At 41.5% G+C, this 62,125-nt stretch overlaps 1 protein-coding gene and 2 pseudogenes across 1 annotated transcript; all 3 read left to right on the top strand.

The window, feature by feature from the left end:
- The first annotated feature begins 1,464 nt into the window (after window positions 1-1,464).
- On the top strand, window positions 1,465-2,274 carry LOC137954893 (nucleosome assembly protein 1;2-like; annotated as a pseudogene).
- A 202-nt stretch (window positions 2,275-2,476) lies between these two features.
- LOC137954892 (uncharacterized) lies at window positions 2,477-16,338 on the top strand (annotated as a pseudogene).
- A 30,797-nt stretch (window positions 16,339-47,135) lies between these two features.
- Window positions 47,136-47,660, top strand: LOC137954891 (uncharacterized). The gene has a single exon (XM_068801788.1). The coding sequence runs from the start codon at window positions 47,136-47,138 to the stop codon at window positions 47,658-47,660; it is 525 nt and encodes a 174-aa protein (XP_068657889.1).
- Window positions 47,661-62,125: the final 14,465 nt, after the last annotated feature.

The following is a 62,125-nucleotide window of genomic DNA, read 5'->3' as shown; positions in this document are numbered from 1 at the left end:
CACCTCTCACTCTCAATCCAGCTCTCGGCAGTCCAGCGGGGGACCCACTTCAACGTATTTTTGGGTAAGCTTCTGAAATGCCATCAAATTTTATGTCTACATGATTTTTCCATGGGGGTGAAGGGGCTCCAAGGGGCTGCGAGATGCTGCTCGATTTTTTGGCCTGGAGGTTCTCTGTTCCGTGAAGCAGAGAAACAATATCCAATTGAAGGTATTCGGGCTTGGGAGTATGAATTTCGAGATGAAATTTTCTTGGGGATGCCGGGATTCATAGAAATAATTTTAAGGGGATTGCTGATTTTTTTTTTTTTTTGGGGGGGCTATGTTTTGCTGTTGATGAGCACAATCATTGGGCGTGGGTTCGTTGCTCAGACACGGTCATGTTGTTTAATTTTTCTATTAACGAGACCCCCAGCAGTGTGAATGTCCCATATATGTTTGTGCTTAATGGGATGCTTCGGCATGATAAGCATGTTAAATTTGAGAAGGCAACAAATGCTGCTCTAGCTGTTGAGAATGTAGAAGTATGCATTAGTGTTGTTTCTACTGCTAAGAATGCATGTGTGGTGAAGGAATACAACAACAGCGTGGTTGCTTCGGGTCATTTTTCCACCAGTAACAGTCCTTTTAAAAAAGTTGTGTTAATTCTTTTGGATGAATTGTATGATGTTTGACCATTGTTTGTCATAATTCTTCAACCTGGTGTGCCTTTTGGTGGTGAAGATTTGAGAAACTATTTGGCGAGTATGGAAACATTACAACCGCTGTAGTAAAGAGCGAAGGAGATGGAAATCCAAATATTTTGGATGTGTTAACTTTGAGAATGCAGAAGATGCTGCTCTAGCTGTTGAGGAGCTTAATGGGAAAAAATTTGATGACAAGGAGTGGTATGTTGGGAAGGCCCAGAAGAAATCAAAAAGGGAGATGGAATTGAAGGGACAGGTTGAGCAGAATAATAAGGAGACTGTAGCCAAGTTCCAAGGGGTGAACCTGTCCTTGAAGAACTTGGATCCTCAACTTTTGAAGATGATTGGAGAAGAAGCCATTTTGGAAGTCACGACCACTGGGATTCAGTACGTTTTTGCTCCTTGTATTGCTGTTTGCAGAGACCCCATATGGGGTCGTTGCTACGAGAGTTACAACAAGGATCCAGAGATTGCCGAGGAGATGACAGAAATCTTCTATGATTTATAGGGAGAAATCCTTCAAGGAGGATGACTGGTTGCTCCTGATTTTGTTGTACAAAAGAAGGTTACTGCTGTGGCACTGCAGCATCCAGTGTTGCCCACAGTGCCACTGCTGCAACTAGTGCTGATTATTCAGAAAGTAGTAGCAGCAGTGACGGTAATGTCTGCTCTTACTGCATGTACCATTAGTGGAGCTCTTGAGCCCAAGATGATGCTGCTATCTCATATGGTTGCTGTTACTGCAGTGTAGATAAGGGCAACACAACATAACCTACAAATGGAAACATATAATGCAGCCAAGTACCAAAAACTTTATGAACCAATATATACCAAGAGATATGAGATAGTAAATGGAGTAATTGAAATCTAAGAATCTACAAAATCCGTTTAGGAGGTTTATGGAGAAGAAAATGCAGTTGAAGGGAAAGGTGTTCCCAAATTCTGGCTTACAGCGATGCAAACTAATGAAGTGCTTGCAAAGGAGATACAAGAGCTTGATGAAGGGGCTCGTAACTATTTGAAAGATATCAAGTGGTCTAGGATTGATACTCCCAAGGGCTGCAAGCTGAAGTTCTTTTTTGATCCCGATCCATATTTTAAAAATACTGTCTTCGTCAAAATTTATCACATGTTCATTGAGGATAAAACCATTTTAGAGAAAGCAATAGGGGCAGAGATTCAATGGCTTCTAGGGAGTGCAGAAACTGTTGAACCGCTTCAGACTCAAATGGACCAAGATTATGATATTGGATCCACCGTCTGAGCCAAAATTATCCCACATGTTGTCTCATGGTTTATGGGAAAGGTTGTTCAAGGTGACGAGTTTGATGATATAGAAGGGGATGAGGATGAAGATGATGCAGATGTTGATGTCGATGAAGAGGACACTGCTGCCAAAAACCGACCAAATAAGGTATCTGCTAGACGGAAGGTGAAGACCAGAGTACCGCATGGGGTAAGCGAAGAGAGGCCTCCAAAGTGCAAGCAGCAGCAGAGTCAATTCATCCAAATGAGGCCAGTTGCAATGCCACCTACAGTTGCTGATCGTGTTCCATTTTATTTCTCAGGTGCTCCAGGGGTGGGATAACAACTATTTTATGGCCAAGGTCCTCCCGCTAATGCAATGCTTAATGGGTTAGGGTCTAGTGAGAGAATGATGCAATTTAAAATTGCTACTGCTGTTGTAGTCAGCTTGGTGGTCTCTTTTCATCACTTCCCTCTGAATTTGGCACTTCATGACCAATTTCATCCGAAATGATTTTAAACAGCAGTGGTAGATATCACAACATATGGGGAGGTGTTTACGGTACTCCAGGATAGTGAGCAACAACTTGTGCTGTCTGGATTTTTGAGAAGAAACAACTGGTTGTATGCTGACAGTGGGCTTCCTAGTGCTGTTTAGTTACCTGCCTGCTCGTCTGAATTACAGGAAACATGTGGCCTGGCTCGTTCTACGGGGACCTCTGAGCGTTTCAAGGTGAAACAACTGGAAGGGGTTAGTGTGACTGAGTCTTCTCAATCCCAGGGGGCTGGTCATGATGTTGTTGCTGCCTTGCTGGCCAAGTGTAGGCAGTGCAATCCAGGACTGCGGGAAGGCCGAGATGCTTCTTGGGGAGATGTAGCGATGTTCAGCACACATCCCTCCATTCGACCGTAAAAAAAAATTACTTCTCTGGTTGGATGTTCTAGTTTTATAGTCCAGCCGACTGACACAGATATTGCGGTTGATACTTGAGAACGGATGGAGACGTCGACATGGGCAAGCAGACCTACCTTCGAGCTTGAGGACAAACTCTTTCTTCCAAGAAGGGTGTAATATTTTGCACACAATAAAATTATTATTTTAATTTTTTATTTAATTTACTTTATTTTATTTCAGTTTTAAGCCACATGGGTATTTTTGAAATATTTTATTTATAGGGGTATTTTTGTAATATTTGATCTTAAACCTTGTAAGGGTCAACCCTATTTAAGGGGTAAGAGTAATGAGAAAGGCCAGCATTGATTTTAGGTTAATTTTAGTTCAACAGGCTTGGAACTCTTTTTACGAGTTCTAAGGTTTTCAAGTTTCCCTCTGGCTTGATCTTCATCTTCCTCTCCATGCCTTCCTACGATTCCATGTGGGTTCCCTACAATAACCCGTGGCAGATCTGGGACCATAACACGTTCATGCAAAACAGGATTGGTGGCAATTTGAATAGCACTAGTGTTATTAGTATGAAGAGGAGTAGAAGTAGTCTGAGGGAACTCAAGTTCCTCAAGAAGACCACGTAGCCATACAATCTCAGAACAAGTAGTAGATATGGCACGATACTCAGCCTCAGTAGAGGATTTAGAAACACGATTTTGTTTTTTACATTTCCAAGAAATCAAGGCATCACCTAAAAACATACACCAACCCATAGTAGATCGAGGTGTATCCGGATACCACCCCAATCAGCATCACTATAAGCAATAAGTTGAAGAGAGGAGCCTGTAGGAAAGAATAACCCATTAGTAGGACAACCTCGAAGATAGCGGATGATGCGTCAAACTGTAGCAATATGGAGATGACGAGGAGAGGACATAAACTGACTAACCTGATGAACGGCATAGGTCTCCCTGCCCGTAGCTCGCGACATTTTTCCAAGCCCCCAGAGGAGGCCGAATCGCGGGGTTCTACTCCAACCGCTGTTGGCCGGGAATTGCAACAATAATGGCATCACGGTTTCTGATGATCGTTCAAGTCTGGGGAGTTTACCTTATTCTTGTGGAGAGGAGGAGAACGTCAGGAAGGAGGGAAAGGTGGTGGACGTGGCGACTCTAGGGAACCTCTGTGTCGATGTCGTCCTCAATGTGCCGCAGCTACTGCCAGACCCGTTTGAGGAGAGGTTGGTGTATATGGAGCGATTAGCGGTTTCTCAGCCGAATAAGAAATTTTGGGAAGCTGGTTGCAGATGCAACTTGGCTATAGCTGCCGCAAGACTAGGGCTCCATTGCATCACTCTAGGTCACGTAGGAAATGAAATATATGGTCGTTTCCTGCTAGATGTGCTTCATGATGAGGGTATTGTTATGGTTGAAATGGACAGATATGCAGAAGACAATGATGGTTCTGCATATGAGACACTTCTCTGTTGGGTTTTGGTGGATCCCTGGCATCGACATGGATTTTGCAGTCGAGCTGATTTTAGCAAGGATCCTGCATTTAGTTGGATGACCAATCTTTCTGAAGAAGTCAAGATTGCCATAAAGCAAACTAAAATTTTATCCTACAACGGTTATGTCTTTGATGAGCTATCTCCTAGTTTAATCGGCGCTATAGTGGAGTATGCTATAGATGTTGGAACAACTGTATTCTTTGATCCTAGGCCACGAGGAAAGACTCTTCTCCATGGTACATATTAGAAAATCAGATGAACAGAGAGCCGTTGATCTCTATCGTCGGGGAGGCACAATGAGAAGACAAAATCAAGATAAAAGTTTATTTTCTGATTTCTTACAATTTACAAGTTACAACGGAAGCTTTATACAATAGAGGGGTAAAACAATAAATTTTTAAATATTACATAATAATGAAATAAGAAAATAATAAATTACATTCTAATACTCCCCCTCAAGGTGGCTTGTACATGTCCTTGACAGCCATCTTGGACAATGTTATGGACTCCATAGCATCACGAGTTATTCATAGGCATAGGAATTAAATTATTTCAATTTACTTTTCATGTAATTTCAATTTGGTTTGGTTTACTTTATTTGGTTTGGTTTACTTTGGGTTGGTTCAGTGTAATGTGGCGTGAACCACTTGACCTAATGGGTCATCTTTGTATTTTCGTCCTCAACCCTATTTAGGGGGACGTGAAGGAAAAGAGAAACAAGTATTGAGAAAATTATATTTTACAGGTCTGATTCTCCCTCAAAGGTCAAGGTCGGATTCTCCCTTTGAGGTCCAAGGTTGAGCTTCCTCCAAAGCTCCTTCATTCTAAATTGAGTTCCACCATTACTCGTTCAAGAAACAAGGGTTCTCTTCCAACGTCAAGATCATCCATGGAGGGAAGAGAGGAAAGAAGGGTGACTCGATCCATGGCAAGGGAAGAACCTAACATCTTGGTATCAGACAGGTCCACCCTTGGGGATTCCTCTTCCCCTGACGATTTGAGACAAATAGTGGAAGATAATAGGCAAATGACAAATAACCAAGCTCATGCCCTAGAAGAGGTGCATCAAACAACCTCTGATTTGCGTGAGGCAATAAAATCAATGGATGCTGCCATCCAAGCTCTCCTCCGGCGACAAGAGGACCATGATACACAAGCCCACCCTCCAGCTGCCTACTCTCCACTGGCCGAACACCATCCATTCCACCCACCACCTCCCCCACAAACACCAATGCGTCAACACCATTCCCATCTGGGGCCTGCCGTTCGAGGACCAAACACTGTGCCCAGGTATTTAAAACTTGACTTTCCTACGTATGATGGGTCTAAGGACCCTTTGATTTGGTTAGCCAAGTGTGATCAGTTCTTTTACCATCAAAAAACACCTGCAGATGAGAAAGTGTATTTGGCCGCCTACCACATGCTCGATGAAGCGCTTCTATGGTACCACCAATTCCGAAATGACCAAGTGGTTCAGCATTGGGCAACTTTTAGATAGTCTTGCATGATGAGATTTGGTCCTCCTGCTAGTAGCAATCCATTGGGCGAATTAATCAATTACAAACAAACTGGAACACTAGAGGTGTACCAAAAGACCTTCTAGGAAAGGTTAGCCCGAGCAAACTAGTTTGTTAGCCACACACAGTATGTTCATATTTTTACTGCTGGTTTGTCAGAAGCTCTGCGTTTAGAAGTTGAATTACATGCTCCTACAGATTTAGACCACGCTATGAATTTAGCCAAGGCAATGGAGCACAAGCAGCGTGTTCTAAAGGAGTCATTGGTCAGAAAACCAGCTTGGCTAGGGAGGCACAATGCCTCTGCGCCAAACCTATCCTATGGACCAACAAGATTTAGAGACAGTGCAGCCCCACGCCTAGACATCTCTAATTCGGCTCCACCTGCTCCTTACTTCAAAAAACTTACTAGATAGGAAATGGACCAGAGAAGGCCAAAGGCCTCTGTTTTAACTGTGATGAACAATATGTCTTTGGGCACCACTGCAAACGAGTATTCAGTATATGTCTGTGGGAGGATGGAGAAGAAATACCATCAGAGGAAGAAATTGTGGAAACTGACCAAGAAGGTCCAGAGATTTCCCTTCATGCTATGACAAGTCTACGCAGTGCAAACACAATGCAGGTTAAAGCCCAATTACATCATTTACAGTTACTGGCTTTAGTTGACTCGGGTAGTACACATAATTTCATCAGTCAGCAGGCGGCAGAACAACTTGGGTTAGTAGTACAACAACAGAATGGTCTTTCTGTATCAGTAGCCAATGGGGCTAAAATTACTAGTGTAGGCATATCACCAGCCACACACTTTGATATTGAGGGATATGAATTTGTTGCAGATTTTTTGGTGATTCCACTATCGGGATTCTATTTGGTACTAGGAATTAAATGGCTACAATTGTTGGGACCAATACTATGGGATTTCCAAGCTCTGACCATGTCTTTTATAGAGGACCAACATCAGATTATATTGTATGGCACACAAGCACCACTCACTTGCGCACTACAGGTTGCCCAGGTCCAGTCCACAAACACATGTCAGTTATCTCACTTACTTACAGAATTTGAGGATATCTTTCAAGACCCTACCGCCTTACCGCCACTGAGGCACTGTGATCACCGTATCTATTTGAAAACGGGTACCGAGCCAGTAGTGGTACGTCCATATCGTTACCCTCACTTACAAAAGGATGAGATTGAAAGGCAGTGCTAGCAGATGTTAGCACAGGGTATTATTCAGCCCAGCAGGTCTCCTTTTTCTTCACCGGTATTACTAGTTCGCAAGCATGATAAGTCATGGAGGTTCTGTGTGGATTACCGACAACTCAGTGCCCATACAATTAAAGATAAATTTCCTATTCCAATGGTGGACGAGCTACATGGAGCTACAATTTTTACTAAACTCGATTTGAAATTTGGCTATCATCAAATCCGAGTTCATCCATCAGATGTGGAGAAAACAACGTTCCACACACATCACGGCCATTTTGAATTCCTTGTAATGCCATTTGGTCTGTCATATGCGCCTTCCACCTTCCAGGCCCTCATGAATGAGGTATTTTCTCATCTCTTGAGAAAAAATGTATTGGTCTTTTTCGACGATATTTTGGTCTATAGCAACAGCTGGGAAGAACATCTTCAGCACCTTCACTAGGTATTTTCTCTTATACGTTCACATCATTTGGTTTTAAATCGGTCAAAATGTTCTATGGGCACATCAGAAGTGGCATATTTGGGCCACGTTATTTCAGCATCAGGGGTGAAGGTAGACCAGAGTAAGATACAAACAGTCACAGATTGGCCTATTCCTACATCTATTACAGCCTTGAGAGGATTTTTGGACTTAGCTGGATATTATAGAAAATTTATTCGTAGCTATGGCCAGCTTGCAGCTCCACTCAACAATCTCCTCAAGAAAAATGCTTTTACCTGGTCAGAGACAACAGCTCATTCCTTTCAGCAATTGAAAGACGCCTTATCATCAACCCCAGTTTTGCAGCTCCCCGACTTTGAGGAGTCCTTTGTAGTGGAATGTGATGCTTCGGGGGGCGATATTGGCGCAGTGTTGCACCAACAGGGCCACCCGATTGCTTATTTTAGCCGTCAACTGGGCCAACACCACCACAAGTTGGTAGCTTATGAGAGGGAATTGATTGGATTGGCGAAAGCTATACAACATTGGTGCCCTCATCTTTGGGGACGTTCTTTTTTGATTCGCACTGATCATTGCAGCCTCAAGTATCTTCTTGAGCAACGTCTCACTACTTCACCACAACAGCATTGGTTAAGTAAGCTTATGGGGTTTGACTTTTTTGTCGAGTATAAACCGGGAAGTTTGAATGTAGGGGCTGATGCCTTATCTCGCCGGGACGTTCCAGAGCCACAATTAAACGCCATTAGTCAGCCCAGAGCTCTCTTGTTGGATTCTATACAAGAAGAGGCACAACAGTACCCAGATATTATCTCCTTATGCCAGGATATCCAGCAGGGCACAACGGCACCACATTGGACGATTCAGGACAATCTCGTCCTCTACAAAAATAGAATTTTTCTACACCACACATCCCCTCTGATTAACAACACTTTAGCCTCCTTCCATGACAGTACACATGAGGGCTGATAGAAAACATATGTTCGGATCAGTAGGGAATTTTATTGGAGGGGCATGAAGCGCAGTATAGCTGATTATGTGGCGGCTTGTCAGACTTGTCAAAGGAATAAAGCTGAAACATTAAGTCCAGCTGCGTTGCTCCAACCACTTCAGCTCCGTCACAGGTTTGGTCTGATATTTCTATGGACTTCATAGATGGACTTCCCTCTTTGTCGGGTAAATCTGTTATCCTTGTAGTGGTGGATCGTTTCTCTAAATATGGGCATTTCATTCCTCTGGCACATCCTTACACTGCAACTCAGGTAGCTCAACTTTTTATGGATAACATTGTACAATTACATGGGATGCCTAATTCAATTACCGGTGATAGGGATGCAATCTTTACAACTACCTTCTGGAAAGAACTCTTCAAGTAACAAGGCACAACGTTAGCCTTTTCTTCAGCCTACCATTCACAGACTGATGGTCAGACAGAGGTCGTCAACAGAACCATTGAAATGTATCTCCGCTGTTTCGTGGGGGACTCACCTAAGAGGTGGGTTAAGTGGCTCGCCTGGGCTGAGTTCTGTTACAACACCTCCTACCAGAGCGTACTCGGCACAACCCCATTCAAGGTGATATATGGTAGAGAACCTCCCCGTCTTTTAGCCTATGAACCAGGGGCCTCTAAAGTCGCCACGTTGGACCAAGCATTAGCTGAAAGAGACACATTCATCACTGAGGTGCGCACTCATCTACAGAAGGCACAAAATTCTATGTAACAATATTATGACAAGAAGCACTGGGAAGTCTTCTTTTCTCCTGGAGATTATGTTTGGTTGCGTCTCCAACACTACAGGCAGCTGTCGTTGGTAGCCTCCAAACGTCACAAGCTCTCTCCAAAATATTATGGTCCCTTTCAGGTGATGGACCGCATTGGGACAGTGGCCTACAGATTGCAGCTTCTGCCAGAGGCCAGAATTCACAACGTCTTTCATGTCTCACAATTAAAGGCCTTCCACGGAGATTCGCCTTTGCTGCACACCCCGCTGCCACCACTCCATGAGGGACGTGTACTTTCTACCCCGGCACAGGTATTACAAACTCGCCGTATTAAGGGTGATTGGGAGATCTTAGTGCAATGGGCAGATACTGACCCCAGTGACACGACATGGGAGCCATTAGCGGCATTTTGCACCCTCTACCCATACTTTGAGCTTGAGGACAAACTCTTTCTCCAAGGGGGGGGGGGGGGGGGGGGGGGGGGGGGGGGGGGGGGGGGGGGGTGATGTTATGGACTCCATAGCATCACGAGTTATCCACAGGCATAGGAATTAAATTATGTCAATTTACTTTCCATGTAATTTCAATTCGGTTTGGTTTACTTTATTTGGTTTGGTTTACTTTGGGTTGGTTCAGTGTAATGTGGCGTGAACCACTTGACCTAATGGGTCATCTTTGTATTTTTGTCCTCAACCCTATTTAGGGGGACGTGAAGGAAAAGAGAGGCAAGTATTGAGAAAATTATATTTTACAGGTCTGATTCTCCCTCAGAGGTTAAGGTCGGATTCTCCCTTTGAGGTCCAAGGTTGAGCTTCCTCCAAAGCTCCTTCATTCTAAATTGAGTTCCACCATTACTCGTTCAAGAAACAAGGGTTCTCTTCCAACGTCAGGTCATCCATGGAGGGAAGAGAGGAAAGAAGGGTGACTCGATCCATGGCAAGGGAAGAACCTAACAGACAACAAAGAAAAAAGTTGGGTAGAAGGAAGAGGTTTAGTGAACATGTTGGCTAACAGGTACTGAGAACGAATAAGAAGTAACTTGAGGACACCCGAAGTAACCCGTTCACGAAGAAAATGACAATCTATCTCAATATGTTTTGTACGGTCATGAAATGTGGGGTTAGAAGCAATATGTATCGCAGCTTGATTGTCACAGTATAGTAGTGCAGGAGAGTCAACCTTGACTTGAAAATCTTGAAGAAGTTGTTGTAACCAAACAAGTTCACTAGCAGTAGGAGAAAGAGCTCTATATTCAGCCTCGGCAGAGGAACGAGAGACGGTGGTTTGTTTTTTGGCCTTCCAAGAGAATAAAGAATCACCAATAAATATGCAAAAACCGGTAGTAGATTGGTGAGAATCAAGACATGATCCCCAATCAGCATCAGAAAAAGCCTTTAAATGAACTGGAGCACAAGCATTAGAGTAAGCTCGCATCTTCAAGGAAATTGTAGAGGAAAATGGCAACCCTTGACCAGGACTGTTCTTGAGATAACGAAACAGGTGATGCACTGCCTTGAGATGAGGAAGATGGGGTTGGGCCACGAATTGAGTGAGCTTGTGAACAACAAAAGTAATATAGGGGCAAGATAAAGTGAGGTAAAAAAGTTTTCCAACAAGCCGCCTATAGTGAGTTATATCAAGAAGGAGGTCATCTTCAGTGGCAAGATAAAGTGAGGTAAAAAAGTTTCCCAACAAGCCGCCTATAGTGAGTTATATCAAGAAGGAGGTCATCTTCAGTGGCATTCAAACGAAGCTTGGGATCCATTGGAACATAAATTGGTTTACAAGCCAAATAACTTGTGTCTTCAAGTAATTGTAAGGTGTAATGGCGTTGGGAAAGCACTATGCCTTGCTTGGACTGAGCAATCTCAAGACCAAGGAAGTGCTTGAGACAACCAAGATCCTTGAGCTTAAACTGAGTATGTAGAAAGTGTTTGAGCTCAGTAATAGCATAAGAGGAAGGACCAGTAAGGATGATATCATCCACAGAAACCAATAGTGCGACAAAGGAGGAGAAATGACTTTTTGAGCTCAGTAATAGCATAAGAGGAAGGACCAGTAAGGATGATATCATCCACAGAAACCAATAGTGCGACAAAGGAGGAGAAATGACCTTTTGTGAAAAGAAAGTAATTGGATTTCGATTGAAGAAAACCAAAAGTGATTAAAACCTGAGAAAATTTGGAATACCATTGTCGTGAAGCTTGTTTGAGACCATAAAGGGACTTGATAAGCTTGCAAACTAGTTTGTTGTGAGAGGAAGATGACTCCCCCTGTCGAAGGTAGCCACGAGGGAGATCCATATAGATTTCTTCAAAAAGATCACCATTTAAAAAGGCGTTGTTGACATCAAGCTGAGCTAGATGCCAACTATGGGAGGCAGCAAGAGCAAGAAGAACCTTCACAGTTACCAATTTGGCCATTGGAGAAAAAGTGTCAACAAAATCCAAACCTTCTTGTTGGGTATAACCTTTAGCTACCAAACAAGCCTTATATCGCTCCAGGGAACCATCAGAGTTAAGCTTGATTTTATAAACCCATTTGCATCCAATGGTATGTTTATCAGGAGGCAGATGAGTGACGGTCTAGGTGTTGTTTGCTTCCAGAGCGTCCAACTTGTCACGCATAGCCAACCTCCATTCAGGACACTTCACTGCTTGGTGATAGTATTGAGGTTCAACCTTAGAAGATAGACTGAGCGCAAAATGTCTGTGCGAATTAGAAAGGGCATGGTAAGAAATGGAGTTAGAGATTGGATAAGGCGGAGAGGGTGAAGCAGATGGAGGAGAACCAACAGGTAAATTGCAGTGATAATCCTGCAAATTATGAGGTGGATGGGTCTTCCTAGTAGATTTTCAATGAATAGCACCAGCTGATGAGGAAGGAACAAGTGTGGGAAGATCATGAGGTGGAAGCTCATCAACTGAAACATAAAAAATAACTGGTGAATCATGAATAGGTGAAGAATCAAAGTCGGGAAGAGGATGAGCTTGGATGGAGGAGTGGGGTAGAACCATATCAGTAAAGGGATCAGTAACTTGATTTGAACCTTTAATAGTATGAAAAGGGAAAACATCCTCATGGAACACGACATCTCTTGAAAGAAAAACCTGTTTGGTCTCCACATCATAGAATTTATAACCTGTCACACCAGTTGGATAACCAAGAAACACACAGACCTGAGCACAAGGGTGGAACTTGGTGCGATGAGCAGTTAATGTAGAAACAAAAGCTAAACAGCCAAAGACTCGAAAGAGAGAATAATTAGGAGATGTGTTGTAGAGCAAATGAAAAGGGTGTGTTGTGTTGCAAGAGAGGAGAAGGAGTTCTATTAATCAAGAAAGCCGCAGTAAGAATACACTCTGTCCAAAAAGAGACTGAAATGTGGGATTGAAAGAACAAGGACCAAGCCACATTCAAAAAGTGTTGATGTTTTCTTTCAACAACCGAGTTTGCTGAGGCCATTCAACACATGAAAACTGGTGCAAAACTCGTTGAGTTTGAAAAAATTCAACAAAAGATAACTCAGGTGCATTATCAAATCGAAAAACCTTGATTTTGGCATTAAACTACGTAGAAACCATGTTAAAAAATGGCGGTATCACAGAAACAACATCAAATTTAGTCTTAAATAGATAAATCCAAGTAAATATAGTATAATCATCAACAAGAGTTAAGAAAAAATGATGACCAGTATAAGAAACAATTTGATATGGTCCCCAAATATCACAATGCACAAGATCAAAAGGAAATTTTAACAAATGATTATGGGATTCAAAAGATAGCCTACGTTGTTTAGCAAGAGGACAAATATAATAAGGATCTGATTTATGTAATCTAGTTACATCACAGTTCAACCGATCTTTCAAGAAATCAAGTCTCTTGAAAGAAATGTGTCCTAGCCTATTATGCCAAACATGGGCAGAAACATTGTTAACAAAAGCATGAGAAACAGAATTCAAACTTTGAGCATTGAGGACATAGAGATCTTGAACTTTGTCACCCTTGCCAATCGTCCTCTGGGTGGATAGATCCTGGAGACTAAAACAATCAGGAAGGAAACTTACTATAAGGCCAGAGTTAGTAATTAAAGCACTAACAGAGATCAAGTTGAATTTGAATTGAGGAACAAACAGTACATCTTTTAGCACAAGGTGAGAATGCAATTTAATATCACCAACAAAGTGGACCAAAAGTTGAGAATTATTGGGCAAAGTAACCGTAGTATGAGGGATAACATGCAAGGAAACGAAAACATGAGCTTGAGTGCAAATATGTCGATTAGGTCCTGAGTCGACAATCCAGAATTGAGGTAAAGAAATTAGAGTATTTAAGGACACAGAAAAACAAATACCTGCCAAGCAGTTGGATGTATAAGATTCCGGAGCAGTGGTGACCTTTGCTGAGCGACTCAGGTGTGTAGAAAGCATTGACATGAGCTGTTGATATTTATTTGAGTCCAGATTCTGAACAAAACTCCCAACAGAAGTAGAACCTTGGCTATCAACGGCAATAGAAACTTGATGAGCAGCAACATGAGAATTGTGGTTGGTTTTGGATGTAGATCCATGCGGATAGCCATGGAGCTTGTAGCAATGAGCAATAATATGACCAACATTCTTGCAATGAGTAAAATACTTGTCCTTGTTCTGATTCCGGGGAGCACTGTAATCCTGATTCCGAGAAGTATTGTAATTCGGATTCAGTGGAGCACTGTAATCTTGATTCCGGGAAGTATTGTAATTTGGATTCCGTGGCGCATTGTAATTTGAATAAAATTTTTGAGACGTTTCTGAGCCAGATTTAGTAACTTCTGTCTTCCTTGATTTAACCGCAAATGCCATTGTGTCAGTGGGAGTGTTCGAACCCAAGGCATGAATAGTCCTCCTTTGTTGTTCCTCTTGGACAACCAGAGAAAAAATACAATTAGTAGGGGGTATCAGATCCATGAGGAGCAACTGACCATGAACTCGGGAGAAAGAATCATCAAGGCCCATTAAGAATGACATGATATACTCCATATGGTGGTAATCAGTAAGATTTTTAACGCCACCACAAGACATTTCCCGCAAGAGCAATTAGGACGGTAATTGCTCAGTTCTTCCCAAATGGTTTTCAGCTTGGTGAAATAAGTGCTAACGGAATCCTTGTCTTGACGCAAGTTCATCAATTCTCGTTTAAGGTGAAAAATGCGAGGACCATTTCGCCGTTGAAAACGATCCCGAAGGTCGAGCAAAATTTCTCGGGCAGAAGCAACAAAAATAACACTAGCAGAAATTTCTTTGGAAACCGAATTTAAGATCCAAGAGATGACCATATTATTATTCTGGGTACAGGTGTTGAGCAAAATAGGATCAACACTTTGAGGTTCAGGGATGGAACCATCGACAAAACCCACTTTGTTCTTCATGGATAAGGCAATCAACATCGCACGACTCCAACTGATGTAATTTTCACTGGTAACCAGCTGGGAGACAAGAACTTGCCCGGAGCTGTCCGAATGGTGAATATAATAGGGGTTCGATGGTTCTTAAAAAATGGAATGAGTCAAACTGGTATAAAGACCAGAATCGAAAGCACCTGTCGATGAATAATTCTCCTTGGAGCACTAACTGAAGCTGACTACCAATGCAGCTCCAAAAAATTTTTTCCACCAGATACTTCACCAAATCTCTCCAAAAAAAATAAAATCCTTTTACACAACCTCAGAATCCAACAACGGGCTTGAAAAAAAAATCGAGCGGGAATAATCCAGAGAAAGACCTAAAATATTCACTGCCCTTGAGACTTCGAAGAGAACACCCAAAAATGCTAACCTCTCGGCCAACCAGAAATCCAACCTAAGCTCGAACAACAACCAAGTCCAATCGACGCACGAACAGGGCCAACCTCTCGACCAACAATAAAATCCAGAGATCTGATATCTCTTCAAAGAAAACGCCCAAAATCAGCGCCTAAAATCCAGAGAACAAATGCAGCAAGCATATCCAACCTCTCGGCAACAGAATCCTGACGAAAAATAAAAGAGGGGCGAAATATAATCTCTTTGCCGGAAATAACCAACAGAGTGAGGAACCTAACCTCTGCAGAACGCCAGAAACATAAAAAATAGCCTCCTGACAACTTGAATCTTTGAGCCCCTTCCGAACAGAGGTGAAAAAGAAGACAAAAACCCCTTTGTCGGAAACAATGGGGGACTGGCCGGTGATCGTCGCCAGAAATAGGCGAGAGAGACGGAGGAATGTCCGTCGTCCAAAAATAATCAGAGAAGGCTGATCATCCACTCTAATACCATATTAGAAAATCAGACGAATAGAGAGCCGTTGACCTCTGTCGTCGGGGAGGTAGAGACGAGAAGACGAAACCAAGATAAAAAATTATTTTCTGATTTCTTACAGTTTACAAGTTACAACGGAAGATTTATACAATAGAGGGGTAAAACAATAAATTTACAAATATTACGTAATAATAAAATAAGGAAATAATAAATTACATTCTAATAGTACACTAGAACAACAAAGAGCACTTCAGCTATTGTTGGTGATGAGTGATGTGCTTCTTCTAACTTCTGAGGAGGCGTTCTCGTTAACTGGCATAACAAACCCTATCTTATCAGGGCAGGAGTTGATCATAAAAGGGGTACGAACAAAATGGGTCATACTTAAGATGGGTCCAAAGGGTTCGAATTTAATAACACCAAAAAAAAAAATTTTGCGCACCTGCACTCAAGGCGAAGGTTGTTGATACAGTTGACTGTGAGGATGGTTTTAGTGCAGCTGTTGTATATGGTTTCCTGCATGGCATGGCTGCTGTAAATACATTAGCACTTGCAAATGCAGTAGGTGCTGCTACTGCTATGGGCTGTGGAGCTGGTCGCAATGTTGCTAAACTAGACAAAGTTTTAGAGTTGTGGAAGAATCCAAATCCTTATAAAGATGATAAGTTTTGGGATAAGATAGTACATGAGAATCCAACCAAAGGATGATATTACGCTAATCTCAAATACAGCTGCTATAAATGGAAAATGTAGTCAGGTTTCTTGTGTTTCCATGCAAAGAGTGGTCTCTGAGTTACTGCCAAAACTCAGCTGCGCGGAGAAAGGAAGGGTATTGGCGTCTTGATAGAAAATATTTGGGTGAAGAACAGTAACCGAAGGAAGAGATACTCAATCATGAAACTCTGAAGGTACTTCAAAGTGAACTCATTGAAGAGCTCTCATGGCGGAAGCATGGTTTGTAGCAGAAAGTAATTGCTATCTCTGAGTTTAAACGCTCCTAAATGACTTATATATGTATTCATGATGTTAGAATTTCTAATTGTTGGCGACATAGTTGTTGCCTTTTGCTTCCATTCTTCTTCGAGAAGAGAATTGTAGATGCTATAGAGTTCCCACCTCCAAAAAACAAATATACAAATCAACTTGAATATGATAACAAGTATAACATAGGAGAGTACTCCAGGTATTATTTTATTCAAAGACAATGTATAAGAATATAACAACAGTTTATTTTTCCCTCAACTTACAGTTCTAGGTTTTCATCAGACACCCAAGATGGGAAGCTTCCTGACAGTTGATTGTATGCCAAATCGCTGCATTTGAATAAGAAACTAAATGCCACTACGAAGCAAAGAATGGTCAACTGGAAAGAATTGAGATGGACAGTAACAACTTGAACCAATCTAGTTTACATACATAGCACGAAGTTCTCTGCTTTTCACTGCAGGGAGGCTCCCAGACAAGGTATTGTTTCCAAGAAACCTGATGATGGAGATGATAAGATAATAAGTTAACATTTTGGATTGTTATTGGCATGCCAAGTCAGTTCATTACTTACAAGTAAGCCAGTGTAGTTCCATTGATCAGAACATTAGGAATCTGTCCAGTTAAATTGTTGGTTGGAACTTAAATTCCTACAGCAGAAACACAAATAACGGCTCTTTATATATGCTTGTTTATTACAACATAAATTATGATAATGTCAAGGCAAGACAAGCAGCATACAGATGTTGCAAAGATTGGTACTCTCCAATGTCTGCTGGAATGGAGCCAGAGATCCTGTTGTTTCTCAAAATTCTGTAAGAAACAACAACATAGTTAATTTAATGAAAAAAAAATTAGATTTTGATAAGCATCCATAAAAGACCGAGCTTATATGATCTTACAGGTTAGAAAAGGATTTCATGTTCCTGATAAACTCGAGTGAAGACCCATTCCCTATGGTTACGTCACTTATTCTCCTGCACAATATTTTTGGATAATCAGTTGAAAAGCAATTCAATCCAGACAATTTAGATCCTTGAGGAACAATAAAGACAATTACTGACAAATCAGTCATTTAAGTTAAGATTTGCAAAGCCTGAAGCTATGGGGCCATCAAATGAACATCCTTCAAATTTCCTGTAAGAAAATGTGGCCACTTGAAGGTTTAGGATTTATTGCAGTCCATTACTGATCTGAACTATATTGAACAAGAATAAGTCTACATGTAGCTCAAGGGAAATCTTCTTGGCAGGTTTTGAGTATTATTCACAATGATACCTTCCACTTTGAAGAGGACCAAACATGTAATGTTTTCATCTTTAAAAATTGTTTGCTGGAAGAGTTACCTATAGTTACTAGTACACACTTCACCCTCATAAGGAAATAGAAACATGCACATAAATATACGCACACATGAATGAGTTCTCCTGTGAAGCTTCTATAAACAACTTTCAGTAATGGGGGTTGTTTGTAAGCATTGATTTTCAGGAAGGATAAGTAGCAAGTTGAGCATTATTTGGATAAATCAGATTGGTACAAAATCCAATTGTGATTAACATGACTGTAATAATATTCATATTGACCATGTTGAAGTGCAAATATGGAAGAGTCTTATATGACTCTCAAAATAAGAAGTCTTACAGAACAAAAATTATTATAGAAGGAGGTCTCACAGAAGAGTTTAAGTTTAATTATGTTAGGACTTATTTTTAAGTGTTAGAGTTTGGGTATAATTGGGACAGTGGTAGTTTAATTATAATTGGACTCTACTACTTTCTTCTATTATATATAGGGTTTATGTACTCTGATTACATGAAGTCAATAAAGTTTTTCTCTTTTTCATAAATTCAATAGACCATGTATTAATTAAACTGAGATACGTGACATACAGAAAACTGGCTTTACATTCTATATTTGGAAAAAGAGGAGAAGATTCATGATAGCTTAGCTTACAAAGACTTAAGTGTCGTCCAATTCCCTATGAAATCGGGTATCTTGCTAGTGAATGCATTGTTTGAACACCACCTGACATGAAACAATACAAGTTATTTACAGGCAGTAAAATAATGAAAAGGAAAAACTGAGTAAGTTTCGAAGGCTTGCGAATGTTGAAGGAATCTCCCCACTCACTCCAGCATCAGCTATGTACCTGTTGAAGTAGAAATATGTGATGACCAAACCTTTGCATGGTAGATTCAAATTAAGGAATTAGTAAAGCTGGGTGTCCCAAGAAGGAAATCTGTGGATTGGTGGTTGTTGTTTCCAATTTGCTTTCCCTCAAGAGTTAGCATAAGTATATTGATGGTTGAGATCCACATTAAGAATGTCCAAATATTTAATAGTGTTGTAATCAGTTCAGAATAGGTGTCATCTAAAGCTGAAAATGTTATTTACTGTTAAAAGATATACCACGTTGCGTATACTTCTGAAGTTAGTAGTAAACTATATGCCTCATTAGGAGCCTATGGTTCACGTTTGGTTGAATTTTGATATATGTTCATGAAGTTATATGAGAGGTGGCTATGAGGGGCATTTTTGTAAACTTACTCTTGTAATCACTTAAATGAAATAATAAAAGAGAGAGGACGACTTTTCAGCCTCCAAGGAGTCTGAGCTTTTTCTCTCTCCCCTCATCTCTATTCTCTCTTTTCTTCACTCTTTCTTCCGCAATCTCTTCTTTTTCACATTTACCAACCATGGATCAATCCTATCTACAATATATAAAAATGTTATCTCAATTTCTTATTTTTTCCATCTATAACAGCGGCAGTTTGACAAGATAAGCTGTTGATACTGAAAAATAGACATGAGCACCTGAATATGTTGGAAAAAGGGGAGATAAAATATATGCTTAAGGGAACATGTAAATTAATTGTTGAGTGGGAATAATCTCATTGATAAGGGTTAAGGAGTGTTATTGGTTTAGAAGGTAGAGCCATTAGCCTCCTAAGAGCACACAAAATGTAGAATTGGCCTCCTAAAGGGCTAATAATTTTGGATGGAACAATACTTGATATAAGAGTGTTATGAGAACAGGATGTCTTTTTGGGCTTAGGCAGTTTGTTCTCTGGTTAGTGTATGATTCGTTGAGCTTGTACTCTATTGCCTGGACATGAGGGGAGTGTTGAGTGGGAATTATTCTCACATTGGTAAGTGTTAATAAGTGTTAATGGTTTATAAGTTAGAGCAATAGTCCTCCTAAATGGCTAGCCAATTTGGAATAGAATTCCGTTCAATCCAATATTAATAAATTGCAATAAGAAAATATTTGCATATAGATCCCATAATTAATTGGATTTCATTTGCCTCTGGAGTAGATGCCAAATATCCTACAACAAAAGGTTTGAAGTTTCATTTCCACTTTCCCTTTTCACACTAGTTTGATTTTGGTCTTATTAGCTCTGCAACATAAATAAACATCAGCCCAGTTCCTTATCGGTACATTGATTTCTTTTACTCATGAAGATGTAATAAAATAGATACAAAAGTAACGAAGCTTATTGTTCCTTGAGATTTACTAATTTCCCAAGTTCTTCAGGCAAAGGACCAGTAAAGTTATTTGAGCCAAAAGCCCTGGATAATCACAGAAAATTGCATGCAAATTTTATTAGGTGGGGAAATAACATGGCAGCATAATTTTCATGAGGATTCCTGATTTCTTGAACCCATATCTATTTTGGACCCAAAAATCAAACAAGATACAAACGACCTTACCCAACTCATAGTTAGATGAGTGACCAAAACTTTCTCCCATTAACATAAGAAAATCATACAAAAAATAAGTTGCATTACTTACAATTCTTTTTTTGAAACATCCTTCAAACATTAATTTTTCCACTCTACATCACTGGTGATCATACACAAAACATTATTTCACAAACTGGGCCTTATCCTATGGTAGGGTAAATGACTATTGAGCCAAAGGCCCAATCACAATTTCTTTTTCTCATCATTAGTTATCAAACACTAATTAAAATTTTCTTTTTTTCTCTAAAATCAACACGAGAATAAATTTTTTTGCTTGTATGTTTCTTGTAATGAATCATCTTTAAATAAATTATTAATATTAATTTTATCTTTACCTATTTTAAAAATAAAACATAAAATGCTAATTTAATTTTTAAAAGAATTTCTAATAATATAATAAAATACAACATAGAGGTTGACATGGGAGGGAGATGGGGCCTCTTAAGGAGATTATTTCTTTGAAATAATCAAATATTATTTTCACAAATAATATTACCAACTCCACCATAGTTAGAAAAGGTCTTTGAAGAAGAAGACGATGTGTTTTGTTCTTTTATGAAACACTAGGTTGGTTGCAATGTGGATAGTTACTTGATTATTTCAATGAAGATGCATATATTTAGTTACTTGGAACCCAAGTTCAGTCATAAATGCTTTAAGTCATAATAGCACACTTAATGCATGTGCAATAGACCTGTATTTTGCTTCTGTACTTGATCTTGCTCTACATTTTGTTTCTTGCTCTCCATGTGACAAGGTTGCCACCAACTACTGTACAATAACCAGAGGTGGATTTTCTATCATTTGGAGAACCTACCTAGTCTGCATATGCAAAACCTTCTATTTCAGTGTGTCTATTGCTCTTGAATAACAACCCTTGACCAAGGTTTTTCTTCAAGTAATTGAGAATTCTCTCATATGCCACCTAATGAGATTTTTGGGGTTTATGCTTGAATTGACTTATAACATTTACTAAATAAGGTCTGGTAGCCGTAAGATAGATCAACTTACCAACTAACCATTGAAACCTTCCAACATCAACATGAATACCTGTTTCAATACAAAGCTTAACATTATGCTCCATCGATGTATCCAAAAAGAATAATGAGTATGGCGATTTATGGCTAAGTATTGAAGATGGTAGCCTAATAATAAGGAAACATGCTATAAGAATGGCATGAGGCCAGTAAAAATAGGGCACCTTCATAGAGTAGAGTATGTCATGGGCTACCACGAGGAGATGCCAGTTTTTTCTTTCGGCTACACCATTTTGTAGAGGGGAGTAGTGTTGCGGTCCCGGATTTGACACGTGAGGAAGATGATGACGATGAATAGGAATGGAATGATTGAGCTTTGAAGCAAGCTCGACCTGGATCTCAAAGGGAGAATCCGACCTGTTTACTCTAAGCTTACTCTAAATTAACTTCAATACTCAATGCTTCTGTTTCTCATTACTCTTACCCATTAAATAGGGTTCACCCTGTTAGGGTTTACAATAAAATATTCTAAAAATACCCCTATAAATAAAATATTAAAAAAATACCCAATAACCGAAAACGGAAATAAACTAAAGTAAATTAAAGAAAACAACTAAAATAATAATGTTATTGCGTGCATAACATTATACCCCTTGGAAGACGAGCTTGTCCTCAAGCTCGGAAGCAGTGTCTACGCAGGTGTCAACCGTGGTATCGGAGAGCCTCAAGCCAGCGAAAGATTTTTTTTTTTTGAGTTGACCCTGTCCGAGTTGACTTGGTTCTGGAAGCTCGATCCCACACGCGATTCAACTTCCTGCACTGATAAAATTTTCCTAACTAAGGAAAATTTGAATCGGGAGTCATCTTCCTCCTTCGGCGAAAATTTCGTCGACGGGTCTTCCTAGGAAATCGGAAATCTTCCTCATCCTCATGCCGTTCCCGAATAGAGCGGCCGTCGGACATTGCGGGAACTTGGGCTCCTTCCCTCACAGCACCGACTAAGGCGGGCGACGGTCGTATGTCATCCTCACGGCACCGCACAGTGCAGAAATTTCGCTGACGAAGTCTCCTGCTACTCCGGCGGTGAACAACAACCCTTGGAGGCTTCGCTGCTTGGAAATTTGCCGAGACAGAGTGCTCGCGGAAATATTTCCTGGTCGGAATGGCTGGAAAATTTTCCCTCTCCCGTTCGGAACGGAGTGTGGTTTGCCGTGAGCTGGGGAGGTTTGATTTTGGGATTTCGAAAATCTCTTCCAAAAGGGCAAGCTTTCGGACTTGAGGGGGGACCTGGAAACGGTCTTCCGTGGGTATCGCCGAAGGGATTTCATGATATCCTTTTGATTTGGGACATGTTGACTCCCCATTTTCAGAGGTCGCCATCGTGGAATCGACGCCGGTGGTCGGCGCTGGTGGATGGTGGTGCTGAGGCGTTTGGGGGTGAATCTGGATTTGAGATTTCCCCCAAATCCTCCGCAGGAGTCTCGGCCGGTAGACAGAATGAAGCCGAAGTCTTGGTGTTACCCTTTTTCCCGTTAGAGACAGTTTTTCCACGAGATGCCTCTCTATACCTCTTCATTCGCCATAATTTCACTCTGTCGGAGATATCTTCTCCGAGGAATGCCTCTTTGTACTCCGTCGTCAGCCAATATTGCACCCAACCAGCACGCCACATCTGTATACTTTCTGGCGTGTCACCATCTTCAGATATTTCATGGACTTGTCTGTGCATCAGCAAATATGGGTCTTCTATGGGCATCGTGTTCTTGCTCTGATACCAGTTGTTATAGTCCAGGATCTGACACGTGAGGAAGACGATGACGATGAATAGGAATGGGATGATTGCGTGCATAACATGTAGGCACATGATGTTTGATGGAGAATACTATTATCCTGACAAAAGGATTGAAATTCACTAGATGGGTACTCTTTGGCATTATTTGATCAAAACACTTGTATTTTTTTCCAAATTGAGTGGACACCAAAAATATTTAAATATGGAAAATTTTCAGACAGTTCTTTAAACAGAAATAGCCATGTGACTCGAGTGAAGTTATCAAAAAAAGTGACAAAATACTTTGCTTGAGATATGTTTGAGACACTTAAGTTTCCCCATACATCTGAACGAATTAATGAAAAGGAAGCAACACCTTTGAGTTCAGCTCAAGGAGAATATGTTATCTTCTAGTGTTTGATCAACTAATAGACATCACAATTGAAATTTGATCAAGTTTTTAAAGATGGAAATAAATGCTAAAGTGATGCAACTGATGATTGTCTACACCGGTTGTGCCATAACCTTGCTTCTGTCTAAGAAGTGGCAATCACAGTGACTGGAGGCAAGTTTAAGTAATAAAGGTCCCCCCTATTCATGGCCACCACCAATCACTTGCTTTTTTAGGAGATCTTGGAAAAAAGAACAAGAAGAAGGTGAGAAGGTGATGAAGAAATTAAACCATTTTGTTAACTGGCTAACAGATAACAACTTTAAGGGAAATTGAGGGACAAAAAGGACATTAATAAGCGAAAGAGATGGTGTAACAGAGGAGGATGCCTTCCCAATAACTTTGGTTTGAGAGCCGTCAGCTATGGTAACAAAATTTTTGATAGACATGGAGATAGCGAATGTAACATACTCTTATTACCTGTAAGATGCTTAGAGGCCCCTGAGTCGATGATCTAGGATGAAGTAGAGGAAGTGGAAGAAATCATACCTAAGGGGGGGTTAGTCAACTTGAAGGACGAGATGATCTTCAACCGCAATAACGCCCTTCAACACTTGAAGTCATTAGTGGAGCGCAGATGAAGCTTCATCTCGATGTAGGGGATGAAGGGGTCCTTCATCTCCATGGTTTAATTTCGATCATGTGGAAGAATGCCCTTTTTGATCTTCTTTGAATTGAAGGACGGGCGACGCTCGCATTTCCCTCTCTCTCCCGCACTCTCTTCCCTCTCTCGTCTCCCTGCGCCCCCGACGTCGCTGCTGCCAAAATCATTCTCGTCCTTCGTCTCCGGCCACTGTCTCAGTTCCCTCTCGTCTCCGGCCTCATCTCTTGGTCTTCTCTCGGCCTCGCCCTCTCTCTCGCACCCCCTCTCTCGTCTCTGTGACTCCCTCTCTTCTCTCGGACTCGCTCTCTCTCGCTTCTCTCTCTCTCTATTCCCTCCCGACCTCCCTTTCTTCTCTGTCTTCTCCCTCTCTTCTCCCTTTCGGCCTCCCACTCCCTTCTCTCTCTGGCTAGTCTCCTTTCCCCCGAAAATACCTTCCGATTTCATTCGATTTCCCCATTTCCATTTCGATTTTCTTCGATTTTGGACATTTGGGCATCGATTGCTTAATATCTACTTCGATTAGGCATCGATTTCACCCCTCGATTTCGGATTTCCCCAAATTTTAGAAGGTATGCCTAAACCCTATTTTTTTCATTAAATTAGTGTTTTATTTGATTTAAATTTATTTTCAGTGCGTAATTGGTGGTTATTTGTGCATTATTTTGGAATTTAGGGTTACGATTTATAGTCTAAATTCTTGATTCGGGTATGGATTATTTTTAGGGTTTGCTGCTTGGTATTTAAGGGTCTAGTAATTAGGGTTTAGGGTTTATGGTTAAGGATTTAGGGTATTTTAGGGATTAGGGTTTTTAAAGTTTAGGAGGTTTAGGGTTTTTAAGCTATAAGGTTTTTTGGGTTTAGGGTTTGGAATTAGGGTGTAGGGTTTAGGGTTTGGAATTAGGGTGTAGGGTTTAGGGCTTTTAATGTATTAAGTCCTGGAGTTAGTGTTTAGCGTTTAGAGTTTAGTAGGTGATAGGGTTTAGGGTTTGATGGTTTAGGTTTTTTTTTTATGGTTTGTGTTTCGGGTTTAGGGTTTAGGGTTTAGGGTTTAGGTTAAGGGTTTAGGGTATTTTAGGGATTAAGATTTTTAAGGTTTATGGGTTTATGGTTTTTAAGGTTTTGGGGGTTTTGTGTTTTTAAGCTCTAGGGTTTTTTAGGTCTTGGGTTTGGAATTAGGGTTTAGGGTTTTGGACTTTTAAGGTATTAAGTTCTGGAATTAGTGTTTAGGGGTTTTTAGTCCAATTCAAACAAGGTTGAGTCGCCTACACGGGCATCCATTGGCCAACGAAACCCGACCCCCGTCACTGACGAGGTACAGTTCATAGTGACTGCGAAGTTATATGGGGCTCTACCAGGGGTCTTCGGTGAATTTGGACTTGATGTGTGTGTGTTTTCATTGTTTAGTGCATATGCATTAGTGAAAATAATTTAATTAATTTTGAAATGTGTCAGAATGTTGTTGAGAATTTTTGAAGTGCTATGGAATGTTTTTGCCATGTGGTGAGAAGATTCGAGTATTATACATATCCACCACATGGTATTTTTTTATGGTTTGTGTTGGTATTTTTTTTTATGGTTTGTGTTTCCGTGACGAGTAAAGGTTGTCTGATAAAGTTTTTTCCGTGAGGACCGTCTCGGATTTAGATTATACGTGGCTGCAAGAAGACAACCAAGTGGTCAAACATATGATATTTGGACATTCGATGATGATAGCAAAATGCTCGATCTCTTGGTCGAGCAGGTCAATCTAGGGAACAAGTTTCCTAACGGGGTGTGGAAGTATGAGGTATACATGGACTATGTAAATAAGTTCAATGAAGACACAGTCATGAAAAAAACTATTGAGCAGGTGAAGAATTGAACAAGAGCATGGAAGAAAACATACCAAACGGTAACGAGCTGTATCAACACTAGTGGGTTTGGTTGGGATGCAACCACATAACGAGTTACTGCATGTAATTCTGTATGGCTTGATTACATAAAGGTCGTTAAATCTGTATGGCTCGACTACATGATGTACTATAAAATATTTTTTATGTTTTTCGCGTTAGTATAACTCTATTCCAAGACGTCTAAATGATGTTTTATTCTTGTAGGAGCATAAAGATGCTGAGAAGTACAAACGTGAAGGCTGCCCCCTGTACGAAAAAATTAGCTGTGGTGGTGGGAAACACAATAGCAGTAGGGTCAGGAGCTGCAACCTTTGTAGATCAGGGCTTAAATTTTGTTTTGAAAACTAATTGTAATGCGTTATAAATACACTATTTTTTTGGAATATTATTATGTAGTAGGCATGATATTTGAATTATGACGTTGCAAGACTTATTAGTATGGTTTGTATTTAAATTTGATATGTTGTTGTGTTTATATATTGCATAGATGAATATGGTGTTTTGAGTATGGATGTGGAATGTGGATGAATGTAGGATGTGATTGAATGTAGGATGTGGGAATGTGGATGAATGTAGGATGTGATTGAATGTAGGATGTGGGAATGTGGATGAATGTAGGATGTGATTGAATGTAGGATGTGGGAATGTGGATGAATATGGTTGTTTATAGTTGTGATTGCAAATAGGTTATGATTGAAAATTGATGTTTACTTGTGTTTATGAATTTTAGGTGATTGAATTTGTGGATTTCCATGGATACTATGACAGACGATGAAAAGGTTGCAACTATGGTTGCATTCACAACTTTGTTGATCGCCACGGAAAGATACTATCTGTACCATTGCAACAGACGTGTACCACATTCTTGTGGGATGAATGGTCCATTGTATTTGCAAAAGGCACTAGACCAATCTCCAGTTAAATTTCAGAAAGTTTACAGGATGAACCAACTGGTATTTCACAAATTCGCAGATATACTTACTAGTAAAGGGTTTTTATGAGCCACAAAGACTATCTCAGTTAAAGAACAACTTGCATATTTCCTCCTAACTGTTGGTCAAGGACAAGTGTACAGTGTCACAACAGAGATGTTTGATAGATCAAACTGGACGATAAGTAAGTATTTCAACAAGGTGTTGGATGCAATCCTCAAACTTCACTCTGATTACGTCAAACGGCCTTCGGAATGCACACACTCGAATATTTTAACAAATTCAATGTTTTATCCCTACTTCAAGGTAACATCATTTCCTATAACTAAATAATTTTAGATTAATATACAAAGTTAGTAAATATTAATTGAAAATGTACAATTAGGATTGTATTGGAGCTATTGATGGAACTTATATCAAAGCCAACATTCCACTTGAAGATCAACCAAGGTTTTGGAATAGAAAAGGTTATCTCTCACAAAATGTGATGGCAGCATGTTCATTTGATATGCAATTCACTTATGTACTTGCTGGATCGGAGGGGTCAGCAGCCGATTCCCGTGTACTGAAGGATGCATTAACTCATCGAGATAAATCTTTGTACCTGAAGGTAAGTAATATATTTTTATGCAGTAATTTTTTATCTATTTTATCTTCAATTATTTTATGTGGTATATAATTTTTATTATAGGAAAATATTATCTAGTCGATGCTGGTTATGCAAATCTTCCGGGATTTTTGGCTCCATATCGTGGAACCCGATATCATCTGCAAGAATTTGGAGACAATATTCCTAAAAATGAAAAATAATTATTCAACCGAAGACATTCATCTTTACGGAATATTATTGAGCGAAATTTTGGTGCTTTAAAAGCTCGATTTCAAATGTTAAAAGGCACTCTTCCATTTTATTTTAAGATCCAGGTGAAAATTGTACATGCTTGTTTCATATTGCACAATTATATACGTGCAGAAGATTATGATGATATATTTGAAGATGAAGATGATGATTCAGGTGGCGAGCTCGGTGGAGGAGGTGATGCGGTCCAATTAGGTGCAATGGATGATACAGACAGTGACGATTGCGATGATCTTGAGGATGTGGGTAGCCAAGTAACAAACATTCAGATGCAGAGTGCATTAGAATCCACAAGAGCTGTACAATTTTGAGATGCTATATCGACTTCCATGTGGAACAATAAATGATGGTTTACTCTTACTACTTTTGAACATGCGTAAATTATATGTACTAAACTTGTAACTCGTTGATTGTAATATTAAAGGCACAAACTTGTTATTTGAATAATTTTTTTAGGTTATTTTCAAAGTTGTATATGTATTTATTTATTAATTTTTAAAATTTTATTACTATATTAAACTTCATATTTAGGTATCTGGTAAATAAAATATAATTAAAGTATGCATTTGATTAATTAATTACTTGTAATTTTTTCAAAATATATTATTAATTAATACAATACAAATCTTTCTTATGTTATTAATATAATACTTTTTATTCATTAATCATAATTTTTTTTATTTACTCTATTGTATTAGTGATTTAATAGTGGTAATTAAAATATTGTTAACTCAAACACTTGGTTTAATTAGCTCATTTTTATAATTAATAAAATCAATGATTTTAAATTTCTAAGATGAAGATGAAGATGAAGTTGTCCACACTAACACCCTATTTCAAAGATTTCGAAGATGAAGTTGTCCACACTAACACCTATTTCGAAGATGAAGATCATGTAGATGCATAAGATGAAGATGAGGATGAAGATCAAATTTTCATTTTGTTGACTAACCCCCCCTAAAGCAGTGGAGGCAGCAACAGTAGTTGAAGATGTTAGAGAATATGGAGGGGATACCATCAGAGTTTTCATCCTCGGTAGATAATCATCAATGAAAGTCTTTTTTCCTCTTTGTGACTCAGATCGGTTTGCATTCTTCTCATTTTGAATCGAGGCTTGGTTGGTAGTGACCCAATCTAGTTTGCCTTGAAGCTTCCAATAGGTATCCACCAGATGGTTTAGTCCACCACAGTGAATGCAAAACCGGTTAATTGACCTTGAAGAACTAGAGCCAATTCTACCACCCATTGTTTGGCATCCTCTATAATTTTTACTGCGCCCTCGGGTGGTAGAAGATGTACCCCTATTTTCCAAGCACATAGTAGGTAATACTTTAGTATGAGAGGTAGAAGAAGGATTTGGTATTTGAAGTAATATTTCACTTATGTCATCGTATGATGGAAGCGCAGAGAGGCTAAGGAGTTGGGTTTTGACCACTTCAAGATATGGCTTGATATTTGACTAGCAAATAGGACCTGCTAAGGCCTCCCGTTGCTTTTCTTGAACTAATATATTGGTAGAATAGGGATGAGCAATTTTCTACTCCAATATCAGCCCTCTCAACCTAGCCAAGTACTTTTGCAAGTTCTCTCCTTGTTCTGTATTAAACATATTTTGAAACACATCATATAATTTTTGTAAATTCTCGATGCTATTTGGAACAATTGTCCCATATCTACTTTACGGTCCCAAGGTGGACAACATTATTTGCCATATGTTCCCCCATGTTGTTAATCAGCCAATTAATGACAAGTGTGTTATTCTTAAGCCATCTAATATAAGAACTATCATCTTCATCTATGGGTGGAGTTGGTTTAGTCAAATATCCTAACAGATCTCTAGCAATAAGGAATCCCTTAACCAACTGAGCCAAACTGAGAAGAAATTAACCTCTCAAGGGTATAATGGTAATCTTAAGTTACTTTTACCACTCATATTCATTTATTCTTCACCCATCACTAATGAATATTCAATGTACTATATCAACCAACCAATAATAGAAGAGAGGAAAACTAACAAGCCAAACCAAGCCAAACTGAGGCAATCAACAATTCACACTAAACCTAGTCAAACCAAGGCCTTAATCATGCTGTAATCATGGAGATTTTGACTCGACGTGTTAATCCAAATCTTATAATATTGATTCCAAATATTTCTTAATTAGGAAAAATTATAGAGATAAGTTTACAAAATTAAACTTTCCTTCAATGACCAACTTCAAACATGCACTATATCAAGGAGATAATTACTCCTTGTGTTGGCCCATATCATATAAATAAATCTCATATATTTCTTAATCAAATTTTTTTTTAAAATTCAAATCAAATCATGGAAGATCTTGCTCAAAATCAGCATCTTTCAAAAGAAGGAAACTTTCGTTTTTGGTCATGGGCGCCACATGTACCAAAGAAATCACAATCTTTGCCTTCCCTTTTTGCCTTAATTATTTTAGGTAGGGAATTCAGAAGATAAATCGATATAGAAAGCAGTAAAATCGTTACTTAAACCAGCAAAAAATCCTTTCCCAATATAACTCTCCCCTTGCCTCAATTAACAACACTCAATGGAGAGAAAAATCATGAAGACAGCCATGAAAACCAGTCTTTTGAGCTTCCAACGAATTCACTACAGAATGAACACAGTAACTCACTATAAAAACAGGAAAAATCATAAGTCTTAATCCAAAAAATATTTTTTCCAAGCATCCAAATAGCAGCAAGATATAAACCTTCTTCTCTACCACACTCACATGGGTTTAAGAGAAACTGAACACAAAATTCTAACAATTCTTAGTGCTTAATCCATATATGACGAGCATAATCATTCATCAGCCTTTTTTCTAAGATGAAGGACTAGTAAACATCTCAAAGAAAAGATGGGCAAAAAATAGACTTATGTTGAATGAGCCAAAATCTCAATTTGGCTCCTTGCTCCACAAAAAAAAAAAAAACGTGAAACTTTCATGAAAAAAGAACTTTAGCACCATCTTAATGTCGGGATCCTAAATCCATAGCTTTGATACTATGTTGAATTTAGGATTCCATGATAAGGTCTTTGTTGGAAGATGGGCCCAAGCCCACCTGACCAAGGAAGACCCACACATCCAAGTGTGTTAGAAGATGGGTTCAAACCCATAAGACCAACGATGACCCACACATCCAAGAGATGTGGAAGATGACCTCAAGGCCCATAGACCAAGGAGAAGGCCCATATGCTCACATAGTGATGGCAGGATGGTAGATAAAGAGTCATCTCATAGAGATGGTATTGATGTAATCAGTTTAAGTTCTAGGGGTATTATTATAATAATATAGTTTTATCAATCTATAAATTGAGCTTCAAGGGCAGGATTATATGTCCATAACCTCTTTTCTCTCCTGTTTGCTCCAATGGGTGTCTCTCTCTTTTTCTTCATGAGCTAAATCCATGGAGTCCTAAAAATCAACATGGTATCAAAGCTTTGGTTTTCAGGACTCGTAGCCATGGTTTTTTAGAAGTCCCAATTATTGATATTAGGCGCATGCCTCTGAGTCGTCTCCTTATTTTTTCTTTCTTCATATTCTCAGCATAATTTTTTTTCTTCCAAATAGCTGGTTCATAAGTTTTTCTCCCTCCATCATTCCCCGAGGCTTGTGTCCTCACGAGTTTGCTCACCATCTCAAAATCCTGAAGTCGGTAGAACATGGAAATGACATGGTACAACATCAGTGCAACTTGTTGCTGCATGTTTAGGCTGTTGAGTGTGTCAAGCTTGAAGTTGTTGAAGGCATTGTCGGTGGGAGCAAAGAGAGTCTTCCCCTAGTTCGAATTATTGAGGTGGTTCTTGTTTTGAGATCCCACATGGGTTGATCAAGCAGGTGAATTAACGTGGTGTATTGTCCACCCTTCTCCAGGATCCAGGTGAGATTGACCGGAGCAAGTGAAGGTGCTGGAGCCGATTGAGCATTACAGCTTAGCACAACCGAGCTAAATGCCAGAAAAAGCAACACCAGTGAGGAAAGAGGGGCAGCCATTTCTTGTAGGTGTTTCCACTACAACTGATCATCGTTGAGTGAGACCCATTAAGAACTAAGGTAATTGTGGTTGCTATTGGGCATTCTCAGTTGTGGCCACCATGGAGGGAGTCACCAACCTAAGAACCAAAAACTGTCAGAAGTTGTCAACGTTGTAGAATTCTTTGGCCCGTAACTTCTCTACCTGGTAAACATAATTTTCTTTGTTACTCAGTATCCAGCCTGGAAAGTTGCCATCCAAAGTTGTTGTTAATCTTGTCCAAAGCTGATTGATCTCTTACTTTTTTAATTTGAGTTCACTGCTGTAATTGGTTGTTGTTGTTGCTTCATTGCAGTTGGTGATCGCAAGGAACCAAAATGAGAGGCAATCGCTGGTGGATTAAATCTGTTCTTGGTAGAATTCGATCTTGGCTTCCATCCGAAACATAAATTGCTCTCGGTTTGGCTCTAAAGACCAGTGACTTGACTCATTTTGAGATCTATTATCCTCATTCTATCTGATTTATCTTTGTTCTCGTCAATTTATTTACTTTAAAAAGTGTTGAACTGGTTGGAAATTTTATCTTCAGAAGATATATGAGATCTATTATCCTCATTCTATCGGATTTATCTTTGCTCTTGTCAATTCATTTACTTTAAAAAGTGTTGAACTGTAGTTTTATCTTTTGAAGATATATGTGATATCTAGCAAGTTATACGTCCATCCGAAGCCTAAAATCAGATTGAAAAAGATATGTCTTTCCTTAACTCTCCATGGTATTATTGTCAACACTATTGATTTATCATCTTCTCCATTGTTGTGTTTCCATTTCTGGACGGACCGTGTTGCCGTTTCTAGATGAACCGTGTTGCCGTTTTTAGACAAATACGTTGTTGATTTTTTGGTTATGTTTCTTGTTTTGGAAACTCCTCTCATCGCCAGCTACGTCCTCTCTAGTTTTCTGCTCTGTTAGGAATCTAGCCTCAGAAAGATGATGACAATGTTGTTGAATTAATAGTTAGTGATAGGACTCACCCGAGTGAAGCCAGCGAACCACCGACCCGAGGATCACTTGGTTCTATTCTGACCAAGTCAACTTGGACCAAGTCAACCTGGTCTGGGTCAGCCTAACTCAACTTGTTTTCTGCCTCGGTTATATGGGTAAGGGTCCCGAGTTCTATATGTATTTCTTTTGTGACTCAACTTTATTGGTCTACTATTTGACTCGGCTCGACTCAATTCCTTCTCTCTGGCTGGATTATTATTTTGAAGTATTGGCAACTTATTCCTTGGTCAACATATTATTTGGTGCACAAACTCATAGTGGATTATTTTATGGGTCTTTTTTTAAGGATTTTCATTATTTGGTACGTGTTATTTGTTGATTTTCATGACTCCATGGATTTAGCTCATGGAGAAAAAGGGAGAGAAACCTATTGGGAGAAAATTGGAGGAAGAAGGGTTATGGAATTGATTCTTCCTTACCCTCCCCTTGAAGCTCTATTTATAGATTTATTAAACTACAATATTACAATAATATCCCTGAACTTAGGGTTTAGGGTTTAGGGTTTTAACCCTGGAACTTTAGTTTAATTACATCAATGCCATCTCTATTAGATGACCCTTTATTTACCATCCTGCCATCAATGTATGTGGGCCTATGGGCCTTCTCCTTGATTTGTGGGCCTTGAGCCCGTCTTCAATCTCTCTTGGATTCATGGGTTTTCCTTGGTCTTATGGGCTTGGGCCATCTTCTAATGCACTTTGATATGTGGGTCTTCCTTGGTCGTGTGGGCTTGGGCCCTATCTTCCAACACTCCCCCTCAAGCTGGAGGTGAGCGAATAGCATGAACTCCCAGTTTGCTGCAAATGATGTATAAAATCTTTTTTTTTGTATAATATGCCTTCATCTTTCAACACTCACCCTCATGTTGGTGCTCTCGTTCATGAGGCCCAGCTAGTATAATATCCGAGAGAGCATCACTCTTAGCCATGAAGACATTGCTCTGAAGTATCCACCTCCACCACCTTGTCCCTCCACAGGACAACGACTCTCAAATGGTAGAGTAATATATGATATTAATGGGGGGTGGTAACATAAATATAACAATAAGTTCCTCCATCATGGACTTCCAACCACAAAAAATTGATATTTTTTACTGGGATGAAGTTCCTTCGTCAAGTACTTCCAACCACAAAAATTTGATATTTTTGACGGGGTTGAAGTTCCTCCGTCATGGACTCCCAACCACAAAAAATTGATATTTTTTACGGGGATGAAGTTCCTCCGTCATGGACTCCCAACCACAAATAAATTTGATATTTTTGATAGGGTTGACAATAAATATAATAATAAGTTCCTCCGTCACGGACTCCCAACAAAATTTTTTTTGATATTTTTGATAGGGTTGACATTAAATAATGGTATGAGGATACCTCATCTTCAATAATAAGGTCTCATCAAAAGAGACACAATAGCAACAACTTAAATGGGCTTGGCTTGGGCCCACTTAACACGACCGAAAATAATCATTGTAATATCACCCATGAAATAATCCAATGCACATATCTAGACTAAATAATATGTTGACCAAGGAATAATCTGTCAATTCTTCAAAAATAATAATCCAGCCAGAGAAATGGTTTTTTATAGAGTCGCGCCAAAATCTTGGGCACGCATCCCAAGGTAGAAATTAAGTGTTGACCAGAACCGAGTTGGTCCGACTTGACTCGATCTGAAACAGAAGAGTGGTTGGCTGGGTTAACTCGGCATTGGCTTGACTCAGGCGAGTCAGGATTGCGCTCAATTAACTTTTTCGAACTTAGGCGCTGAAATAATATTTCTTAACTTAGGAAATATTTAATCATCTTCTTCCTCCCGCGAACGGCTCGAAACAAGGAAATTTTCCTTTCTGAATAGCAGCAGCGTTCGGATGGAGGATCCCACAGAGAAATCTCGATGACAAAATCGAAACGGAACCTTTCCAAAATAAGAGACATCACCGGGACTTAAGTTGAACATTGACAATGGCAACTTCCAAAACAGTAACGCATAGCTGGCACTCGGGAAGCTCAGCAGCAACAGAGCTCGGCTTGGGAGGAAACTTTTCGACAACAATTTTGGACAGAGAGGAATTTCCGAAAAAAAACTTCACTCCTGAATAGACCTTCCAGAAATATCATCTTCCCCGCAGTACGCTACTAAACAGCACGGGATCACAACAACAGCAGAGACGGCTTGGAAAATCCAACAAAGACTCTTCCACCGTAATGTTTTCGAATGGCAAACTCAGACAACGAATTTGGGGGGGGGGGGGGGGGCGTAAAAAATAACAGCAACGCTAACAGCGAGTTCTCACCGAGGGAGCAGGACAGGTTCCTTCCGATCGCTAACGTGAGTCGGATCATGAAAAAGGCACTACCGGCAAACGTGAAGATATCCAAGGATGCCAAGGAGACGGTGCAGGAGTGCATCTAATATATCCCCCAGCGTTTCTTCTAATAGTACGTCGACGCCGAAGTCTCTGGTCGAAAGCAGAAGCAGAGAGAACACGCAGATGAAAATGGCCGAAGGAGAAGAAAAAGAAGACGGTGAACGACCTCAACTCCAACGACGTCTTCTTCCGAGACATCGTTATTGGGCCATTCGAGAAATTTATGAGAGTGACAATCATCCTGCCTCTCTCCGGTCAATAGTACTCTGAAAAAGTCAGAAAGAATTGTGTGGCGTACTAGAAAGCCGCGGGCATCTACACCAAGGCGGAAGCCATGGCCTTAGAGCAATTCAAACAAGTTTTCAAGGACGGAAGACAACAATAATAATGAGCACAAAGGAAAAAATATTGAGGAACTAGCACTTGTTCACGGAGAGAATAACAGCAGAAAAAGAAAAAAAATCAAACATAAAAAACAAATATCAACTAAAAAAAGGAACACAACTAAGAATGAACCTAAGAAACCATAGTCGGAGTCCTGAAAATCAAAGCTCTAATACCATGTTGATTTTCAGGACTCCATGGATTTAGCTCATGGAGAAAAAGGGAGAGAAACCCATTCAGAGAAAACTGGAGGAAGACAGGTTATGGAATTGATTCTTCCTTACCCTCCCCTAAAGCTCTATTTATAGATTTATGAAACTACAATATTAGAATAATACCCCTTAAATTAGGGTTTGGGGTTTTAACCATGGAACTTTAGCTTAATTACATCAATGCCATCTCTATTAGATGACCCTTTATGTACCATCCTGCCATCAATGTATGTGGGTCTATGGGCTTTCTCCTTGATTTGTGGGCCTTGAGCTTGTCTTCAATCTCTCTTGGATTCATGGGTCTTCCTTGGTCGTGTGGGCTTGGGCCCTGTCTTCCAACATTATTGGGTACAGGCCCATTTCAGCTACTTCTATTGTGTCTCTTTGGCTAAGATATTATTATTGAAGGACTTCTCAGTTATTGATTGTTGCCAACATTAGTTATTCTGATGAAGAAGAATGTACATGGTGGCCGTAGAATATTGTCTTTTGGGTGATTACCCATTACCCTGTTAGGTTCTTCCCTTGCCATGGATCGAGTCACCCTTCTTTCCTCTCTTCCCTCCATGGATGATCTTGACGTTGGAAGAGAAACCTTGTTTCTTGAACGAGTAATGGTGGAACTCAATTTAGAATGAAGGAGCTTTGGAGGAAGCTCAACCTTGGACCTCAAAGGGAGAATCCGACCTTGACCTCTGAGGGAGAATCAGGCCTGTAAAATATAATTTTCTCAATACTTGCCTCTCTTTTCCTTCACGTCCCCCTAAATAGGGTTGAGGACAAAAAATACAAAGATGACCCATTAGGTCAAGTGGTTCACGCCACATTACACTGAACCAACCCAAAATAAACCAAACCAAATAAAGTAAACCAAACCGAATTGAAATTACATGAAAAGTAAATTGACATAATTTAATTCCTATGCCTATGGATAACTCGTGATGCTATGGAGTCCATAACATACCCCCCTTAATTGACATCTTTACTCCTACCATTTGAGAGTTGATGCCTTGGGGAGGGACACTGTGCTGGAGGAGTTTTTTACTACACTTTTGAGCAATGCCTATAGATTCACTACCTACATAGGATAGGAGTGTGCCCAACATCCATCATGAGTTATTTGACTGGAGTATGGAGCGATGTCTTACATCTAGAAGTGATTTTACTCTCACTTACATTATGCCAATTGGGCTTCTTGGAAGAGACAACCAACTTGAGTGGGAGTGTTGGAAGATATGGTGGACTGCCATTTTATACAAGAAGATTCTATACACCATTTGCAGCAAGCTAGGTATTCATGATGTTCTCTCACCCCCAGTTTGAGGGGGAGTATTGGAAGATGGGCCCAAGCCCACACGACCAAAGAAGGCCCACACATCCAAGTGTGTTACAATATGGGCTCAAGCCCATAAGACCAAAGAAGGCCCACACATCCAAGAGATGTGGAAGATGGCTCAAGGTCCATAGACCAAGGAAAAGGCCCATAGGCCCACATAGTGACGACATGATGGTAAATAAAGTTTCATCTCATAGAGATGGCATTGATGTAATTAGTTTAAGTTCTAGGTGTTATGGACTCCATAACATCTAGAGTCACTGCTAGGCATAGGAGTTAAATTGTGTCACTTGGTGTCTGGGTTGATTGTAATTTCTATTTAAGTTTTGGCCAATTCATGGCTTTATTTTGTATGCGTCATCCCTAACCCTTTGTTATAAGGATGACGGAATTCAGAGAAAAGGCTAGCATTGATCAAATTAGTTGTAAATGAAACCGGGTTCTCTCTCTCATGAGGCCTAAGGGTGGAGCTCCTTCAAAAGCTCAACATCTCTCCAACCATTGGTCGTTCTAAGCACCCTAAGTCACTCCCTTCATCGTCATTCAACCTGGAAGCCAGAGGAGATCGTCGGGTGACTCGATCCATGGCAAGAGAACCGAACATCGTGGTATCAGATAGAACAACGGTCGGTGATTCATCTTCCATTGCTGAATTGCAAAATTTCATGGAGGAAAATGTTGTTGAGGTTCAAGCTCGGGTTGACGCACTGCAACATGAGGTTTTCGGCCTCAAAGACAACTTCCACCAGATGATGACTAGAATAGAAGACGGGTTTGCTCGGATTGCGGCTCAGCTCGGAAGTTCCTCACGGTCGTCCGACCACCCACCGCCCCATCCCCCTCCACCACCATCAGCTTTTCGCCAAACACCTCCTCCAGCCGTGGGAGTCCAGGGACCAGGCCACTCGACAGTGCCCAGGTACACTAAATTAGACTTTCCCATGTATGATGGGTCTTCAGACCCTCTGATTTGGTTACACCGGTGTGACCACTTCTTTTGGAATCAAATAACCTAGCCCGAGGACAGGGTTCCATTAGCTCCATTCCACATGCTCGACAAAGCACTTTTGTGGTATCATCAATTCAAAAATGAGCATCCTGTGTATGATTGTGAGATTTTCAAAGACTATTGCATGTTACGGTTTGGTCCACCAGCACGTAGCAATCCTCTCAGAGATCTGGTCAATCTCAAACAAATCGGGTCTATTGATCAATATCAGAAATCATTTCAAGAACGGCTTGCCCGCGCCAGTTAGTTGGTGCGTCCAAACCAATATGTCCACTTGTTTACCGCCAGTCTGGTTGAGGCGCTCCGCCTCGAGGTGGAATTACACGACCCCCCAACTTTAGCACACACCATGAACTTGGCACGTACACTGGATGCCAAACAACATATCTTAAAGGAATCCTTGGAATGGAGACCCCCCTAGCCAGGCTGAGCAAACCCAGGTGTTCCATCTAGTCCCACCACCCCCACTACTCCAGGGACCACCTCCCTCCACTACCTCACAGACTACCACACCCACTCCCCCACCACAATTTATCAAACGCCTTTCCAAAGCAGAAATGGAGCGAAGACGGGTTCAAGGGCTGTATTTTAATTGTGATGAAAAATATCGAACATGCCATCTATGCAAAAGGTTGTTTGGGTTAGAGGTGGAAGATCCAGAAGAGGTTGGCAGTTCAGAGGATGAAGAGGGCAACGAAGTGGAGGAACCAGAAATTTCCCTCCACGCCATGCCTGGGTTGCACAACACCAACACAATGTAGGTCCATGCTACCATCCAAAATCTCATGTTAATTGCATTGGTTGACTCAGGCAGCACCCACAATTTTCTAAGCCAACCAGCAGCAAATCAATTGGGATTGACAATTCAGCACAATTCTTGCCTCTCGGTCTCAGTTGCTAACTGGGAAAGGGTTACCAGCATTGGCGTATGTTCAGCAGTACAATTTGTTGTTGATGACCACCACTTTGTAGCGGATTTCTTGGTTATTCCATTGGCTGGGTTTTATTTAGTATTGGGGATTAAGTGGCTTCAACAGTTGGGTCCGATATTATGGGATTTCACATCACTCACTATGAGTTTCACTTCGGGCCAGCGCGACATCACCCTTCATGGGACTCATGCACTCTCACCTTGCACACTCCAACAACTACAAGTGGTAGAATCCGACCACAACAACTTACACTCTCTCATTACTGAATTTGAGGATTTATTTATGGAGCCTCAGTCACTTCCTCCTATCTAGAATTGTGACCATCGGATTCGCCTGAAAATGGGAATGGAGCCAGTAGTGGTGAGGCCATACTGTTACCCGCATTTATAGAAAGATGAAATAGAAAGGCAATGGTAACAAATGCTCGAGCAGGGTATTATCCAATCCAGCAAGTCTCCTTTTGCGAGTCCAGTGTTATTAGTGAAGAAAAAGGACCATACTTGGCATTTTTGTGTACAGAGAATTAAATGCACACACCATCAAAGATAAATTTCCCATACCAGTGGTGGACGAGCTCTTGGATGAACTACATGGCACACAATTTTTTACCAAACTGGATTTGCACTCCAGGTATCGTCAGATCCACGTATACCCTATAGACGTGTAAGATGGCATTCCGTACCCATCATGGCCATTACAAGTTTCTGGTCATGCCATTTGGGCTATCCAACGCCCCCTCCACTTTCCAGGCGCTCATGAATGAGGTATTTTGGCCCCTTTTACGAAAATATGTCCTTGTTTTCTTTGACGATATTTTGATCTACAACCACACCTGGGAAAGCCACATCCAGCACTTGCATTCTGTGTTTCACATATTGCGTGCTCATCATATATTTCTCAAGCACTCCAAATGCTCTTTCGATGCCCTGGAGGTCGCTTATTTGGGCCATGTTATTTCAGCCTCTGGCGCACTAAAATCCAGGCCATTATTGACTGGCCCACTCCACAATCAGCAACTGTGTTAAAGGGCTTCTTGGGCTTATCCGCCTACTACCACAAATTCATACAAGATTATGGCCAAATAGCAGCTCCATTGATGGGGTTACTGAAACACAATGCTTTCGTTTGGTTTGAGGCAGTGTCTTCCTCCTTTGTTCACCTCAAGCAAGCCTTAGCTTCAGCTCCAGTGCTCCATCTTCCTAATTTTGAGGATCTATTTATTATTGAATGTGATGCATCCGATGGTGGCATAGGCATGGTCTTACAACAACAGGGCCATCCCATCGCCTATTTCATGAGACAACTGGCCACACATCATCACAAACTAGCGGCCTATGAGAGTGAACTTATTGGCTTAGCCAAAGCCATTCATCATTGGAAGCCATATCTGTGGGGTCACCACTTCCTTATCCGCACCGACCACTGCAGCCTGAAGTAACTTTTGGAGGAATGCCCTACCACTTCACCTCACCAGCACTGGGTCAGTAAATTGATGGGGTTCGATTTTTGGGTGGAGTTTAAACCAGGCCAACTCAACAAAGGCGCAGATGCATTGTCACACAGAGAAGTGCCAGCACCCCAACTCAATGCCATCAGTCAACCTCGTTTCTTGCTACTTGATTCTATTCGCGATGAAATTCAACAGATACTGGACCTTCTAGCCTTGTGTTATGGACTCCATAGCATCTAGAGTAGCAGGTAGAAGTAGAGGATAATTTATGTAATTTTATGAATGTTCTCTTAGGTGGCATTTATGTAATTTCAGTCAGAACTTAGGCTTTGTGTGGCTGTGTAAGGGGGCGTTCCTATTATTTATAGGGCGTCATTTGAATGGAAAGTAAGCTTTGAGCCATAGGTAAATGAGATCATGTTCTCTCTCTCACAAGGCCTAAGGGTGGAGCTCCTTTGAAAGCTCACGTCTCTTCATCTTCTTCCTCACGAGCCCTCATCCATCCACGTCCCTTCATCTTCTTCATCCCTAGTTCCTCATTCCTCAACATCTCTTCTTCTCCCTTCTGAGCTCCTCCTCCCTCAATGCCTATTCATCTACTTCCTCCTGAAATTAACATATACCAATGATCCCTTCCGATTCTCCCTGCCGAGTTGTCTATCTCCAGTGACTATTCATCTTCCTCGTCTGAGTTCAGCAGACACCATTGGACGTTCCAAGAATCCCAAGTCCAGATCTGCATTGTCTTTAATCCTGAAAGACCGAGGAGAGTGTAGGGTGACTTGATCCATGGCTAGAGAACTTAACATCGTGGTATTAGACAGGATCAACTTGGACGACTCTTCCTCTCTAGCGGATTTGCACAACTCCATTGACGAGCTTCGGACTGACCAAGCTGCTCTACGTACATATATGAAAGAGCTTAAGAAGACTCTGCTCCAGCTTCTCCACATTCAGAGACCACCTGAAGTTCCCCGTCCGGGCGGTGCCACACGCCCTGCTGAGTACCCTGACCTCCCACCCCCGCCTATGCCTCCTCTGCGTCCTACTCAAACTCCTCCGGGGAGCTTTCATGGCAACAACACTTCAAATGTGTCCAGGTACACCAAATTAACCTTTCTGACCTATGATGGGTCTACTGATCCGTTAATCTGGTGTCAGCGGTGTGAGCATTTTTTTTGGCACCAACGAACCCAGCCAGAGGAGCAGGTCTCTTTGGCTGCCTTCTACTTGTTAGACGAAGCATTACTGTGGTATTCCCAATTTGATTTGGAGTGCCACGTCCATGATTGGGATTTATTTAAAGACTCCTGTATGTTGAGGTTTGGGCCTCCTGCACGGGGCAATCCCCTTGGGGATTTGGTTAATCTCAAATAGACAGGATCCATCGAGGCGTGTCAGCAATAGTTTCAAGAAAGCCTTGCCCGTGCCGGTCTGTTTGTGAGTCCGAGTCAGTATGTTAACTTGTTTACTGCCGGTTTGGTGGAGGTTCTACGCCTCGAGGTAGAATTACAAGCCAAACTCATCTCCCCCCCCCCCCCCCCCCCCCCCTTTCTTGGCCCATGCTATGAATTTGTCCAGAACTCTGGATGCTAAACAATGCATCTTAAAAGAATCCTTGGTGCGTCGCCCTCCTTGGCCGAGTAGAGTGCCCCAGCAACTCATAGCACCCCTCCACGCCAAGGGCAGCCCACCTCTCAGTCATCCGACCCTACCAGGTCAGCGCCTCCTCCTCAGTTTATTAAATGTCTTTACAAGTCCGAAATGGATCAACGGAAGGCCTAGGGGCTCTATTTTAATTGTGATGAAAAATACTTTCAAGGCAACTTATGCAAGAGGCTGTTTTGGTTAGAGGTAGAGGATCCTGAAGACAACCCTTCCATAGAAGAAGAGGGAGAAGAGGTCGGCACGGAAGAGGAAGCACCAACCATTTCCCTCCATGCCATTACAGGGTTACACAACACCACTATGATGTAGGTCCATGCTGGCATTCAGACTCTGATGTTACTTGCACTGGTTGACTCGGGCAGTACCCACAATTTCCTTAGCCAACCAGAAGCCCACTGGTTGGGCTTGCCACTGCAGTACAATTCGGGCATTTCTGTTTCAGTAGCTAATGGGGAGAAATTACAAGTGTGGGGTTATGTTCAGCAGTCACTTTTGTCATTGAAGGCCACACCTTCCAGGCATATTTTTTGGTCATTCCGCTTGTTGGATTTGATTTGATCCTAGGCATTAAATGGCTGCAGCAGTTGGGACCGATTTTGTGGGATTTTAAGTCTCTTACTATGAGTTTCAACTAGGATTACCAGCAGCTCACACTCCATGGTATGCATGCTCCCCTACCATGTACTCTCCAGACTATCCAGGTTCGGGACTCAGAGGGTAGTCAACTCATGAAGCATATGGATGAATTTGCCGACTTATCGGGCTAGTGATCATCATATCCGATGGAAATTGGGCACGGAGCCAGTAGTGGTGCATCCAGATCGGTGCCCCCACTTGCAGAAGGACGAGATAGAGAGCCAATGTGAGTTCATGTTAACTCAAGGCATCATTCACCCCAGTCGTTCACTTTTCTCATCGTCGGTTCTGTTGGTAAAGAAACATGACAATTCATGGCGGTTCCGTGTGGACTACAGGGAGCTCAACACTCACACGGTGAAGGATAAATTTCCCATTCCGGTGGTGGACGAACTATTGGATGAACTTCACCGAGAAGAATTGTTTCCGAAGCTAGACTTGAAATCCAGCTACCATCAAATCCGGGTCCACCTTGATGATGTCGAGAAAATGGCTTTTCGTACCCACCACGATCATTTTGAATTTTTGGTCATGCTCTTTGGTCTTTCCAATGCGCCCTCTACCTTCCCAGGCACTCATGAATGAGGTATTTCGTCCATTCTTACGAAAATATGTTCTTTTTTTTATGATATCTTGATCTATAGTCAGAATTGAGGCGACCACATTCAGCACTTGCGGCAGGTATTCCACCTCTAGCGTTCCCACAATTTATTCCTTAATAAGTCCAAATATGAGATGGGGACTTCCGAGGTCGCCTACTTGGGTCATGTCATTTCTGCTTCCGGGGTTAAAGTGGACAACAACAAAATTTAGTCAATGCTGGACTGGCCGAGTCCGCATTCGGTCATGACTTTGAGGGGGTTTCTCGGGTTGGCCGGCTATTATAGAAAGTTTATTCGTGACTATGGCCAGATTTCTACACCGCTTACAAGCTTACTCAAGCAGAATGCCTTCACATGGACCGACGTAGCCGATTTGTCCTTCCAATAGCTGAAATAGGCCTTAGCTTCGGCACTGGTTCTCCAACTTCCGAACTTTGAAGAAATGTTCATTATTGAATGTGATGCATCTGGTGGCGCCTTTGGCGCCGTCTTACAGCAGCAAGGGCACCCCATAGCATATTTCAATCGACAGTTGGCCCCACACCACCAAAAATTAGCAGCTTATGAACGGGAACTCATCGGCTTAACCAAAGCCATCAAGCATTGGAGGCCCTACCTGTGGTGGTAGGCACTTTGTGATCCGGACCGACCATTACACTTTGAAGTACATGCTGGAGCGCAACGTCTCACGACTCACCCCTAGCAACATTGGCTCAGTAAGCTCATGGGTTTTGATTTCAAGGTGGAATACAATCCAGACCGCCTTAACAGCAGCGCAGATGCACTGTCACGTAGGGATTTTTTAGAACCTCAATTGCATGCTATCAGTCAACAACGAGTCCTTCTGATTGACTCCATCCGAGGTGACATTCAAAACCATCCTGAGCTCCTTGATTTGTATCGGAAGATTGAGCAAGGCACTGTGGATGACCATTAGGAAATTCAAGACGGTCTCATATTATACAAGAAACGCCTTTTTCTCCACCACACCTCCTCGCTTCTCACCAGCATTATCTCTGTTGTGCACGATAGTACTCATGAGGGCCAGGAGAAAACTTATTTTTGTATTAGCCGGGACTTCTATTGGAAAGGTTTGAAGGGTATGGTTGCTGACTATGTCTCGGCGTGCCAAGTTTGCCAGAGGAACAAGGTTGATTCTCTACACCCAGTGGGCCTTCTGCAACTTCTTCAACTTCCATCTTAGGTATGAGCTGATATCTCCATGGATTTTATAGAGGGCCTTCCCAATTCTTCGGGTAAATCTGTCATTCTGGTTGTGGTGGATCGGTTTTCTAAATACGGACACTTCCTGCCCTTGGAGCATCCGTATACAGCAACACAGGTAGGTTAGTTCTTTATGGAACAGATTGTCCATCTGCATGGCTTACCAGAGTCCATCACCAGTGACCGTGATGCAGTTTTCACTAGTGCTTTTTGGAAAGACCTCTTCAAATTATAGGTACCAAATTGGCCTTCTCCTCTGCCTACCATCCTCAATCTGATGGGAAAATCGAAGTGGTGAACCGTACCCTTGAGATCTATTTGCAGTGTTTTGTTGGGGACCACCCCAAACTCTGGGTACATTGGTTGGCATAGGCGGAGTACTGTTATAACACCTCTTACCATACGACACTCGGCACCACTCTATTCCAGGTGGTCTATGGTTGTGAACCTCCCCGCCTCCTCTCTTATGAACCTGGTTTGTCTTGCTTGCCGCTGATTGACCAGGCCTTGGGCGAACGGGACACGATGCTTGCACTGGTCAAGTCCAACTTGCAGAAAGCTCAAGCCATGATGAAGCATAACTATGAAAAGCGTCATAGGGAATTTTCTTTTGCTCCGGGAGATTATGTTTGGTTCCACCTTCAGCCTTACCGACAATGTTCACTTTCAGCCGCATGGAGGCACAAACATTCCCCCAAAATTTATGGCCCTTTTCAGGACTTGGCTCACATTGGCAAGGTGGCTTATCGCCTGCAGCTCCCACCAGATGCCCGTATCCATGAAGTCTTCCATATTTTTCTCTTGAAACCATTTAGTGGTGACTCACCCATGCTGCACATGCCCTTGCCACCACTGCATGAAGGTCGTGCTCTGCCTTCTCCCACTCAAGTTTTGCAAGCTCGCCACGTTCATGAGTCATGGGAGCTTTTAGTTTAGTGGGCTGACACCGAGTCACTTGCTGCCTTCTGGGAACCACTCGAGGAATTCCAGGCCTTTTAACCCACCTTTGATCTTGAGGACAAGCTCTTTCTCCAAGAGTGGGGGGGGGGGGGATGATGTTATGGACTCCATAGCATGTAGAGTAGTAGGTAGACGTAGAGGATAATTTATATAATTTTATGAATGTTCTCTTAGGTGGCATTTATGTAATTTCAATCAGAACTTGGGCTTTGCGTGGCTGTGTAAGGGGGTGCTCCTATTATTTATATGGGCATCATTTGAATGAAAAGTAAGCTTTGAGCCATAGGTAAATGAGATCAGGTTCTCTCTCTCACGAAGCCTAAGGGTGGAGCTCCTTTGAAAGCTCACGTCTCTTCATCTTCTTCCTCACGAGCCCTCATCCATCCATGTCCCTTCATCTTCTTCATCCCGAGTTCCTCATTCCTCAACATCTTTTCTTCTCCCTTTCGAGCTCCTCCTCCCTCAACGCCTATTCATCTACTTCCTCCCGAGATTAACATATACCAATGATCGCTTCCTATTCTCCCTACTGAGTTGTCTATCTCCAGTGACTGTTCATCTTCTTTGTCTGAGTTCAGCAGACACCATTGGAATGTCCAAGAATCCCAACTCCAGATCTTCATTATCTTTAATCCTAGAAGACCAAGGCGTAGGGTGACTCGATCCATGGCTAGAGAACCTAAAACCTTGTTGCACAGCATTGAACAACAGGCCATGGACAGCAACTGGGCCATCCAGGACCGCCTCTTCTTGTACAAGCAATGACTTTATCTTTCGGTCACCTCGGCCTTACTGCCCACAATCCTTTTCACATATCATGACAGTACCTATGAAGGACAGCAACGGACATATTTTTGCCTTATTCGCGACTTCTATTGGAAAGGTATGAAAAGAATGGTAGCTGACTATGTATCCGCCTACCAGGTCTGCCAACGCAACAAAACAGAAACTTTAAGTCCAGCGGGCTTGCTCCAGCCCCTGCAGCTCTGTACTCAGGTTTGGGCAGATATCTCCATGGATTTCATTGTTGGTCTTCCGAAGTCTTCTGGTAAATCTATCATATTGGTGGCGGTCGATCGTTTCTCGAAGTATGGTCATTTCATTCCCTTATCCCATCCATATACAACTTCTCATGTAGCTCAACTTTTCATGGACCATATTGTCAGACTTCATGGCCTACGAAATCCATCACCAGTGACGGAGATGTCATATTTACTAGTACCTTCTGGAAGGAGCTTTTCAAGCTACAGGGCACCAAATTGACTATGTCTTCAGCTTACCACCCCCAGACAGATGGGCAAATAGAGGTAGTCAACCGGACTCTCGAGATGTATTTGCGTTGCTTTGTGGGCGATAATTCCAAAACTTGGGTCTGTTTGCTCGCGTGGGCCAAATTTTGCTACAATATGTCCTACTACACAGCTCTCTAGACCACTCCATTCCAGGTGGTTTACGGTCGGGAACCCCCTCGACTTGTCTCTTATATTGCTGGTTCTTCTCGGGCTGCTGCTATAGATCAAGCTTTGGAGGAAAGAGACCGCATGATAGCATAGGTCAAAGACAACTTACCACAGACTCAGGCACTCATGAAGAATACTTATGACAAAGGCCACCGTGACCAATCTTATACCCCAGGCAACTATGTGTGGCTGCGTCTTCACAAGTATCGGCAATTGTCCATCACAACGTCCAAATGTAACAAACTCTCACCAAAGTACTATGGGCCCTTCCAGATCTTGGAGCACATCGGCAGCGTCGCTTACCGTCTACAGCTACCCACCGATGCCCACAATCATGATGTCTTCTATGTTTCTCTACTGAAGCCATTCAAGGTTGATTTGCATATGTTGCACACTCCTCTGCCGCCACTACAGGATGGTCGGGTATTGCCCACTCCAGCTCACGTCTTCCAAGCTTGCCGAGTCAATGATGCGTGGGAAATTTTAGTCCATTGGGCACAGATGGATCCAGTGGAAGCCTCTTGGGAACTCTTGGCAGAATTTCAAGCACTCTACCCCAACTTTGAGCTTGAGGACAAGCTCTTTCTCCAGGAGGGGAGTGATGTTATGGACTCCATAGCATCTAGAGTCAGTGCTAGGCATAGGAGTTAAATTGTGTCACTTAGTGTCTGGGTTGATTGTAATTTCCTTTTAAGTTGTGGGTCAATTCATGGCTTTATTTTGTATGTGTCATCCCTAACCCTTTGTTATAAGGATGACGGAATTCAGAGAAAAGGCAAGCATTATTCAAATTAGTTGTAAATGAGATTAGGTTCTCTCTCTCACGAGGCCTAAGGGTGGAGCTCCTTCGAAAGCTCAACATCTCTCCAACCATTGGTCTTTCTAAGCACCCTATGTCACTCCCTTCATCATCATTCAACCTGCAAGAGAACCTAACACTAGGGATTATTGAAATATTGTAGTTTCATCAATCTATAAATTGAGCTTTAGGGGGAGGGTTAGGACATAAGTCCATAACCTCTTTTCTCCCCTGTTTTCTCCAATGGGTGTCTCTCTCTTTTTCTCCATGAGTTAAATCCATGGAGTCGTGAAATTCAACAGTCTTTGATTAATAGGGTGAGAGAGGAGAGAAATAAGAAGAGGAGAACAAAAAGAGAGAAAGAAGGAAGAGAGGAGAAAGGAGAGACAAGGGTGGCTAAGGAGATGGAGAGAGAGAGAGAGAGAGTTTGAGAGAAAAGTCTAAGGACAAAATTGAGAGAAAAGAGGGGAGACTTAATGATCTAACTCATGCCTTGAGTCTATATTTAGTTGAGGAATGAAGTTTACAATGACTACAATGCCCTTAGGGCTACAAGCTCTCAAAAGGAAAAGACATAAATAGACATACATTATCTTTTTCAATTACACCCTTGTGCCATCCTTATGAGAAGACCATTAAATTACATCCTTTGCCATCTCCTTGATCTCCTTGATGTGGGGAAGGTATTTACCTTAATGCCATTTTAAGATGTCTTCCAACACAGTAACATGAATTTTTCGCATAAATTTTATGGGCAAACATAGCAGCAATACATAACTTAATCAAAAATTCGTTTTCAATCATGCATGAGCCATGACAAGCTTGAATTTTCAAGGAAGATAATATGTCATTCAAAAGAAATTTTGGAGAAAATAAAGATGATTTTGGAAGAATTAGAAAATGAATTAAATAACATAACACACTTATCTCGGATTTAAACCTTGTAGGAATTAAAACAACAACACCTTTCCTGATTTTAAAACCAACGTTTTTGCCTCCTCCATTAGTTAAAAACATCTCCTTTATACACTTCAAACACTTTTGAGCAGATTTTGATTGACAGCCCTAGGATCGATGCTTTGATATCATGTTAGATTCTAGGGTTGCATTTCGCGAGAAGTGAGTGGAAGAAGAAGAAGAAGAAGAAAGAAGAGAAAGAAACCAAAAGAGAGGAGAGAGAAAGTGAGACTGAAAGAGGGATGAGAAAAGAAAGAGAGGAGCACAACCTAATGAGCCCTCCCCCTTGTTCGTTATTTATAGATACGAGGGTGTAAACCCAAATAAGAAAAAATAATAGAATAATCATAGACTTGATATCACTATGCCACTCTCTCACTTAATTACATATATTACCATTATTTCCGTCAATAGAGGACTAGTAGGAAAAATTAATCTAGGTTGCTATAACTTGGCCAAATATCTTCTTTGTAGTAACCATTGTTAGTCAATTCATGAATCAGCCCCAAATATCACATTACATGCTTTTGAAAGAATAATAAGATAACTAAAAATGGATTCTTGGATAAGGACTATTATACAAAAACCATGGACACATCGACACCAAAGGATTTGCCAATACAAACTAGGTAGGATCACTAAATGACAGAAAAAACCACATTCCAATATTGCACAATGGTAGGTGACAATCTGGTCATCTGGGAGTGTAAAAAATAGTTAGTCATAAGATCAGATACAAAAGTAGAATATTGAGCTATGGCCAATGTAAAAAGTGAAATGATATACCTAAAATCCTTATTATTAGATTTGGTTTTTCCCTTTAAAAATTAATGCAATTCTATTGTGATAATTAGGCAACAATTCACATAACAACAAATCCAGTATTTCATAAAAGAACCATGCATATTAAAGTAAATTGCTACTTCCATAAGAGAGAATATACAAGTTGGAGACATCATCATGCACTACATTCCACCAGAGAACTCACTTGCAGATATCTTCACCAAAGGAGTAACAACAATAACTCTTTATGATACATGTACACAGTTGGGGATTTATGATATTTATGCACCAGTTTGAGAGGGAGTGTTAAAATGTCATCCACGTGTTGGAGTGACATTGATAGTAAATAAGGAGAAATTCCATAGAGAAGACATACGATTGTAATTATACAAGCTGATATATGTCCTTATGTCCTTTTCTTTTTGAAACATGTTGCTGTAAGGGCATTATAGTCATTGTAAACGCCTTCCCACAACTATAAATACAATTTCAAGGCATGTGGTAGAACATTCAATCATCTTCCTCATGACTCAAATTTGTCCCTTGCTCCTCTCTCTCTTTCTCTCCTTTTTCTCTCCGTTGATTTCTTCTCCTTCTCTCCCCATGTGCTCTCTCTCTCTCTCTCTCTCTCTCTCTCTCTCTCTCTCTCTCTCTCTCTCTCTCTCTCTCTCTCTCTCTCTCTCTCTCTTTCTTTCTCTCCTTTTCTCCTCTCTCTCTTCCCTCTTCTCTTAGACTGTTATGCACATAGTAACATTTTATTTTAATTTTTTTATTTAATTTACTTTATTTTATTTCAGTTAAAGAATTAATAAGCCATAGGGGTATTTTTGAAATATTTTATAGTAAACCTTGAAAGGGTGAACCCTATTTAAGGGGTAAGAGTAATGAGAAAGGCAAACATTGATTTAGGTTAAATAGGGTTTTGAGTTCTCCTCAATGAGCTCAGGGGTGTGCGTTCTCCTCAAAAAACTTAGGTTTTCAAGCTTCCCTTTGGCTTGATTTTATTCTTCCTCTTCTTCCTCCCTACAAATCCATGTGTCGGTGTTATGGACTCCATAGCATCACGGGTTATCAATAGGCATAGGAATTAAATTATGTTAATTTCCTTTTAATATAATTCCATTTGGTTTGGTTTGGTTTAGATGTAATGTGGCATGAACCAGTTGACCCATGGGTCTAACTTGTATCTCCGTTTATGGGGACGTCAAGGTGAATGAAAGCAAGCATTGAGAAAATTAGAATTAAACAGGTCGGATTCTCCCTCAGAGGTCTAGGTCGGATTCTCCCTTTGTGGTCCAGGTCGAGTTTCCTTCAAAGCTCAATCATTCCATTCCGAATTCCACCATTCCACGTTCCAGAAACAAGAATTCTCTTCCAGTGTCAAGATTCAATATGGAGGAAAGAGAGGAAAGAAGAGTGACTCGATCCATGGCTCGGGAAGATCCTAACATCTCTGTATCAGACAGGTCCACCCTTGGGGATTCCTCTTCCATTGAGGATTTGCAGCAATTAGTTGAGGACAATCGTCAAAGGACAGAAGTTCAGGCTCAATCCCTTGAAGAAGTGTGTCAGACCACATTTGACCTAGTGAGGCTATCAAATCCATGGACGCAGCAATACAAGCCATCCTTCGATTACAGGATGACAGTGGCCTTCGAACGCCGCCGCCGGCCGACCACCATCAGTACCAGCCACCACCACCTCCTCCCCCACCACTGCGACACACCAATCCCCATATGAGCCCTTCCGCACAGGGACCAACTTCGGTTCCCAGGTATTTCAAACTGGACTTTCCTAAATATGATGGGTCTAAGGACCCCTTGATTTGGTTAACCAAGTGTGACCAATTCTTTTATCATAAAAAAACACCGGTGGATGAGAAGGTTCATTTGGCCGCATACCACATGCTTGATGAAGCGCTCCTATGGTACCACCAATTCCGAAATGACCATTTAGTTCAGGATTGGGCGACCTTTAGACAATCTTGCATGATGAGGTTTGGTCCTCCAGCTAGTAGCAATCCATTGGGAGAATTAATCAATTATAAATAGAATGGGTCACTAGAGGTGTACCAAAAGACCTTCCAGGAACGTTTGGCCGGTGCTAGTGAGTTTGTCAGTCACTCCTAGTATGTTCACATCTTTACTGCTGGTTTGACAGAAGCTTTGCGTCTGGAAGTTGAATTACATGGTCCTACAGAATTGGACCATGCTATGAATTTAGCCTAGTCAATTGAGCATAAGCAGCGAGTTCTGAAGGATTCATTGGTCAGAAAACCAGTTTGGCCAAGTAGGCACAATGCCACTGTGCCAGCACCCTATTCCGGGCCTCCACATTCTGGAGCCAGTGCAACACCGCGTACAGAAAGTTCTAACTCTATGCCACCAACCCCTTACTTCAAAAAATTGAATAGACAGGAGATGGAACAGAGAAAGGCCAAGGGCCTTTGTTTTAACTGTGATGAACAATATTTCCAAGGTCACATATGCAAAAGATTATTCAGTGTGGTTCTGTGGGAGGATTGTGAGGACATACTACCAGAGGAAGATATGGTGAAGACAGAACAAGAGGGTCCAGAGATTTCACTTCATGCCATGACTGGCCTGCATAGTTCTAACACCATGCAAGTTCGGGCCCAGTTGCATCATCTACAGTTACTAGCTTTAGTTGACTCTGGCAGCACGCATAACTTCATCAGTTAGCCAACGATAGAACAACTTGGGTTAGTAATCTAGCAACAGACAGGCCTCTCCGTCTGAGTGGCCAATGGGGCCAAAATTGCCAGTGTGGGAATATCTACAGCCACCCACTTTGATATTGAGGGACACTTCTTTATTGCAGACTTCTTGGTGATTCGACTGGTAGGATTTGATTTGGTACTTGGAGTTAAATGGCTCCAACTGTTGAGGCCTATTTGATGGGATTTTCAGGTTCTGACCATGACCTTCATAGAGGACCAACGTCAGATCACATTGCATGGCACCCAGGCACCAGTGCCCTGCTCACTTCAAGCCGTTCAGGTCTAGAGCACCGTCAATTGTAAGTTATCTCAATTACTTACAAAATTTGATGATATATTTCATGAACCTACTTCTCTTCCGCCTATTCGCCATTGTGATCACCGCATCCGATTGAAGATGGGAGCTGAACCTGTGGTGGTTCGGCCTTACCGTTACCCCCACCTATAGAAGGATGAAATTGAGAGGCAGTGCTAAAATATGCTCGCCCAGGGAATTATTCAGCCAAGCAGGTCTCCTTTCTCAATCCCCGGTATTACTGGTCAGAAAGCATGATAAGTCGTGTAGGTTTTGTGTGGATTACAGGCAACTCAACGCTCACACCATTAAAGACAAATTTCCCATCCCAGTGGTGGACGAGTTGCTAGATGAGTTAGACGGTGCAACTATATTTACCAAGCTAGACCTGAAGTCTGGCTATCATCAGATCCGCGTTCATCCTTCAGATGTGGAGAAGATAGCGTTCCGCACGCACCATGATCATTTCAAGTTCCTCGTGATGCCATTTGGTCTCTCCAATGTGCCTTCCACATTCCAGGCCCTCATGAATGAGGTATTTTCCTCTCTCTTGAGGAAATATGTTTGGTATTTTTTTTATGATCTATTGGTGTATAGCAAAAATTGGGATGAGCATCTACAACACCTTCACCAGGTATTTACTCTTCTCCGCTCCCATCATTTGGTTTTAAATAAGTCCAAATGTTCTATGAGCACCTCCGAAGTGGCATACTTGGGCCACGTTATTTCAGTAGTTGGGGTGAAGGTTGACCAGAGTAAGATTCAGGCCGTCATAGATTGGCCTCCTTCCACTTCCATTATAGCGTTAAGGGGATTTTTGGGCCTCACTGGGTATTATAGGAAATTTATTCGCAGCTATGGCCAGATTGCAGCACCGCTCAACAACCTACTCAAGAAAAATGCATGCACCTGGTCCGAGACAACGGCTCATTCCTTTCAGCAGTTGAAAGAGGCCTTATCATCAGCACCGGTTTTGTAGCTACCGGATTTTGATGAGTTATTTGTGGTGGAATGTGATACTTCGGGGGGAGGGGGGGGGGGGGCTATCGGTGCAGTGTTACACCAACACGGACACCCGTTCGCTTATTTCAGCCGCCAGCTTAGCCAACACCATCACAGGTTGGCAGCTTATGAGAGGGAATTGATTGGTTTCGCTAAGGCAATTCAACATTGGCGGCCTTATCTCTGGGGGTGCCCATTTTTGATTCTCACCGATCATTGCAGCCTCAAGTATCTTCTTGAGCAGTGCCTCACCACCTCCCCTCAGCAGCACTGGTTAAGTAAGCTGATGGGGTGGAGTATAAACCTGGGAGTTTGAATGTGGGGGCTGATGCTTTATCTCGCCGAGACATTCCAGAGCCGCAATTACATGCTATCAGTCAGCCCAGAGTTCTCTTGTTGGATTCTATTAGGGAGGAGACACAACAGTATCCGGAACTTATTGCATTATATCATGAGATGCAGCAGGGGAGATCGGAGAAACATTGGACGGTCCAGGATCGTCTTATCCTATTCAAAAACCGTATCTTTTTGCACCACACATCGCCATTTATTCATAGCATTCTAGCCTCTTTCCATGACAGTACACATGAGGGCCGACAAAAAACATATTTTCGGATCAGTCGGGACTTTTATTGGAAGGGTATGAAGCGTAGTATAGCAGATTATGTGCGGTTTGTCAGATTTGTCAATGAAATAAAGTTGAATCATTAAGTCCAGCAAGGTCGCTCCAACCACTTCAGCTACCATCACAAGTCTGGTTAGATATTTCCATGGACTTCATTGATGGCATTCCCTCTTCGTCCGACAAATCCATTATATTTGTAGTGGTTGATCGTTTCTCAAAGTATGGTCATTTCCTCCCTCTGGAGCTTCCTCACACAGCAGCTCATGTAGCTCAGCTATTCATGGATAATATTGTCCAATTACATGGGATGCCTACCTCCATTACTAGTGACAGAGACGCCATCTTTACCAGTACATTCTGGAAAGAACTATTCAAGCTGCAAGGCACAGCGTTAGCGTTCTCTTCCGCCTACCATCCACAGACTGATGTTCAGACCGAGGTCGTCAATCGGACGATTGAGATGTATCTTCGTTGTTTCGTGGGGGACTCACCTAAATGGTAGGTTAAATGGCTCGCCTGGGACGAATTCTGTTACAACACCTCCTACCACAACGCACTCGGAACTACATTCAAGGTAGTATATGGCAGAGATCCGCCTCGACTTCTATCGTATGAACCAGGTGCATCCAAGGTAGCCACTTTGGACCAAGCTTTAGTAGAAAGGGACTCCATGCTCAGTGAGGTGAGCACTCATCTCCAGGAGGTCCAGCATACAATGAAATTATATTATGATAAGAAGCACCGAGAAGTATTCTTTTCTCCAGGAGATTACATATGGCTGCGTCTCCAACATTACAGGCAGCTTTCACAGACTGTCTCCAAACGCCACAAGCTCTCACCGAAGTATTATGGTCCCTTTCAGGTGATGGACCGCATTGGCACAGTCGCCTACCGCTTGCAGCTTCCGTCAGAGTCAAACATCCACAATGTGTTTCACATCTCCCAACTGAAGGCCTTCCAGGGTGACTCTCCCTTGCTGCACACCCCTCTGCCCCCACTACATGAGAGACATGTCCTTTCTACTCCAGCGCAGTTGTTGCAAGCTCGTCGCATTCAGGGCGCTTGGGAGGTACTAGTGCAGTGGGCTGATGCTGACCCCAGTGACACTACATGGGAGCCCTTAGTAGCTTTCAGAGCCCTATACCCCTCTTTCGAGCTTGAGGACAAGCTCTTTCTCCAGGAGGGGGGGTGATGTTATGGACTCCATAGCATCACGAGTTATCAACAGGCGTAGGAATTAAATTATGTTAATTTCCTTTTAATTTAATTCCATTTGGTGTGGTTTGGTTTGGTTTAGTTGTAATGTGGCATGAACCAGTTGACCCATGGGTCTAACTTGTATCTCTGTCCTCCACCCTATTTATGAGGACGTCAAGGTGAATGAAAGCACGCATTGAGAAAATTAGAATTAAACAGGTCGGATTCTCCCTCAGAGGTCTAGGTCGAGCTTACTTCAAAGCTCAATTATTCCATTCCAAATTCTACCATTCCACGTTCTAGAAACAAGAATCCTCTTCCAGCGTCAAGATTCAATATGGAGGGAAGAGAGGAAAGAAGGGTGACTTGATCCATGGATCGAGAAGATCCTTGCCATACTCGATTTATTGGAAGAAATACGTGAGAGAAGGCATAGAAGAGAAATTCAAATTTCTAAAATGAAGAGTTATCTCACAGAAAGAGGTCATACAACCTAAATCCTTCGAGCATGAAAAATTCACTTAACGAGAAGCAAAAGACTCTATCTCGGATGAGCAGAAAGGCCAATGGCCAGAAAATTTCAACATTTCCGAGCAGAGAAGTCCAGCAATGGGCCATGCAAATTTAATTTCCCGATCATGGATATCAGACTACAGGGATCCTAGAAATTCAAAATTGGAGGGGTATTCTGCCAAAACCTATCGATAATGGCTGACTTGGGTTTGGCCTCAAAAACCCCCTTCTCATGGCCAACAGAATGTCTCCCAGAATAGAAGACGAAAAAACTCCAATCTGACTCTGTCTCGACGAATCAATTTGGTTGTCCCTACTTTGTATCAGAACACCTAACTTCTCCAAGCTTCACCGAGTGGAAAAGTACAGTGTGGTTGTTGTTTGCCATCAGCAACAAATCGGGCTCGACTTTGTCAGAAGCTTCTTTTTTTTGCCATTACGGGTTATGCACACCGAAAGGGAAAAAATCAAGAGACTTCAATTTCGAAGTAGCAATCATTGCCCTGGCGGAAGATGAGAGGTCGGGTCTAGAGGGTTTCGATCTAAAACTACTTCAATAGGTCCCTGATAACGATACTGTTGTGAAGGATGAAATCTCCTGGCCCTTAGATTATGGTTTCCACAATAATCCGCGAATGAAGTTCGGTGTTGGAATCATTGACACCGACTTGAATGAATTTTGTGCTTCCAATGGTGATTTCGCTAGTGACCCTAGATTGCGGGATGAATCCGAGGATCTCTTCATATCGAAGGTTTTCTCAAAGGTAACTTACAGTTCCTGTTTGTCAAGACCAGTGATCTTGATATCTGATGAGGTGTTGCGAGATTTCCAAAGAGTCCACTACTCGGTTTACAGTTGGGTTTCAAAAATTATGTCATTGGGGGCCCTTCTTTGATTCATATGGATTCCAAGTTCGGGGATAATTCTGGTGCTTTTCAAACATTTTCTGAAATGCCCGATCAAAATGTAGATGTTTGGCACGCCATGATAGTTGGATTCTTCCAAAACAGGACGTTGTGGAAGTATTGGGTGTCTCTGAGGAGATGGCAAGACAGTAGGTGAGGAGTCCTATCACAGTGTCTTGTGTCCTGCCTATCTATGCCCCACCCATTGATTTTTTCTTGGGCAGGTTGATACGTAATCACACGATACATAATGGGTTTGAATCTCATGTTTTTGTATCCAATAGATTGATTAATATGAATGCAAATTGGGTTGGGAATGAGAGGAGACAGGAGGAAGCTACTGGTTTTGCAACACTTGGGTTCATCCACAAATTGTTTTGTGCTATTGCTATTACAGTGCAGAAATGGGCTCTAATAAATAGCCAGGTTGGAGCTACTTCAGCGGTGATAAGACAATTGGAAGAGGACGGGCAGTTGTATGATAGAATTCTGGCTTGTGTGTATGAATTCTGAGATGGAATTTTTTTGGGGATGCTGGGATTGATAGAAATTTTTTTTGGATGTTGTTTTATTTTTCTACTACTGAGAACAACAGCAGTGAGCCTCTTCAAATTTCTGCTGCACGCATGGATGCAAGATGTGTTTCATATTCTTCGTTGTCTAACCTTGATAAACCGACTGATGACATTCATTATTAAGAAGACTACCCTCCTTCTGTGTGGACTGCCTCTGGAGGAAAGGGTTCTTGTGCCTCAGGGCCAATGCCTTTCAAGCAAGAGTTCACTTATCAATTGCCTTTGAATTTAGATCTTCTTGATGGAGAAAATGAGGCAAGCGAGGATTCTCAGATTTCTACTCGACAATTTAAGAGGCCTCCTAAAGTGAACTTAAGAAATGTGTTGAGTGGTATATATGCTATCATAACAGGTAGTTATAAGGGTCCTGCTATGATAGGAGATTCATGGGATAGTAAGTCAAATTTGTCATTTCTTGGTTTTGAAAAGAATGGAGATAGAATTTTTTTGCGTGTGTTGGGAATGGTCTTGTGGATGAATGATTTTTCTATAGCTGGGTTGCACTGTATAACTCAATTTTAAATTCCTGTTGCTATGGCATTTTTGGTTGGATAGGATTTAAAATTGCTGCTGTTGTCACAATGCAGAAATGGACTCCATAGAAAAAATTAAATGCCAAACCAATTATTGATGCGATAGGGGGATCGATATACAAAGGGTGGAGGTTGCTGGCTTTAATTTTATTTGCTCAACAGAGATACTCAGAGGCTGATGTGGTTATTGATTCAGCATATGTAGATGGCTATTTTCATGCAATCAAGGCACTAAACCAGAGTGATGAAAAAGGGAAGTACGATTCCAGTGGTGCTGAATCTAGTGCTTATGCATCGGGGGTGGCACTTGAACCACTTGTAGGAACTCTTACATTAGCAGGTGCTGAAGTTGATCAATCTGTGATTGGTAGAGTGAATTTTTTCTGCTCATGGTCTGGATTTGAAACGTCAAAGGTGAGTCCCCTGCTTAGTCCTGTTAATGAGATGGAAGATATATTGCAACATGACATAAATGAATATGAAAGGGCCTTTAGTCTCGGTTGTACTCCTTTATTGGTCTCATTGACCTCTCACATGGTAAGTAATGGTGCTCGATTGCTTCTGCCACTAACTGGCTCCAATAATGTTGTAATTATTGTTTTTGACAATGAAGTGGTTGAAAGTGACTTTAGAAAATTTGCTCAATCCCTTACTGAAGGAGCATCTGCATGTTCTCTCCCACTGCCCTTAACAGCAGTGAGCATATCAAATGCAGCAGCAGCTGATTGCCAACTGCACCCTCTGCCGATACCCCAGGTGGACAGAGGTTTGAGCAATGAGGTCCTACAAGCCCTCGTTGCAGCAAGAATTCATGATTCCATCAGTCTTTTATGCTTTTCTATATCGCCTACAAAAATTTTTCAAGTTAACACTCTGGCTGCAGAGAAGCTGTACTCTCTAGCTGGTGACTGGGCTGCTCTTGGTCTGGATACAATGTTTGTTTATGTGTGCTGCGGTACTGGAACCATTGGCCTTAGTTTGGCACATCTTGTTGGCATGGTAGTTGGCATTGAAATGAATGCATCTGCAGTGTTAGATGCTCAAAGGAATGCAGAGATCAATCCTAGGGGGCTGGTCAGGATGTGTTGCTGCCATGCTGAAGTGCAACCTTGCCAATGGGGGGCCGCCATGAGGAGCAATTTCACACTAGTCCAGGACTGATGGAGGGGAGAGAGGCTACTTGGGGAGATGTGGCGACATCCGACAAGCATCCCTATAGTCAACCTTGAAAAAACAAATTTGCTACTAGGGTGGAATACTCCAATTTTTTAGTCCAGAGGGCTAACACAAATACCATGGTTGATACTTGAGAACAGGTGGAGACGTCGGCACGGGCAAGTAGACCCTACCTTCGAGCTTGAGGACAAGCTCTTTCTCCCAAGGGGGTGTAATGTTATGCACACAGTAACATTATTATTTGAATTTTTTATTTAATTTACTTTATTTTATTTCAGTCAAAGAATTAATAGGCCATAGGGGCATTTTTGGAATATTTTATTTATAGGGGTATTTTTGTAATATTTTATATTAAACCTTGTAAGGGTGAACACTATTTAAGGGGTAAGAGTAATGAGAAAGGCAAACATTGATTTAGGTTAAACAGGGTTTTGAGTTCTCCTCAACGAGCTCAGGGGTGTGCGTTCTCCTCAAAGAAGCTAGGGTTTTCAAGCTTCCCTTGGGCTTGATTTTCGTCTTTCTCTTCTTCCTCCCTACGAATCCATGTGTCAGATCTGGGACCATAACATAGACCCATGTAATTATGGGAAGAGGGGACAAGAAATCAATAATATTCAGATGAGTTTGGTTTGTTTTTCCTCCCTTTCTTCCTATTTTTTCTCTCTCAATTGAGGACTTAGAGGAGTTGTTACTGCATGTGTGCATTGGTCTACCATTTATAGGTTAATATGATTAACATTTGTTTGTTGAAGAATCCTTTTTATGCATGTGTGTGTTGTTATTATAGAACAAAGTTTTGTTGTACCTTCACATGCATAGTAAAAGAAGTACTTTTTTTCTGGTGAACATGATAGTTATATGCCAGAAATTTTTTATGTATGATAGCTCAGGTCCTTCTCCATCTAATAATCATTAGTTTGATCATTTTTTAAATAATAAAATACTTGTTTCTTGTTGCATATTCCAGTCCTTGCTTGTAAAAATTCTCATTTTTTTCTCTACACTTGAACCTTCTTCTTTGGAGGATTGTTGCTATGATTTCTCAAGAGTTTTGAAAAATCCTTGTGAGTCCTATTACATTATGAGTTTGATCTCTAATCAGATAATTGATCTTCATAACTCTTCTCTATTAAGTAAAGTTATGGCTCTTTCTCCATGTATGCTATTAGGAGACCCTAATTACATCAACCTAGGAGATATTCTGTTGACGACTCAATAGCTAATAGAGTCATCCAAAGGAAGCTCACTGAGTCTCGAAGTTAATTTCTTTATTTCCATATTATTTTAAATTCGTTTTTATGCATTATTAAGTTAAATTTCCGTAGGGGCATAATTGTAAAATTAGACCCTAAATGATGTTGGTGTCAACCCTACTTAGAGGGGAAGGAGAATGAGAAAAGGCAAGTCTTGGATTAGGTTAAGCAGGGTTCAGAGTTCTCCTTGACAAGCTCTAGCGTTTGGAGGTCTCCCTGACGAGCTCTAGGTCCAGGTTCCCTCTCGAATTTGAATTTCTTTCTTCTCTCTTTGATATTATGTTTTACATTGCTCTTCATCGAGAACAAGGAGGGATTTCTTCCACTTTTTCGGGCTCAACAAGAGGCCTTTAGCCTATAATCAGTGCACAACAGCAAGAGAGGATTCCCCTTCTCTTTTCTTAGCAAAGGTAGAGGCTTTCCCAGCCACTAGACCGAGAGCAGCAAGAGAGGATCCTCCCTTTTTGAGCAAAGATAGAGGCTTTCCAGCCCCTATACCAATGAGCTGCAAGTGGTTTCCCAGCCCGTACTGAGAACAGCAGCATAGCTGCATAAAGGAGGATCTTTTACATCTTACCCAGCAGCCACAAGGCCTCTCTAGATCTCTACTGAGAGCAGCAGCAAAAAGGAGGGTCTTTTCCTCCTAACCGTGAGCAACAACCCTCTTCCAACTCTGGATTCACCAATCCCACGTCGAGTTACTCGATCCATGGCAAGGGACCATATCAACTTGGTATCAGAGTAGGGTAACATGGGGGATACATCTAACAATGAAGAACTAAGAAGCATAATCAGAGAGGTGTAGGATGCACAGGCTAAACAACGGGAGAGACTGGCTAGTTATGGCCTATAGATGGAACAAATTCCTAGCATTAACTTGCAACTCCAGGGACTCTCTAGCATGATTTTTTATATCATGGCAGAAAGACACACTACCCCAAACCAAATGAGGGAGAATAATTTGCACAACTGAAGGGAGGAACAGTTTGCCGGGTGCATCGCTGTCCATGTACCGCAGGGTGGAGGCACAATTCCTAGGTATACAAAATTGGATTTTCCTACATTTACTGGGTTAGTCGACCACTTAATTTGGTTGCATAGATGTGAGAATTTTTTTTCAAATCAAGGGACTGCTGAGTTTGATAAGGTGGGACTAGCCGCCTTCTACATGCTAGATGAAGCATAGCAATGGTTTCATCAAGTGAAAATAGAAAGATTAGTGTTGGATTGGAGGGAATTTAAAGAGTTATGCACAATTAGATTTGACCCTCCCGCCCACAGCAACCCCCTGGGAGATTTGGTGCTATTGAGACAAACCGCATCTGTGGAACTTTATCAAAAATAGTTCTAAGAAAATTTGGCTAGAGCTGGCCGGATGGTGCGAGTCGACCAGCAGTTCAACTTATTTACAGCAGGCCTCAATGAATCTTTGAGGTTAGAGGTGGAACTTCACTCACCTTCAAATTTGGCTCACGCAATGAATTTAGCTCGAGCGATGGAACAAAGGCAACGACTTCAACATCAACTGCCAGTTTGGCAAGGGGAACGGAATACTTCCACGAATTGGAAAGGTAGGCAAAACACTTCCCCTAAGGTGGCATATCCAGCATTACCACCGCCCAGAAATAATCCGATCACTACTCTAGTAGCTAATACATGCCCTAGTAATCCACCAGCTCAGTATTTCAGAAAATTAACAAGTTTGGAGATGGCGGAACGGAAGTCCAAGAACCTGTGCTACAACTGTGATGAACCGTACAGG

Source organism: Aristolochia californica, unplaced genomic scaffold (assembly GCF_029961685.1).
Source record: "Aristolochia californica isolate CCGP_79_NKW_82.1479 unplaced genomic scaffold, dmAriCali1.0.hap1 SCAF_2, whole genome shotgun sequence".
In the NCBI taxonomy this organism is placed as follows: Eukaryota; Viridiplantae; Streptophyta; class Magnoliopsida; order Piperales; family Aristolochiaceae; genus Aristolochia; species Aristolochia californica.
The sequence above is the reverse complement of the archived record's forward strand: the minus strand, read 5'-3'. Positions and strand labels throughout refer to the sequence as shown.

Coding starts and splice junctions, on each gene's coding strand:
- LOC137954891 (XM_068801788.1), top strand. CDS start 47,136: ATGAAGAATACTTATGACAAAGGCCACCGTGACCAATCTTATACCCCA.